The sequence below is a fragment of the Sinohyriopsis cumingii genome, chromosome 10 (genome assembly GCF_028554795.1).
Source record: "Sinohyriopsis cumingii isolate HCF-2022 chromosome 10, ASM2855479v2, whole genome shotgun sequence".
Classification (NCBI taxonomy): domain Eukaryota; kingdom Metazoa; phylum Mollusca; class Bivalvia; order Unionida; family Unionidae; genus Sinohyriopsis; species Sinohyriopsis cumingii.
This window is the reverse complement of record NC_142970.1, coordinates 102,108,480-102,180,568: the sequence shown is the minus strand read 5'-3', so window position 1 is coordinate 102,180,568 and position 72,089 is coordinate 102,108,480. Positions and strand designations below refer to the sequence as shown.

General features: G+C 34.4%; 1 protein-coding gene across 1 annotated transcript; it reads left to right on the top strand.

Annotated features, from left to right (window-relative positions):
* Positions 1-12,762: 12,762 nt before the first annotated feature.
* Positions 12,763-60,466, top strand: LOC149790734 (scavenger receptor cysteine-rich domain-containing protein DMBT1-like). The gene is made up of 16 exons (XM_089972789.1): positions 12,763-12,916; positions 13,685-13,720; positions 15,043-15,190; positions 17,969-18,156; positions 29,167-29,332; positions 30,730-30,893; positions 31,801-31,957; positions 38,416-38,582; positions 43,834-43,990; positions 45,900-46,078; positions 48,135-48,291; positions 50,317-50,486; positions 51,647-51,729; positions 54,253-54,321; positions 59,050-59,191; positions 60,310-60,466. The coding sequence occupies exons 1-16, from the start codon at positions 12,859-12,861 to the stop codon at positions 60,318-60,320; spliced, it is 2,052 nt and encodes a 683-aa protein (XP_089828915.1). The 5' UTR covers positions 12,763-12,858; the 3' UTR covers positions 60,321-60,466.
* The last annotated feature ends 11,623 nt before the right edge of the window (positions 60,467-72,089 follow it).

Below are 72,089 nucleotides of genomic sequence, written 5' to 3'. Positions count from 1 at the left end.
TGAGATATTGAAATGTTTTCTGATATTTTTATGTCCTGACGGTGAGGGGCTTGGGAAATAGAATAGCAGTTAATTGCTATAATAATTTTAAAAGATAATGTGCAAAAATACCACTGCCTGATTATTTTCAATATAGTTCGCTGATTGTAAGAAACCGTTAAAGAAATTTTTACCATGGTTAAAAACTATTGTTGTTATATTATCCTCTTTTAATTTAAGAGTATTGAAATATGCTCTTAGCTAAGTGGTAACAATATTAAACAAGGCCACTAATGTACAATAAAACATATAAAGGCTTAATGCATTTCATGTAAGTAAATTTCAGACATGTGTCACACTGATACCGAATACTACTAATAGATTTGTTCATATTTAAAGACTGTTCCAATATCTCGAGACAAGGGGAGCACATACCTTGAATGGACTAAAAAATATGCAATTTGTAACTGCTTGTCCTTCCCTGAACAAATATATTTCATTCAAATACACTTGTAATGGCTTCTCTGATACGTAGTCATACTTTCGATGTTAAGCTTGTACCGTATTCTTTTTGAAATCAATTGCATCTACCATTCTCCGCCGATGTACGGTGCACTGCTGTTAAGAGGTACTAGTTAGCTGGCCTTACATGATACGTGAGGCAACTCATAAAATTGAAAAATGATGTCGGCAGGACAAAGTACTAAAATATCGGCTGGATCAGCGTAGATGTAGATAAAGAAAACATATCCGAACCTTAGCTAGCGAAGATGACGAACCATAACATGAGGTATATATGTGAATATGATATAACTGCCTTCACAAATCTACACATTAAAGTATTGACAAAAAATATGTTCCTGTTAAGCAAGAAACCTCCTTTATTCCAATATATATCTTTCAAACTACGCCACACATTAAATGTTGCAAATAAAGAAGGTGCACTTTTAACAGGATCGTAATAAAGTATTTCCATCATAGACGGAAGTGGTGCCATATAGTTGCAAATGTGGTCATACACTTTTAAATGATGATGGTTGCAGAAGGACGGAATGCATCTTAACTGCATGTTCTTACTCGAAAATCCATAGCTGCGATCCTTCGGAGGATGTTGGAGTCCTATCTAACGCAAGTACCGTATTACGTAATATGCTTCGATTTTAAGGTGAATCTACGAATTTGGTTTACGATACGTTATATGTACTGTTGTAACATATTATATGTGTCAAATAAATGTCAGGAATGGTTCTATAGTTGATTCCTTTTCAAGCTGAGCATCATTAATTTTCTGTGCTGTAGCATAATTCTCGTTTGCGGATTTAACCTTATTGTTTGCCACGCTTATTCAATATCTGTTACTGCGCCAGTGGCCTAGTGGTTATAGTGCCCAACTTGGATTCGTAAGGTCGCATCTTCGAAAACCGGCCTAGTAATACAAAGACTTATACAAATGATACTAGTAGGTGCTTCGCTTGGCGCTCATCATTAAAATTATAGTTCTACGACTGATCACCCATGGAGTCAGGATAATGCGACTGGGTGGTACATGAAGCTGCATCTGCGGCATGATTACCCAGTCCTAGACATAAAAATAAACTGCCAGACTGCAGACATCTTAGCAATATCACTTAAGAATTGTTAAAGCTACCTTATAATTCTAAATCACACACACACACACACACACACACACACACACACACACACACACACGATGTCTGTACTGCAATATGCTGTGCATTATATGTTGACGATGTTTCATCTGTTAGCGTACATACTATTGAATGTAACTTTAGATAATCATAAACTGAGTTGAAAGCCAAATTCAAAACCATGTATTATCTAAAACAAAACATTTGCTCGTCAATACAAGTCTAAAATAGGAAAATCAAATATTTAAAATAGCGCACATTTAACTCAGTTGTAACTAAAACTCAGTCAAAGAATACTTGATCATTACGATTGGTAACTTCATCAACAAGTCTTCTCCGTTTTAGAGTATGTTAAATGAACCACAATCTTTTATCATGTTTATACGTACCTGCAAAATGACAGTTGAAAAGATAATAAGAATCTTCGAACTACATTGTAACACTCCAAAGCAGCTTTTGGAGCCGGTTACCGGAAAAAGCCTTGACCTTTGGCACCAGAAATCAGATTGTATTTTCATAAAAAGCATTGCGAAATCCTAAATTTGATTACCAGTTAATATCATAGATCGTATACAAACATAATTTGCTCATACTATCTTTTGATACGTGTTCTGCACTTTGGCTGCCTAAATCTAATGGTGCTAAAACATCCAATGCATATATTTCTTTTTGTGGCAAGCAGTCAACCGTTTCTATATAATCGTTCTGATATAATAAATTTAAATATCATATAAATCGCCGTTGTTTATTTATTAGGCAAATTATGGGTAACGAAAACTCAGCAAGAAAACTTTGACATGAATTCTAATATTGGAGAATGATATCTCTTATATAGAACGAATTGCGTAGATGAGGTGGTACTGTGCTGTTGGAATAAAGGACAAACATATATTGCTCATACATACCTGCTGTCGAGTGAACCTCAGTAGAAATGGATATCCTGACGTATGAACTGGAAATGAACACATTCTACTAGAGTTTATCGACGTCCTTTCTTTAATTCAGATGATGATTATATGAATATGATAAGCAAAGATTTATGCCATACCACCTTGAACGTCATTGAATTTCTGAGTAATTCCTCAAGGTTCTCATAATTTACGGTGCCCAGTCTGTAAGGATCGCTTGCTTTTGATACTTTAAAAAGGAAGCACATTTAATTCCGCTTCAAACGGTGAGGGGTCAAGGTACATATGACAAAAGAATAAACAGGCTCCCAACGATCCCACTGGTCATAAAAGACATATCGAAATGGAAATTTGTGGATGATTTACACTGATGGTAAAGAAGAAAGCTGATAATTGTCGGCTATCAGTTCACGGTCAAGGTCGTTCAGAAACAAAGAAGAAACTATACCTCTTGTTGAATTTTTTACATTGTTGCTTTAGAACAATGTATCCTGAATAGCTAAAGCAAGGTGTAGATAGGTTGATCCATTATACATTCTGTAATTCTTTAAAATTTTCTTTGTGTTATTTTTCCTGCAATTTATTGATTTTATCTCTAAGCAATTAAAACTTCAGTAAAAATGTCTTTAAATGCATTTTTGGTCTTGCAACGTCATTAGTTATTCATAATTTGTCTGTCATTTATGTTATAACTTGAGTATCATTTCAAATTAGCTCATTTAATGTCTAAGACCTATGACGAATTATTATGTATATAACGATGTCGATATGCAAAGGCAGATTTGTTATATTTTCAAATATGCATGGTTTTAACGTTTGCTTTCAAATAGTGGTCAAGATAAATGACGTCTGAATTATCAATGTTGCATATGTTGCATAATACAATAGTCTTTGTTCCTAAAATACTATTTGGGTGCATTTTCGTATGGGGTTTAGTTTTTACATGGCACTGAACGTATATTGTTGTTATTAAATGTTTGAATGTCCGGGTGATTACTAGCCAGGGAAATAGCAACGTTTCTTTCCATATATTTCCGATTTATTTTGCCAGATATTATCGGTGTCGTGAAATAATTGGCTTTTGATTTCGACACTTTTAACAACACCACCTTAGTGGAATTTTTGCACAGTTGATAAATCAGGAGATTTATCAGCACAAGTAAGATATGTGATTCTCTCCCACATGACACGAATTGGATCTAGTACTGGCACTAGTGTTTGCTGTAATTCGCCCAAGGAAGACACATAGTTGTTACTAATAGCATTGGTACTCCATTATATTGTCAATAAATCCAGTTAAATGCATATACACATATAGTTAATCCGTCGACTTACATGCATATAGTTTTGCCTCCTACGATATAGCGGATTCTGCAATATCGGGGTATTCGACGTTTCCGGTATTCTTTTCATAGCGACACTTTGCTGGCCTTATATGCACTGGATGACCCTACATTACTTGTTCTGCATCGCTATTTGATTTCTGGGAATGATTGACATTGGTGAAGAAAACACTTTTTCAAAAGTCAACAACAATGTCTCTGTTTCCGATCACAGCCGTGCTCCATCAACCAATGTCCTCAAATAGACATCATTATAAAAACCGATGCCAATGTAATAATCGGTTAACCGGTTTGTCATCTAAAAAGTTTCAATGATGTTTTCCAAATGTCAGATCACGTGATTACCATATTTTGTTCAAAAGGAAAAATACAGAATCTACATTAACATATAAGAATGAAAATTAGAAGTATTGTATTATTTCTTTTTCTCGTTAAGATCTATCGGCTTTCCCAGTTGACAAGTGTTGAAATAAAACGTTTTTGTACACGATTCATTACTTTTCAATGGAATATCTGGAGCTGTTTAAACAGTGTGTAGGTTACACGTAATTTCGTTCAAATGTAGGTGAGCTAGTTCTTACAGACAATCCTAAAACCAATCCCCCGTCACAGGCGGTTTAACAGGCGTTGATTTAATTCCCTCAGATATCCATTGCTGTTGAGAGGCACAAGTGCCAAACCGAGGGCCATGGAAGTACAATTCATCTTTCCATTCTGAATTGACAACAAAGAGAATATCTTCAAATAATATGTTGTAGTTTTCGATATTTATAAACATTGAAGCTGCAAAGTTATGTTCTTGAAAGCGCAGGGCAATTACAAGTAGCTGACATTAAATTTCACAAGCGATGTATTGGAAAATTACCTGGAAATTATATGACACACATATACACTAGGAAAGCACGCTCGACACCTTCTATGAAATTAGTTCATGCAATTATATCGTGAGCTACAACATTCCGGCACCAAACCGGCTACAACAGATATTGTTCTTAATACGCATTCACTTATGCCTACTTAATCAGATTAGGATGGAATTATTATTATAGCAGGGTGGATTCAGAGCGGTTATCGTACACGTTATCAAGTGTTCCTGTTTTGTCATAGTTCCTGGTCTTCACTGAGGGTCAAGTAAACAACTTTTTCTAGGAGTAAAATGATTGGTTCTTTTCAAGGACATACAGGAGCTATGTGACTTTTACATCTAAACATGATCACTTCATCCTCTATTTCGCAATTAGGCGTTTCCGAAATTTCGAAATATTTAGTATTAATTGTGATTTTTACAGAGAAAGAGAGAGAGAAAGAGAGCAGAGAGTTAGGGCTTTTAAGCACTTCATGACAAGTTCGTTTCTTCTGGTGTGAGCAGTATTGATGTATTGATGATTTTGAGCTTTTGAGATATATGTTAATTTTTCTTCAAATTATTTGTACTCTAGAAGATTAATTATTTTCTCTGGAAATATTGTTGTATTCATACAGAACTCATGAACAAGGACATCGCTTGAAAATGTTATTTTGATTTCTAATACCGGAAGATTAATTATTATGTTTCAATAAGGAACTGTAGACGCCAACACAGTACAGCCTACAGCATGCGTCATCGCCTTCCATCATGGATTCTTCGTCGGTACAATAACTTGGAATCATTATAACATTTTGATATATGGACTTCCAAAAATTTCATTTGTGGATTATTCTTGGATTATTTTTGGATTTGATTCTGGAAACCGTAAGTTCATATACTTTTCATTTTTACAGAATTTTTCCAGGGAAATAAATTGTTTGTTATATTTTCCAAAGCTTGTTGTTCTCACTCTTTCTTGTGTTACTGCTTATTTGACGCTAAACAAGTAACATAAGAGGTAAAGACACTAAAGAGATTAATGATGAAATCCGATGTCCCGGGTACACTCAGCCACCAATGTTTTGTTATAACATGGGATCGAATCAGGTTTTTGTTAAATCGCTGATTTTACAGCGATCTACATAGGCCAAAGTTATATTCGCTCACATGCATGATTATGTCTAATAAGAACACTTGCGATTGTTCCGCAGCTACCCATTGCTGGACCTGTGAATAAATATTTACTTCCACCGATGGAACTGAAAGTTATGGTTTAAAAGCTCTTGATCACTGCCTCATCGCTGGAACGAGACGCTGCGCACAACACACGCAATACACCCTTACACAATTTCGCAAACCAAAAAAAAACTTCTCAAGTGCATGAGTTTAATGGCCATTTAATATTGCAAGAGGCAGTATCAACGATAACATTGCCTATACGTGCTTCCAAAACTACATGGATCATTCCTATTCATTGATTCGCTACAGTTTATTTATATTCTTCCTTGGGAAATTTAGTGCGCAATATATCGGTGGTAAGCCTTCGATTTTGAAATTATGCCACCAACATCGCGTTACAAACGAGACAGGATGCATATCCATACCATTACATGAATGATTTTGAAACATTTTCTGGAATTCGCTAGCCATCGATTGATGCTGTTTATTCATCGCTGTCTTCCTCCTCCTAAGATCGTTCCTGCACATTAGTAGTCATCACCAAAAATAGCTTGGGATCCATTGTTGTAAAATAACAAAAAAGAAATCAAGTTAGCGAAAGAATTGCTTAACGATATTGGCAAATACCTGTTTATTGAGCTCTCAGTTGGAGCGAAATATTACTGGCAAGTCATACGTATCTTCAAAAGAGCAACCCAAACGTTGACAAGTATTTACCGATTGAAATATAATTAATTATATGTGAATAAAATGAATATTTGAAATCAATTGTAAACATTTTTGTGTGTAATTAATCCAATCAACTGCGCAGTTTGCAACCCAACAATATAGAAAAATAAATATCAACATATGTTAGACAATATATTGCAATATAGAATGCCTTGTTAAATCGTAGCTACCTGATGTACACAATAGCCAAATCACAGACGAAAAGAAACGAAAGCTTGGGTTAAACATCAAAGCTAACACGATCGCATCGTCTTCTCGAAGAATACCTTCTGCAAATGAAAAAGGTTCTGCTTAACCTTTCTTTGACATGTCAAAGCCGATTGCTACTCTTTGTAACACGACTAGATGTGTTGTGTTGGACGACCAAATAAGTGTTGGACAAATTAAAATTTATCTGAATCACTAGGTCCTCCAATCGTCACGTGAAAGGGATGGCGATGATAGAAAAACTCCCCACTTTGAAGATCTAACTTTGTGTCATTCTCGTTGGGAACAGAGGAGGACACAAACGATGTCATTACCTTGGCATTGAGACTTATGAGATTTCATTGAATATCATCAAGACATTTTATACATCTGATACACGTATTGTGTTCGTTCTCTCAAGGTGTGACAATGGAAATAAATTTACCTTTCACGAATTAAAACACGAACGCAAGGGGAATAAATGACTCCGTAGAACAATAAGGCCTAATCTTAAAATGACCAAAGCTGCATATATTCTTGGACTATTTGTCTCTATGATATATATATATATATATATATATATATATATATATATATATATATATATATATATATATATATATATATATATATATATATATATATATATACATACATACATACATACATACATACATACATACATACATACATACGTACTGGTGTTCTTCTAGTCTCTGTGGAATTCATAACCTCTAATTTCTTCGGGAATGTCATTTCAACCCTATCACTTTATATTTGTAGTATAGTAATCTGATGGACTTGTAATATGTCTTTCTCGATGTTGTTTTCTTCTGCTTGCACTATTTCTAAATTGTATTCTAATAAATATGTTTGTCTGCTCTTGATGGGTCTTAATTTTCTTTACTTGGATAAGTGACACATACTATATTTAACATATTCAGCAGCGCCTTGAATCAAAACATCGAAACTAAGACTTTCCACTAGGAATGAGTGGAACATAATTTGTTTATCTGACTAATGCACACATCACACGTCTTGAAAACGTCTTCTTTCGAGGTGGCACGTCTCGAAAACATGTTTTGTATTCTTGTAAGCCTCCAACCTGTTGACGGATTCTTTGTTTTATTTGAACTTTGCAGTATAAGTTGCGGCATTGAACTTGTTCAGAATCGTATGTAGCTGAATACTCTCTAAATATCTGACACCTTCAGGGCCATTCATTTAACAATGTGTTCTTGCGTTTGTCTTAAATCTACACGAGCTCTTTGGAAATGTGATCACTTAGCACAGGAGGCAAACTAGGATCGTTTTTTTTTTTACCTTATCTTTATTGATAATAATCGTGACCCACTAAAAAATATATTATCAACAAGGAGACCATCTGGTATGTTCCAGGAAAGATATATATTAATAGTCCAAATTGTGGATCTTCACATTACAGCTGGATCACTGTACATGGTCTCGTCTTCCCAAAGAGACACACAAGAGTCTTGCTAGCGGTTTTGGTACCCAGTATACCGTCATCATTTTTGGACCTGTATTTTGAAGTCTTGGGTCGACTGCAAAGTCAACAAAGCCAAGCATGGCACAGGAAACGTGCATTCTTCAATTGTTTATACAGCTTAATGCGCTTGCGGTATTCAAAGTTCGAGTGCATGGACGAGTTTCGTAGGTACGGACACGCACGGCATCACCTTTGTCAGTCCAGCAGAATAACGTGCATCTATATTTCTCTGGTAGCGCCAAGGCACATGAACGGCATCTCGTTTGATGGTACAAATAGTGGCAACGTTGTGCTGCACGGTTGGTGTAGCAGGGTACGATTAACCTTTGGTGCAAAGGAAAACATCGCATTAAAGTTAATTATTGAGATTGGAATTTGCAGTGGGCTCCTCAGTCAGTTCAAGTGTTCAATCTTCAATATTTATCTATATCGGGATTTGTATTTGCAGTGATTAGTTGAGCTTGGAACTTACCCATCTTTAGACATTCATCTGAGGATATCAGCATTGTAGCATTTCTTTCTCAAACTCAATCTGATACAAAATTGTATGCGTCGACTGACGATTCGCTGATTCTATAAGCATACACTTTTGGCAATGTTTTCATGCGAATGGTTTGCTCTTGTATAGAGTGCAAAGACACTTGCACTACATTTAATTTACTCAGTCGACATATGAATGTCAGTCCATTGACTTTGCACCTGGTACTGAGTTGTAATGTCGATCTCTGTATTGGTAACCCTAATATTTGGAGCCACCGCTAGGCATAAAGCAAATAGTGCATTTTAGGTGTTCGACAGTCCACGTAACTAAAGGGTCCACTTTGATGTCTGTGTTATGGTTATGAGAGGGATGGATATACATACAACTGTCGGTTTCAAAGTAAACGATCCGGTCTCATAAATGTTCAAAGGCATCATAAAATTGCAACGGGGTATTTGGTGTCACTGACCATACAATGAAGGCTTGTATAGATGCATCCATATGTGACAACTATGTCGCTTCTTCGTATTTTAATAAGATCAAATCTAAACAGTCACCTTGTGTTACAAGAGAGTTCCTTTGTCATTCTCCATTACAAAGAAGAGACTTGGATCTGCCCAGTTTTCCGATTTGGATCATATAGGAAATTGTGCCAAATTGCCCCATAAACAATGTGATATGACTTGGGAAAACGATTGTCTTTTCACCGTGTTACGCCTCTTACGGATCGATACCAATTATTGAAATTTGCGTAGTGTTTCTGGAGTCTGAGACGAATTTGGGTTGCCACTGTGTTGTTGCTTGAATCTGCGATATTCGTTGACGTAGCATGAAAAATAGTCCTGGACAAAATTTGTCTTTCTTTCTGTATGGTTCTGTGATAGGAACTTGCCGAATTTAGTTTGCTTGTGTGAGTTCGTATACACGGTACAGAACAAAAAACAATTCGTAATTCACCCACTTTCCTCTCAACACGCGTTCTTCATCCTTGTGTCAAAACGGTTGTTTTTTATGAATATGAAACTCAAGATAGGAAAATACTAAAGTTTACTTAGACATATTACTGATTTATTTTTCCATGTTTTGCTGTTGGTGTCGTTGAAATGTTTGCCTTTCATATGGATAGTTGAAAATCGCTTTAAGGGAACTGACACAAAATTGAAAAATCATCAGATTGACTAGTGCATGGACAATATACGATTTGCTCACACCCGACCTGAATAGTACCGGCACAAGCTAGTGTTGCCAATCACGCAATAAAGAGGCCCGGATATAGTTTTGGTACTCCTTGGTATTGGCTGTTTCTTCCTTATGGTGAATAAGTCGACCTAAATGCATATACAAATATGGTCAATCACTCGAGATAAATGCATAACGAAAGGAAATAAAACTGAGAAGGAACAAAACGTTTTACACTTGACACTATACATCTTGTTTAATGAGCATATTTGTGCTACTTCTTGAAATTCAATTTTAGTAAGTTTAAAATTTGTGGATATGTCCGTAGTTTTCGTACCTCAATTTTATCAGACATCAGCGTGCAACAAAAATACGTTGAAGAACGTTGAAGTATTTTGGTGCAAGCATTGAAGTCGGTCGAATCTTTAAGAAATACAATTCTTGAAAGGTTGATTGATTTATATCTTCCTAAAACTAACATTCCAGACACGTGTAACTTATTCATCGTCTTAAAGACCCTCACATTAAAACACTTATATTTTAAAATGTTCTAAAAACAATAGAATAGACGGCAAATTAAATCACGAAAGATACAGGTGCGCTTTTCGATTTCTTACTAATAATAAGCAAACGATATTGTTTTGTTGTCAAAATTTCCTACGAACAAGTTCAAACGCACAAGACGTTTTATGTCATAATTACAATTAGTAAATTTTGTCTAGACCTAAGTTTACTATGAATATGTTGAAATAATCATATATTAATTGTTTATGTTGTATATTAAGTTGGCTTATATTACAGTAATGTAGTATATTTCATTATAACCTCATTCTTGCTTCATGATTTAGAATAATCAAAAAGTAAACATAAATTTCCAAAATGAGTACAGCAATAACATATTGAGAACATCATGCCTTAGGTAATAACGAGAAAAAAAACATAATTAAATTGAGCCTTTTATCTAGTGATTTAAAAGTCTAGTGTTTCATATCGATACCCAGTGAAACTTTGCATTAGCTCTTTATTACTGATATTAATTTCCTATAAAAAATTAAAGATGTAATATTTGTGACAATTTTACATATTTTGCCAATTTCGACTTGAAAGAATATTCGGAATACATACATACATGCATATATTCATACATACATTCTTGCATACATACATACATACATACATACATACATACATACATACATACATACATAATGTTTCGACTCCGTGGACCTAAAATAATTAAAAGAAAAGCACGAATTGTGTTGGGGTACTAGCAGTCTTGATGTATCACAATGATATAATCCAAACAGTTCCTAAATCAATTCACAATAATCCCAACATTCTAATATAGTTCAAATGTAGTATAATAAATCCAGGGTATGATCTATTTGTATTTAGTTATCCGTGTTATTGACGTTTTATATTTAAACGACGAGTTGTTTAATAATGGATGACGTTGATGAGAAAATATGTGTCATCCTCAGTAATTAACCAATATATAAGGACAAACGTCACAGAGTGCAGTGCTCATGAGATCTCATGATGGCATGGTTTAGTTTCGAATCTGAGTTCAGTTCAGAGCCGGATAAGTGGGTATCTAGCCAAGTAGTTCGTATTTAAATCTAATGATGTTGATTAATTTTATATCTCAGTGTGAAATATTTCGGATAGGGACTGCTATTTTGTACAATGGAATAATTGAGAACAGGGGTTTTCTATTATCTGGATATGCCTTTATTGATGATATGAATGAAAATATTTTGGAGTGTTATATGTGTAGTCATGTTCAAAATCGTTGTTTGTCTGGCCCAAGAAAGGAGCAATAAACTAGTTCTCTGTCTTTTGGTTTGAGTTGTAAGTATAGTTTCATTTTGTAAGGTACTGTTGCGTCGTTATGTAAATCTAACAAGAAGAAACCATGCAGTTTTAAGGCTACCATTCAACTGTGAACTTGCGATATTTTGTGGACATTGAGTGATCGAAAACAACATTATTTATAGTCTGCGGGGTCATTTAGTACGTACGCAAAATTCTGGCAAAACCTGACACCTCACCCTCCCTGTACACATGCATACTTTGTTACAACCCCCGCAATTCTATAAAATGGCCTTTATTTAATCCACGCAGAAACGATCAATTAATCATATTAACGTGTTTAATAAAACAGATAGTCTACCGACATTAAGTGTCTGATTACATACAACATAAGATGCGTAAGTTTAAAACGTTTGTCTAGTTTTCGATAAAATTCAAGCGCCGACTGAACCCAGTCGAACAGGCTACGTACTAGACAAAATATTATCGATGTTTCACACCCACCCACCCCGTTTCCTATGCGTAAGTACATTATCAGTAGACCCACCCATGCGCAAGCGTATGAATTTTAGTTAACCCTTTTCCCCCTTCATGCGTACGTACTAAATGGACGGCCCCTTGGCGCATCAGTAAAACTTCCAGCTGAGAATGGCTGATGTCGTCTTTGAAAATAAAAGAAATAAAGGACTTGCAGCCGAACGCTCGCGTGAGTTAAAGTCACTTGGGATGCAACATATGTATGCGTTCATGCATTGATGCATGTATACCTCGTAAATACTGGTAAACATATAGATTCCCGATATCTTGCTTGGCCCTAAATTCTGCTAGGGTCTATCATAGTGGCACCTGATTGGATATTTGACCTTGGACCATATGGTAATATGGTCATCATGTGTTGTGGGCGTGATAAGACACGCTTCTTACACAGTTGTAGTAATAAACACGCAGCCTTATCATAGTGTAGCTACTTATAGACTGTGGCATTATTGTTAATAACCTCTGTACGTGACCTAAGGAATTTCAGTCTTCTAGTCTTCGCTTTCAAATAACGCAGCAATTATGACAAAGAACCTTCAATTCTACAGGATGAAAGCTGTATTGTTGGCGGTGATATCTGGTAATATAATTTTTTCTCAATGTTTCCGTGGATATTTTGACATTTAATGTAGTATGTGCTTGCTCCAAAAACATCTCTATAAATCCAATACAAGTTTTTGTAATTCTTTCCTACTATGTGATGTTAGTAGGTTTAAAATATATTAAAATATATTAAAAATTATATACAACGAACACTTAAACAGTGAATTATATATAAAGGTGGCTACTTTCTATTTTACAAAAAGATGATTCCCCGTTCATTTTAATAATTGCATTTTCCTAGACTTTAATGTTTTTTGAAGAAATTCCAGATCAGTAAACAGGCACGTAATACTAAACGGAATTGTCTTTCAACACATTTGGGTACGACATTTTGAGTAGCGTCCGTATAAAGTGCTACATTATATCAAATTTTGCTATATATTCCGCTTGTTTGAAGAGAGAATGCATGACAATTGCAATTACGACTAATTATGGCTGGATATTTTTTGCAGTGTTAATTTATCATAATCACATCCAAAATAATATAAAATTATTATTTAATTTGCAGTAATTCGGTAATATTTAGACGTAGATAAATAAACACTCAAGCTTATTTTATCCACGAGTAATAAGATGTCATAAATTTCTAGCTGAAAAAATAGGTTTATCTCATATTAGTTTTACTTTGAATTTCGTAGAAGTTTTTCAGATGTCAGAGATTTGTTTTCAATATTGTTTGAAAGCACCTATACCAGGAAAGCTTATCCATCTACATGTCTGACTCAGATATGTTTTTATGTTACAGTGGTATTGCTGTCACGACAGACAGTGGGACAGGCACGTATGTATTGTGTTGTGTGGAACTGTATTTATTAACAAATATGATTACACCTGGCTAATGACATGTAAGAGGATGAAAGAGAAAGCATTTAATTTGTCACATTCCTCAATTGGCGAAGCTTCCAGAACGAAATTAGAATTATGTACCTTTCAATTATGCATTGTTAATGGCAGAATAATTATCGTGAATAAAAGAACGAATTACGTCATCATTTACCACATTAATATAATGGACCGAATGCTTTGTTTCTAAAACAGAGTGGCGGATACAAAATAATTAAAGACAGAATGAAACGTATTAATAAAATTTTAACTGGTGCTTATAGGATCAACAAGCGTAAACAATATCAGTTACTGAATGATCACACTAAGACAGTTGTAAAAGTTTAAACTTGACTGATTTATATTGAAACGAACAAAGACTACGTGGCTGTTGCGCAGTTGGTTAAATTAAAAGGGTTTCTCAAATTGCCTCTTGGTACCAAGGTTACACTTTGTACACTGCATAAATAAGTTGGTAAAGTTAATTTCAAAGAAGGGTGCATGCGAATTTTCTTTTAGATCCAAAACGGTAATGTCAAGTAACGAAAATGCGTAGATTCATACATACAAACGTATATACCAGAATGCATGCATATGGATAAAGATACGTGAATAGATACACAGAGGTAAAATAACGTTAGCAACAGAATTATCTAAAATAACGCATTATGTTAAGAGACATGTTTCGTCTCTGTCAAAAATTAACAAGAGGATGAAATTTAATTTGTCTTGACTTTTAATTGTTTCCTTTATGTACCACTTTATATATATATATATATATATATATATATATATATATATATATATATATATATATATATATATATATATATGTGTGTGTGTGTGTGTGTGTGTATGCTTTCAGCTTAGGCAAATATGTTGTTAAGGCATGTTTGTGTAATTAAACATGTCTATCAGGTATTAGATTGGCTGTTTTATGTATGCACTATTTGTCAATAAAAACGAAAAGTACTGTCTCTTCTTATTGACAGCTTTAATATTCTTACTTGCTTCAATTCATGGTGCGTTCAAATTGCTCCACTTTCAAGACATATAAGCATCCTTCTCTAGTACTCCTTTTTACTAGCACATATAAACATCGAATACTCCTTTTTACTAGCAGTTATATATAAGCATCGAGTACTCCTTTTTACTAGCACATATAAGCATAACAAAGGAATAACCACAGTATAGATCACCTCTTTTACAAATTACACATTCAAAATGTGAAAGGTCTAATGACAATCACAATCATTACCATACATGCATTCACTGTTACAGTCCCTACACTGACTGCACGACTTGTTCATGGAACAAGCAACACGGGAATTTTAGAAGTCGAGTTCAATGGCACATGGGGAAGAGTCTGTGATGACCAATTTGGCAATCTTGAAGCGGAAGTTGCCTGTAGAATGCTGGGATTCGCAACGTAAAAATTGGTTCATTTATATATTGCTATGACTGTTTAATTTATTCTGTGTATTTGATGTTGGTCTTGGAGGGTTACATTTGGTAGTTTTGCATACCCGACGTTTGTCACGATTGTAGGTGGTAACCAAGATGGTTTCCGTAATTTATGATCAAGTCCTAACCTTATTTACGTGTTAACTAATTTTCATTGACAGGCTACATTTTCCAGAAGGATCTATTGCGTTGTGGTTCAAATGATCATGGGCATACATTGGGGACTTGTTAATGAATTACTAATTCCTCTCTAAAGGTCAGTCTCTGAAAAACCTGAAATCAATTTATAAGTCCGAGTTTACATAATTCGAGAGAAATTATGTCTTAAATTATTCATTGTAATTACTAATTGATTAATAAAAGTGTGCATACTGGTATATAATTTGAAAGACCATCCTAATTGTATTTAAATAGAGAATGTTAGACACAGTCTTTGTCCCAGAGCTTAGCGATGACGCAAGAGCTAACGTACCGTAAATTTTTCATGACAATCTCTCTCACGTGATATAATGAGTAATGCTTGTATATAACAAGAACTTTTAATCCGTCCGTACTTCACTTTAATCTATTTCATGATGGTGTCCTAACATCTGTGGAATATCTTGTGTGTTCGATTTCGTACTTTGATTCGGTAATTGTTTCTTCTCTGAAACGAATTTATCTGTGGTATAATTGATTATAAATATCAATCCGTTTTGTAACCCAAATGTTCTTTTAGTAGAGCTCTTTTATTCCCAGTGTTTATATATAAACAATGCAGAACCAAATATGATGTGTTGAGAAATGAAATGGGGGGGGGGGGCGGGGAGCCCATCCCTGTCATGTGTCTCTCATTGCGGCATGCAGGATGTGTGTGTGCGATTTGGATTTTTAACGTAGTTTTAAAAAAAATTTCAATGTATGCAATGTGGCACTTTTTAGTGATGTTTAGGATCATGCCGCAGACATGCAGCATCATGTCTAACCATGTCACATTATCCTGACACCAGGCCGACCAGTCCTAACACTAATCTCTTAATGGTGATCGCCGACCGAGACAGCTGTTAGCACCATTTTTGTAAGTCTTTGGTATGACTCAGCCGGGGATCGAACCTACGACCTCCCGTATCCGAGGCGGACTCTCTAACCACTAGGCCACCAGAGCGGTCATGCAGGGTGTAAAATGTGATACAACGTTAAAAGCGTTTTAATGATAAGAATTTGTTTTAGCTAAATCTTTTAGGTCAACCAAATAGATAGATAAATAGCATGTTAATTGCCAAGAATAAAATAAATAATAACAATAATAAAATAATAATAACACTGCAATGCTTATTTGCAAATTACACATCGACTAAATATTAAATAACTCATAATGGACATACATACCTCAAGTTTGGGATGACAAGCATTGGAATCACATTAGTGCCCATGATAGCTGAACTAGCATGTATGTATGTATGTATGTATGGTTGGATGCATGTAAATTTGGAAGTATACATGTATGTCTGCATTGTTATGTATATTTAACTTACAATGAGTGCATGCTCATTGTTTGTGAGTGTTGGAAGGGTTTTGTCCTACCTGACTATTGTGATGACTGAGGATTGTGCCTCCCTAATGTTTGCACGATGCTTGTTGGAAAATTAAGTTCAAGACCTAACATTGTTTATGAATTTGATGGAATATGCTGTTAAAAATGTCCCATGTTGACGGAGTAATTTTGCGTCGGAAGTTATATGATAGTTTGTAAATAAAAGATGTGGTAAACATATTATTCAGTCCTATTTTAAGTATCAGTTTAAGGAATTTGTGATTAGAGTTAATAGTTGTGTTCATGTATAAGTTGCGATGAATAATTTATTTAAATTATTCATTGAAATTACAAAGTGCTCATTAAAGTTTAGGACCTTAGCATGACTTTGAGATTATAAAGGACTCTGCATTTATATCATTTTAATAAAGCAATACATTCAAATTCATTGAGAGCATTTTGAACTGATTTTGGGACATTTACGATTATTTTGGATTTAATTCACAATATTATAATTTCATCTTAAATGTTCACTTTGCATGTTAGAGCATATATTGTTTGACTTTGCTAACCGTACTGGTTTTACTTTTTGTCGTTACTTAGTTTAAGACAATAGAGTCGTAACATAATATATATATATATATATATATATATATATATATATATATATATATATATATATATATATATATATATATATATATATATGGGAGGTGCAGAGTGTGTTTGTTTGGGTTTCATTTCAAAAATGGTTTTCTGTAGTGTAATGTTTCTTCCTGCTTTTTGTCAGGGCCCTTGTGTTTGTTTTCTGTTTTTAATAATATTTTGTAAGTCCTCTTGAACATTGCACAATTGCTTTAGTACATTCTACTTAAATTTACATTTTTATATTGTTCGATTCGAACGTTGAATTTGTTATATCTAAAAAGCCTCAATTTGAACTTTCTTAACTCTCAGCATGTTCTCAATATCCAAGTAATAAGGTTAAGTGTATGGAAGGTGTTAAGTTGGCTTGTACTTTAGGTACAATAGGACATAGTATAGTTGTTTTAATTTGTGGTAAATAACACATTTGATAAAGGCGCTACTGTATTCATACATCATATATCTCATTCTTCCATAATACTCTGAACAAAGCGAGTTTCTAGTTTACGCAATTGTAGCCTTTACAAATAAATTACAAACATTCATCTGTTTAGTTATGTCCCTGTATATGTTACTCCATTTTAGAAATCGATCCGTATTTTTGCCTTCGGTTTCGTTTTCTGCATACAATCAGTCGATACCCATCATACTTGACGATGTAACCTGTAATGGCAATGAATCAACGCTTGCTCTGTGCAGTCATAAACCGTTCTTTCAACACAACTGTGGGCATAGTGAAGATGTTGCATTGTTCTGTGACGTACCTAACACTGGTGAGTATTTTCCCTACCATAAGATGTGGCAATGTAAGTCTTTTCAGGGAAATTTAGTATATTTTACGCTAAAGTAAATCACTTCAAGCTGCGACGTCATTCTCACAGCGTCACGAACTCACATGTTGTAAGATATGCACTAATCGTTCGATTAACGTCTTCTGCAACTAAGGGAATATACTAATATAACAAATTGCAAAAAATAAGCAATTGTTGAATTGAAAATTCAGCATATGTCTTATGCATTTTAATTATGAATTTTGTTTTTGTTTGTCCCAATTCCCGGATATAGTGTCCTTAATGACATTAATGTAAATTATATATTGTCCACAAGCAAAATATAGCATTCAAAAAGACAACTGTATTTTGGGTACATGCTTTAAAATCAGATAAAGAATTGATCTGGACATCTTGCATGGAGTTTCACTTCCGTATCTTTACATGTTAAAATGATATCTTTGTCGCTTCGAGTGTTAAAATACATTATTTTCGATCACATAAGATAATGCTTGATTATACAGAAGATAAGCCGACAGCAGAGAAGAAAACATCTTGTGTGCTAGGGTAATAAATGGGAACAGCATTATATTAGAGTCATGGGAAGTAAGTGTTGCAGGTGATATGAATCGTCCACGTTTGCTACTGTATAGAGTTATATTCCCTGTACAAAATAGGTAAACAATGTCAGACCCGCCGATGTAACTTCTCTCCATCCAACTTGCTGTCATGTTTGTTCATTGCTAAGTATTTGATAACATGTTATACAATGTTAAGACGTACAATATATTAGTTCATCTCAAATAACTATCATCTTCAATTGTTACTATATATTTCGATAAATCATTTTACGTCGATTCTTCTTGAGGTGTGCTCACTATTTACATATGTTTGAAGGATTAGGTTGATCTTCGATTCAGTGGCAACATTTGATATATATTTATAAATGTCTTTTCCTGTGTGAATTTTAATGTTGTCCATCTCGTGGAACAAATACTGACAAACTTTATCTCGTGGATTGGACATTCGTTAAAGGTCAGAAATCACTGGAGAACTCCGCATGAGGTCTCAAAGAAGCGTACAGAGAGCTTTAGTTGACAAAACCAATTTGGCCCCCCCCCCCCAAAAAAAAAGACTTCTCAGAATAATCTACTGGATTATAAAATGAAGCACGTGCTTCATACATGCAAATTGTACGTAAACCCAATTCCGATGGATAACGAAACCCACAATTTATCGGACGTGACTTTCGGTGATATTTCTTGCTACCTGAGTGACACATCATCGTCGATGATATTTACTACTACCTGAGTGACACACCATCGATCAACTCCACTAAGAAGTTGAAGACTCCCATGTATGCGTACAGGTAAGCTTAAAAGGCAATTGTTTTTCCATATGAGAGCTGGGGATGGATGGGAAGGAAGTGATAGTGCATGTGTCTGCGAACATTCTTATATGAAGGTGTGGCATTTATCTTTCAATCATGGTCAAATTGCTAAAGGAAAATAGAAAGGTTTTTATCAGTTAAAATCATTTTACACATGCATAAAAGGTCCGAGATATTTATTTACTTGCAACTTTACATGTTGTATCATAATATAAAGGCTTATATTTTTCAATAGCCGATACCAATTGTACAGTTTGAGGTGAGTGTTTGTCAGTTAAGTTGTCAGTGAGCATGTACAGAAAGTGTATTCGTATCAAAGCGTTTTCATTCAGGTAAAGTTATTATGCCAATCGTGCAGCAGGCCGTGTAATTATTGGATACGTCATGCTTTGAAACTGAACGTTAGCGTCGTATCGAGGAATCTAATGATACACTATTAAGCATTATCAGATCATATTGTAATTAAAGCGAAGTTTGAAAGAATATTTTAACTGATGATTTATGTGAATATATGCCAGAGTATCCGTAACCATTCATTGGTCTTGTTTTGTAAATATAGCCTTACAATGCATATTTAAATACCAAGATAAAGCTGTTTGAGGATTTTAAATTTCTCGCTTTTCCCATATTTCAAACTTAATGAACTTTTTAAAATAAACGATGCAGTTCTGAATGTTAGTGACTAAATTCATACAAGCATAATCGCAAAACATGCAACATACTCCTAGATATCAATGTATGAAATAATAAATTTCATTTAGACGCATGTACCATATACAACACAGAGGTTCCAACTGGACATTAAGACATCATTGAAAATGCTTAATTCCATACTGCATTCAAGTTGAGAAAGAATTTTCCTGACAAAGTAAAAGTTACTACTAGCTGAACGAAATTAAGTCAAATATTATATATTATTTAGATTTGGATTCTTACCCTGCTAGTCAATCGGCTCCCATTGTTGTCAAGATTATCATTAAGAAGAAAATGTTTCTTTTGGTTAATCATATGTGCTGTTATATTTAGGACATTATTGAAAGACTTTTCTTTCTTTTAGATGAAACGTTTGTGAGTTCATAAGATTATTGTGTGACAGGATTAAGACAGAAGACTGATTTCCACCCAGCTAATGCCACTGGATACATCGATGATAATTAATGCACTATGTCTGGACACTGCTTTTATCCTCTACCCACCTCTAGACGGTGAGGACACGCATGTATTTTTACCACTTATGGAATAGTGAAGTATGATGAAACACTTGCAGGCCATGTAGCAGATGACAAACAGTCGCATTTTGATGAAATACATAGTAATTACTTATATTCAGAAATGCAAGTGTACAACTTGCAAATTTTACAAGATTACACGCAGTGTGACCATTGTGGTACATACACGAGAATCCTATCATGACGTATAAGTCAGAAGATCTGAAGTTTCCACAGATACTATAACGAAAAGGATAATCGGCAAGTCAATATTTGAAATTAAAGTAAAGTCTACTATTAAACTGGGAACAAATAATGCAGCAAAAGCAAGGAAAGTGTTCATCAATACCTAGATCAGCCCACATAGTAACTTTGAGGCTTGTTTAGCTGGCATTTTGATTTCAGAGAGTCCATTTTCGGTATCTCTAATGATGGCCTGACAAAGTGCAAAAAGCGTAATTGAATGTAAATTTGGCAATAAAGAGATGGATTTTTTAGTGTTAGATATTGCAAATGGTGACGTTTGCCTGACAGAAGACATGACGCTGAGAAAGAACATGCTTTTACACTGACATGTTACTTAATTTGCACCTCCATCATGCGTATCACTATTATTTTCTTGTTTGCACGAATCTATGACTTTGTTTTACTAACGATCAATACACTTGGTTCAGTCGGAAATTGATAGCTGATTACATGAGCTTTTCATATTTGTTCCATCAGAAACGTATTACCAGGGAACTTGTAAATACCCGTAGTTATGTTGATGAAAACGATCGTGTGGGTACTGACTGCATCTACAATCAGCCATATATGCATATTTATGCTAGTAGTGCCATTATGCATATGAAAACATACGCAGAAAACAATGAGGAACTTTTGTTCTAGCTGAAATGAACATTGACTTATACCAAGGGTGAACAACCCGTCGCCCACAGGCCGAATCCGGCCGGCGAATATGTTCTGTCCAGCCCTCAGGGCAAACTAAAACAGATAAATCTGGCCCGTGACTAAATTAGGTATATTAAATGTTTAGACAGTTCTTAGGACCATTTTAGGAATGTTTCATCTTCGGAGCAAATTCTGCGTATCGTCAGTGCCTGGCTATATGGGATGTTCCTAATGCAGTGTTTTGGATGACAGCTGGTTGGGAGGAGATACTGGTGATTGACTTTTGGTTTGGAGTAGATGTCTGTATGGAGTTTGTTTTCTACCTGTCTGGGATTTTTTGTCCAGGAAGACGCGGTTTGAGTTGGAGATCACAGCCGTGAATTTCATTAAGGGATGGAGTTGTTTCCCTTTGATATGAAATCATCCAGACATTCTCTTTCATGCTGCCACGTCATTTCTATATCGTTGATAAAGCGTACCCACTGGTATGCTGTAATTTCAACCTATGCTAAAAGTTGATCCTCCAGTTTTCCCATAAAAAAATGTTAGCATTCGAAGGGGCCATTTTTGTACCCATTCCTCTCTTTTTAAACTAAGAAGACTAGAAAAAAAAGCCATGCACAAATAAAATTATCTTTTGAAGCTGATACATTTTCTTTTGAATAGTTCCCTAAATGTGCTTAATAGCCTATAATTACAACTATGACAATGAAATATCCGGGGTATAATTTGTGCCTATATAAATTTACATAAACCAACATATGTCTTTATGGCTCCTCGATTTCTAGGTGAATACAAATACTTTCCAGCTTCCTCAACAAGTTAAAATAAACTAGTGGAAACATAATACATTTAACAGTTTTATTCGTGTAGAAACAGCCATGTAAAGTTTTGCAAACACAACAGTTTTTTGTGTTTTATTTTTTGTCTTGTCTATGATTTGGATTTGCCTTTGAAACAGACTCACTTGGAGTCGAAAGCACTTAGGCTAGTTAGTTTGATATTAGTTTTGCACTGTTTGTTGTCGGTTTATTACATACATATATATACATGGACAGCTGTCAAAATAATAAACAAATTAATCCCGTATAGTACGGTACATTCTCTGCAAGATAACGTTTAGAGTTCGAGCTTTCCCTACTATAACGATTTACTCTCTGACCACAACTGAGAAGAGGTCTACTCTTTAACACCTTCAATTACGTTGAGAAATATCAGTAAAGTCTATGGAACATTCAAACTGCAGACAGCCTAAACTCTCAGCAAATCGTACCCAACAAATCGTCACATATCCTACCTGTAAGTTCAGAGTAGCTTCCTTTTTCTGGGATTGATGCTATTTAGAGTGCCCTCTAACTTTCTACATTATACTAAGCACTGAATACTTTTCCTCCTTTTGGAACTAGTACATTATACTCACTTCTATCACATCATATAGACACAAACAAATACTTTACACAATTATTCTAAAGATGTACCAAGTAATAACATTTGAAAATGCGAAACGTTTTCCACAAGTCGCGTATTCAACAATTCACACTACTTTTTCCTTAAACAAAATATAGTAAAACTAATAATATATTAACATCACATTAACAGTTTTCTCTTCACTTTGACTGGTGTGAAACTTTTCCGTAAATTAGACAATTAGGATGAAGCTTGCGTAATGTACTGTAATAAAAGAAAGGATCCGATCAACTATATCACTTCCCGAATGTCACTCCAGTTTGGTTTTGTGAACTAACAGTTTATCAAACATAATTCAAATATATATATATATATATATATATATATATATATATATATATATATATATATATATATATATATATATATATATATATATAAATTATAAAATAAACAACACCAACACGTAGAATGTGTGATATATATATATATGTGGCCAGAATTCAACAGTAATCAACGTTCTTTAATCTTCCCAGGATGCTCGCCGAAGTTTATATATCTTTACCTTTCCTTCTCCAATTCTAGAATCCTTCCTTCACCGACCAAAACACTTGTCGAAGCTCCACGTTTGGAGTCACACACTTTTCCTTCCAATATATCCTTCACCGTGCAAGCGACGGTGAGGTCTGTTGGGTCACACACTTTCCTGCACTTCGAATCCACCCTTAACCCTTCACATACGCACTCCTGCCTGCCTGCTTGCGTTCTCCACTTCATTCTCTGACTGCTTTATATATCCCCAAAACTTAATGTACGTATAACAACTTTTTTTCCACTCAGCACGGTCATCTTGAAGGAACACATAATTTTCTTTAATACTGCAAAATCAATACAGCTCTTTGAGTTTGACCTCTGTTCAATCGTGGCAACATATTTCACTCAAATTGTTAATTTGACCCGTGTGTGGTACATATACTCAACTGAAACGTGGCATACGTGATCCAGAAACTTCATGAGTATTTGGTACATTAGCCATTATATATTATGTATTCGTACTAAAAAAAGAGATCGGGTTAGACAGGAAAACTATTCTGTGTTCATAACAATGAAACGAAATTACAGGATAAAACCAGTTTAATATATGAATCTGTATACAAACAAAGATTCACATATGATGATAAACAGCGAGAAACCTTACTACACATAATATATATGAACGAACCCAACTAGCGAAAAGGGGTAGCAACACAATTGTATCCTGAAAAAGCTATAATTAAGTGACAGCACGGTGAAACATGGGGTTGTGTGGTGACCAAGGGGTGAAGTGTGTTTTTACTGCCACAGGTTCGCACGTGCTCCACAATATATATATATATATATATATATATATATATATATATATATATATATATATATATATATATATATATATATATATATATCCAGATATACGGTTTAGACTGAATGGTTCTACTCCGAACCACGGTCTGTTAGAGATGTCCATTGGTGGTGTATGGGGTACTGTATGTGACGATTCCTTTAATGATAGTGCGGCCCAAGTGGTGTGCAAGTCTCTTGGATTACCTTTGTAAGTGACTTACAAAATCCCTAATCCTATCTCAATTAGGCTTGACCAATGTACAAACGTAATGCTAAAGACGTCTACAAATATCAAAATAATTGTCTATATTATTCAAGAATTTCCAAATAAAATGTCCCTGTCTTATCAAGGGACTTTTTCACATTCAGTTGAAAAGATAACGGTAATACACTTTACTCAAACTGAGTGTATCACGCAGAGAATCAGATAATATTATTCATTTTGCTTCTCCAATATACAATCTGCAAACCTAATATGAGAATATTTCAGTTCAGGAATACTATCGTTTTCTTTAATAATGTCACTATAACACTTTCACTAATTAATGCTTATACATAAGTCTATTAATGCCTAGATTTTGTTTTTAAAATATATATATAATCAGTGATCGTTTCTTTAATTTATATGAGATATTTACGACCACATAACACGAACCTGATTGTCGTCCGCGTTTTATTAGGTTTTAATTTTGGTAAAACGAACCTCATTTAATTACTAAGTGTGGATGAAATTATGATCATCCAGAATTTTCCAATGATATAATTGATAGTTTACATCAATATAAGAACGTATATCATAGTGTTTTGTATGTCTGTGTTATGTATATTTTATATTGTAATTCTTAGTACATAACTTTGTGTAATTTTCGCAATGTTTATTCATGGCTGTAAATTGTAGTCATTTCTCATTATGTTTAGTTACATTTTGCCCAAGTGACCTGTGTCTGCTTCGGAAATAACACGATCGCAAAATTATTTATTATTTGTAAATATATACCTAGGATATCTTGCCAATTACTGTTAATATTCTTACTGACGACCTTGGGTTAACATTTCATTGACGTATGTGATTTGGACATTTCTAGATTTAAAATAAGTAGTTTCCAATTGGTTGGGCTAGGACACATGACTAGGAATTTTTAAGATAATTTGAGTAGCGTGATCTGTCACGCCAGTGTATGTTTAGAGGGATAGGACTGAGTATTCCTATAAGTATTCCTATCTTGGAGGCATTCATATTGTGTTCCTGTTGTAACATCACGTATGCTAAAGTGTCTTATGTTGCACTTAGATATTATTTGAGAGGACAATCAGTTGTTAGGATTCTTCGGTGGAAATAAACGTGTTCATTATTTGGAATATAATATTAGTCTTTAACTGTCGTGAACTATTCAAAGTTCTTGACAACGCCATTTTGTGAAAATCACGACTCGTGGCAGACCAGTACATTTCCAGTTTTGACATATATTCGGAACTTTTCATTCTTTTCAACTTTCATTGAACTTTATCACGATTATGTTGGATTCACTTCTTAATAATGGAAGTTCCTCTTGTATTTTCATCTATAAATCTGGGAATTACAGAATATGTTACTTTTTGCAAACCGTGTTTTTTTTAATAATTATTTCGTTTACTTAGTTTTTGATCATAGAATTGTAACAATACTTGGGGACATTAACTTGGTTCAACAATATGATTAATATATTCAGAGTAAACAGTCTTAGTGCCAGAAATATATTATTACGCAACATCGAAACTTTTTGCCTCGCTAACCCGTTTAGTTCATTAACTGCAGAATATAAGATAGGTGCATGGATAAAAAAAATCAATAAAGCAAGCTAGATTGGACGTAATGCTTGTGTCTGAATGTATTATGACAAACGTAGACATTGTGACAATTTAACCAAGTTATATTTCTAACCATTCCATAAAAAGTTTAAATTAATGTTCTTCTGATTTTATGAGAGAAAGGTTTTGAAAATTAACGAAGTTTACCTGCATATCAAACATTAATTGATGAAATGAAAAATTGTTAGAAAAGTGTACATTTGCAATATTCTTTAATTGATTAAGATGGAAATATTGACAAGTATTTAATCACGATTTAGTAGTAGTATATGGGGACACTTTAGCGACAATGGGAGTTTAATGTTAAAAAAATGGGTTTGCACTTTGGCGACAATGGGAATTTAACATGGGAATGTCACCTGGAAGTCTATGGGAATTGAACATTGAGTAGCATCATGGGATTTATAGGGTCAAAACTTTTTATAGGGTCAAATGTATTTGTAGGAACAAAGATTGATAGGGACATACATAGACATACAGAAACAAACAAATACTCATCCAAACACACATAAAAGAGGACAGAAATGTTCTAAAGAAAGACTCACAGATAGAATAGAGACTCGAAAAAGAAAAGTATGTTGTATGGGTTCAAAACATTTATTCAAGTATATACATGGGCTCTCTGGCCTGTGCTTCGGTCTAAGCACTATCCATTTAATACATAATCATTTGGACATGAAACAAACCTATTTACGTGTTATCTAGTTCTTGGCTCTAGTAAACAACTGTTTAAAATTAAAGTTCACTCCTTTCTAAAATCACTTCATATGCAACGTATTTTCATTTAATGTTCATTTATAAGAAAAGCTAAAACAAAACAAGGAATAAACAATCAAATAGGACAAAGTTCATGTTTCTCTCTATATCCGTTTGACACGTTGTTTAAAATCTGGTCAGCTACCACTTGTGTCCTAGCATAGATGTTTCCCATCACGTACTCCCTTTTATTCGTACATCTGCTGTTACGTCCATTGTGCTATGTACACTTATCGGTAAGCAGATCAAGTGCAATCATCGTCTTCTTCCCATAGAGGTACAACATATGCCATATGAATAGTTACTTTTCCATCGGTGATGTCAAATTTTCCACTCATGGACTGCACGTCTTCAATAGCCCTCAACACTTTGGAAGAAGTTATTTCTGCCGATATGCTAAATCCGAGACATACAGGCGAGTTGAAACTGTCGGAAAAGTTTATATATACTCATGTATGTCTTTCATTATTTCCTTGTTTACCATTGCCATTGTTAACGGTTCTCAACATTCATTTATATCGATGTACATGATCAAAAATCAAGATAGTACGGGGCTGTTTAAAAGACAAAGCAAAAGGGAAAGTCTGATGTACAAAACATTTTAAAGAAGTTATTTACATGCATATGATTTAAAGTGGAATGATGTTGGCAAACAATTTGGTTAATGAAAACATGGATTAATATTGATGATTTTTGTAACACGTCTCGAAGGCATGTCAACATCGTGGAGTTTAAAGGCATGATTGAGGCCATTCAGGACTTTTTTCAAAAAATGTCATAAAAATATTAATTTGTACATAGAGCTGAAACTTTGCTTGTTAAAGAAAACAAGGCCTGCAAAAGTATACGTTAAAAACCTGACGTTAATACTTCCAGGCCACCATCTGTATTGAAATCGAATCAAAAGTATGCATTTTTAGGTATGTGTGCATAATTATCTATGTGTATATATGTGTAAATGTAGAAAATGGCTACAATACGTTTTCCACAAAAAAGGAGGAAATATTACTACATCCATGTTCATTTTCTTTCCGTATTCTTTGTCACAAATCAGTGCCCAAAATTGATCAGTACATCATATACATATGGTCTATTATTATCTTCGTTCCATCCATTTTGCTGCAAAATAGAGAAGAGGATATTGGGCTTACAGGTAACTTTGAAAACAAAGCAATTGTCTAGAATAATATATTGCGTGCATCTTACAGATAGTTCAGTGCCCTGTAAATTGATGAAGACATTAACCGGTAAAGTGTTACTGCTGAATAAAACCAAATGCAATTTTCATTCCTTCAGTCAAGCTGCATTAGCCGTCCCTAACTCTGGTTTAGGTAAAGGAAGAGGGCCCATTTGGCTTGATGAAGTAAAATGTAAGGGGACGGAAGCGTCCCTAACAAACTGCCAGACTAGTTTATGGACTACACAACTGCAACCATGATGAAGATGTAGGGGTTGTATGTACCTGTAAGTTCTGCAATGAACTTGTGGTCACATAGCTTGCATACTCAGAACATTCAATCGTACTTTTCCTACAAGAAAAACCACACAAGATACGGACAAATGCGCGCAAATATAATGAAAGTAAATTCGATAAATAAAGTACAATATTGTTACACGGTTACACGCGCATATATAGTGGTCGTTATTGCAGTTTAGTGTTTCAGCCATAATGGAAGACAGATCAGAAATTGTATTATACATGTATACAAGTGCTCATGAGTAAATCAGCTCAATTCTTTGAATATAGCACATGTTCTCTTTCTTTTCCAAATATCCACAACCCTGTTGTGTACCTATATATTGGGCTAGAAAAGCGGAGACGCACACAACCACCACACCACACACACACACACACACACACACACACACACATATATATATATATATATATATATATATATATATATATATATATATATATATATATATATATATATATATATATGTATGTATGTATTTATTCTTTATTCAGTATCTGTAATATGACATACAATATCTAACCAAAGCATCTACTAACAAGAAATATAATGATAAGTTCCCATCCCCAGCATTTCTCATCTGTCTTGAAATAACTAAGGAATATATTATCGCACAAGGGAACCCGATACCCAAAACACATGCTTTAACTGACAGATAACCAAACTTTATCTGGGAAAGTGGATGTGAGGCTGATTAGGGGCGAAGGACCATGGACAGGAATTGTTGAGATCAAGTACGCTGGAGTTTGGGGAACAATTTGCGATGATTCATTTGACATACGAGTTGCCGGTGTCATCTGTAAAATGCTTGGATACACAAGGTAGGTATATGTAATTGTCTGTAGCAAAGTGCGCATATGTGTCATGTGACAATTTTAGCTTTGGGGATATATAAATTAAATGCATTTATTGTACAAATGTATTAGATTCAGACATAATGTTTTTAAATCTTCCTTGTGAGCACCTTTACATATTGGGGGTCCTAAGGAAAGAAACCAAGAACAAAAGCTGACAACAAACTACAGAGATGAACATAGAAATCGAGAACACTGTTATGAGCTAAAAATAAAAACCAACATATACTTATCCAGTACCCAATTCGTACGTATATGCACATTATGCATTACCTCTACCCAACGACTTTCATTACATCAAAGAATGTTCCAATATTATCCTCAGAAGCCAGATTTAATTTCACCATGTAATTTACTAAACCGATAACCTTTTCGTTTCAAAAGGATACTACCAAAATACGTCTGTGCGAGAACAAATTTATAACAAAATGGGTTTTAAAAATGGTTTCTTAGATGCTTGATATTAGCTATCAACATTGCTTTGAGATACGATCGCCTTAACGTAGATTTACCAATTTTAGTCAAATCGCTACTATATCGGCAGTGTGGCAGTGTGTAGAGATGTGAGGCACTGGAGCATAACGCCGAAGACGTGCAACATCAAGTCCTATCCAGCCAAATTACATTGACACCAGGCCAACCGGTCATAATGCTAACCTCTTAATAATGTGCGCCAAGAAAAGCGGCTGCTAGTACTATTCGATAAGTCTTTGGTATGACTTGGTCGGGATTCGAACCCGCGACCTCCCGCATCCGGTTGAATTCATAATTGTATTGGTCGATATTCAGTATCGTATCAGGAAAGATTGTGACTAGAGCGATAAATAAATTTGTATCTGGAATAATTACGTTCATTGACAAGTTATGCTTTGTAATGAAGGTCCCACTTCTCACCTCTGCATTACGTAAATTTATATAATGCAATTGTACACGTAACATCCATGGTTGGATTTTGAAGTTCCTACGTCGGTAATAACAATTGCCCTCATATTCAGTTTCACAATAAAAATAATTGCAGTAAATTTAAAATATGTAACACTTCAGAATCGTTATTCTGGCTGATGTTTTCAGTACACTGTTTGTGAACAACTGTCAGTATGGATTACGTTTAGCGGATTTTCCTGGATCTTCGTTAATCATAAGAGGTAAAGTTTGCGTTTTGGTCATACTTTTCGTTTCTAGAAAAAGCGAAATTAGGTGATTGGAAAGTTTGTACTGTATTGATTTCCTTATTATCGATTTTCCTTTCGTTTTGCCAATCACTATTTCGTAAATTGTTCAAAGGAACGTTTTGTAAGGAAGATCGATTCCAAAGGTAGCATACGTCTCAAACAGACTCTTAATGTACTATATTTGTTTCTCAGGAATGCCACTGTCAGGATGGACATTTCGTCTAATATTACTGGACCCATCTGGCTTGATGATGTCGCTTGCATTGGGACCGAGACAAATATCGCAGACTGTAGGCATAGTGTCTTTGGTCAGAATGATTGTGTCCATTCTGAAGATGCTGCCGTTACATGTCTAGGTATGTAAACGTATATTTTCCAGTAAGAAACAATACTTATCTGCTTGAAATACACTATAATAATAATAATAATAATAATAATAATAATAATAATAATGATAATAATAATAATAATAATAATAATAATAATAATAATAATAAATAGAAGAAGATGAAATAAGGTTACTATGAAGAAAACATTTCCTTTTCAAATCGTGCAGTATCATATGCACCCGATTTATGCGCATAGTATAGTCTGAAGAAGCTTGGAAAAGAAATAAAGCTGGTCATATAATTCTTCACTCTTCATAACAGAGAAGGCGCTGCTGAAGATCCTTGAGATCAAAACCCACTTGCAATGTCCCATTGACAAGATAAAAACAAACTGGCTAAACTAATACCAAGGTCTGTGAAAAAGAGATCAGGAACCATTAGGAATGATCTGGCTGCAAAAGACTGGTATCTATGTTACTTGTCTGAGTTCTTTCGTATACATTTATGAGGTATCAATTTTTGGTCCAACGAGAAGGTAAGGGTTGAATGCAAATTACACGCCAATAATATCAATGAAGTTGATGAGCCTAAATGTCCCTAATACAAAAGCATGACTTTATTTGCCGTTTCTACATTAATCAAAAAAAAAAAAATAGAATTCGATGCAAGGCAGAATCATTCTGATGGTAATGAAAATCAAGCACACGTGCACAAAAATGTTTATGTGGCCATATGCACTATCATTATTGCCCCCCCCCCCCATTGCTTGTGAATTGATGCACACTTTGTAGAAGAAACAGCTGCGTAGAAACCATATATCAGCCTAGTAAAGGAACTCTCTGAGTTAGTTTATTTCATATTAATATCAGTAATAGATTACCAGATAGCACAATATTCATTTTGACTGACGATTATTGTTTGCATCTATTTTTAGATGGCGTAACTCCAATTAATGTTAGACTGGTAAATGGTACTGATGCTTACAGTGGACGAGTTGAAGTTAATATAAATGGCGTTTGGGGCACAGTTTGCGACGATGCGTTTGCAGACATCGATGCCATGGTTGTCTGTCGTCAGCTTGGGTTACCTACGTAATAAATAGTTTAAAGATAATACAATTATTATTCGTCTATATATATTTATCTTCCTTGTCATAGTAAATCAAATTAAAACTCTCAGAAATATGCACAGCCACAAAATGACTTCTTCTCAAAAAGGAAAGCTTCAATAATGTTTCTCATATCTCGTATAATTTTTTTACACTATTACAAATAAATCAATCGAAGAACATTTATTCCTATAAGTTTTCCACTCAGAGTTACCTTATTGTATGTATAGGTGTAATTTTCTCACGATATGTTTGAAAATTGATAATTGCATATATTTTTTTTATCTGTATGTATCTTTATATATATATATATATATATATATATATATATATATATATATATATATATATATATATATATATATATATATATATATATATATATGCGTGTGTGTGTGTGTGTCTGTGCATTCGTGCGTGGATAGATTTGGATACCGAGACCGTTGGCATATGTTGAAATTATTGTAAATATTTATCTCTTCTAAAAAAGACTCATGAAAGGAAAACAAAGTAATGTTTGCAACGTCTCCATATTCGATACTTGGTGTTTTTTCTGTAGTTTGGCCTATGACCTTGTAATTTTACCATGGGTTAAGTACAAAGAGCATAGCGCTAATAAGAGGTGAGAAACTTTGAACTTATGAGTGATTCATCTATTTCGTGGTTGTATATTTTTGTACGCGATCTCTAGCCCACGCTAAAAATGTTTTTCTTAACCTCATGCTCTCATTTGCCTTTTACTTTTATTATAGTTCAAACATGTATATCCACAATGCTATATTATTCATAATATATATTATCCCCCTGCGGGTCCGGGGTTGTATAATTGGCCCGAAGTACCTCACTACGTGTCGTAAGAGGAGACTAAGTAGAGGCAACCTGTTTGCCATGTGTTACGTCCCGTGTCAAGGGAGGAAAGGATCCTGGTAGTTGCACAGAGTCTTTCCGATGCAATACACTACTTTGGCCTCTACTTCTTCTAGATGGGTGGTCGGGATGAGCCCGGTCTCGACAAATCGGCTGGTCACGCGGGGCCCTAGGAAGACTTTATTTACTTGATCACCTTCTTTATCTTTCTTCTTGTATCTCTCTTGATACCACCGTTACCCCTACATTATATTCCTTTATCTTTCCCTTCCCCAAGACTTAGAAGACTTCCTAGAAGGCGGTGGCTTAACGGGTCAATCAGGAGGTAATTTTACCGACCCTAGAAGGAGGTGGCTTCACGGGTCAATCAGGAGGTAATTTTACCGACCCTAGAAGGAGGTGGCTTCACGGGTCAATCATAGGTAATTTTATCAACTGAGTATTGCATCTGTGTATCCCTGGCACTTGCAAAGTGTTCCCTTGTTGGGCTCCATGCTGGGCGGGGAGCATGAGTGCTGAATTGTATACAATCCAACATGGAAAATAAAAAATCAAAAAGAAAAAAATCAACATAAACGCACCAAAACTGGATCTGAGTCAGTTGATGAGCCATTTTCCACGCTTCATGGTTATACAATCTAAAGATGCCACAAAACCGCTTGCAGCACTATCTCCGTTTGTGATCGAAAAGACAATCACAGGATCGATTGGTACGCCAAAAAGCGTCAAGAAAATGAAAACTGTCTTCGATATTCCAGTGACCTCATTCGCTAACACCACACTCAATTCATCCAAAGGCGTGATTCGGTGTCGCGACTTTGCTGGAGTCAGCGACACATACATCAATGAAGGGATGAAAAACGAAGGTGTCACTGCAGTACGTAGAATACATATTAAACGTAATAACAACGTGCAGGATACCAACACCATTGTACTCATCTTCAAAAACCAACAGTACCCAGAGTGGACAAAGTTGGCTTCTTGCAAGTGAAGGTTGAGATATATATTCCAAACCTCCTTTGATGCTATAAGTGTCAGACATATGTCCATCACGAAGACCGCTGCTCAAAAAGCCAAATATGTGGACGATGAGGAGACCATTCTCATCAGGAATCTGATTGTAGAATAACTCCGCATTGTGTCAACTGTGGAAAGGATCTCCACGCCAATTCCAAGTAGTGTGATACTTGGAAAAATGAGAAGAAAATAGAGTGGGTAAAGTGCACAGCTAATATTCCCTATCCAGAAGCCAGAAAGCTTGTACAGCCAAAACAGCCCATCCATGCCCATCCTTCTCCAATGTTGTGAACAACAATCATAAAACAGCGAAGGACGCTCAAACACTGACAGGTCTACCCGATTAAACACCAAGCTCAAATATCCCCATTATCAAGCACAGAAAAACACGGCATTTACTCAAACTTTACTACTACACCACTACCGAAATCAGCAAAGAATAAAACCAAATCGCATGGAAACAGGTAACAAAGGGGTCAGATGACCCCATCAGACTCTATAACAGGTTATGAGACATTGACAGCATCGATACAGAAGGAACAGCTCAATACGCCCAAGGTAGCTCCAGATCTACAAATAAAACATTCACCCACGTACTTCCTCCAGAGAAATAACCAAGCAAATTCCCTCTGCGAAAATATCTAAACTAGTTCTACAATCTTCATTTTAAATGTAGAATGAAGAACACCATCATACAATGAAACTATCGATGACTTAAAGCAAATTACAATGATATTCTCCTCCATTTAAACGAATATGATCCTGCAGTAGTATGCCTTCAGTAAACATTCTTGAAAGAAACAGATAACATTACACATAAAAAGTACTCACTGTTTAACACCTACTTACAAAATGTTGACAGGGCCTCGGGAGGAGCTTCTGTTGTTGTGAACAATAGAGCCACTCATAGCGTCATCCCTAAAAACACATATCTGCAAGCCATTGCTGTAAGCGTCATTCTACATCGAGTGATTACCTTTTGTTCTATTTACTTACCACCAAACACCAACGTAGTACCAAGCGATTTAGACAAACTTGTTCAACAAATTTCTGCACCATTTGTATTTGTTCTACTCGGGGATTGTAATGCCCATAACATTTTATGGGGATCTAACCGTATACGTGACCGAGCCAACCAAATATAGGACTTCATTTCTAGACACGATTTGTGTCTATATAACACCAAATTACCGACATATTTAAACCCAGGAACGGGTATATACACATGTATCGAGTTGACAATTTGTTACTCATCGCTGCTTTTTGACTATGAATGGAAGGTCGCTGATGACCTATACAGCAGTGATGACTTTCCAATATCTCCTAACAACACCGACGTTGCAATTGACAAAGCAATGCTACAATGGAATTTAAAGAAGACCGACTTGGATAAATTTGAAACACTTTGTACAGCTAGGCTTAACAGGGATACCATTTTATACGACAATAACCCTTTTCAATATTTTACTTCCGTGTTAATCGATGTTGCAGAAGAATCCATTCCCAAGTCCTTAAACTATAAAAGAACCTCAAAACGGTGATTCACAAAAGAATTTAAAGAGGCCATTACTGAAAAAAAAATTATTCGTCCAACGCTGGAAAATTTAACTAAGTGACGTATTGTTCGGGCCAAAGCCCGCCGCACGATTACAGAAAGTAAAAGAGCAACATGGAAAAAATATGTTTCAACTTTAAATTCTCGCTCCTCTATAAAGAAAGTTAGGAACACGATCCGCAAAATAAATGGAAATGGAAAACACAATTCCTTTAGACATCTCAAACTAAAAACAAGAATTTCAATTCCAAACTTGACATAGTTAATATATTGCTGATAGTTTCTCTAAAAATTCCTCCTTGTTTAATTATTCAGAAGCAATTTGAAGATTAAAATCTCAGAAAGAAAAGACGGTTGAACTTCACATTTTAACTCAGAAAGTTATAATCAACCGTTTACACTGTTTGAGCGGATGTAATCTCTGAATAAGGCCCACGAAATATACACAGGGCCTGACGAAATACATTATCAGTTTTTGAAACACCTTCCAGAACCATCATCGACAGTTCGTCTGGAAATCTTTAATTTTTTTTTTTTATGGATTTATGTTAATGTGCCAAACATTTGGAAAGAGGCAGCAGTAATACCAGTTCCCAAACCAGGTAAGGATAGCCCAGATCCTAACAGCTATCGACCTATTGCACTCACAAGCTGTGTCTGCAAAAGAATGGAACGAATCATCAATTCTCGGCTTGTATGATACTTGGAAACAATTTAATATCTCCTTTCCAAAGTGGCTTTCGATATGGCCGGAGCACCAGTGATCATTTGGTTAGACTTGAAACATTTATTCGCGATGCATTTATCAAGACGAAACATCTAGTAGCAGTTCTCTCTGATTTAGAAAAGGCATATGACACAACATGGAAGTACGGGATACTAAACGACCTGCACGATCTAGGTCTAAAAGGCCATCTGCCCTCTTTCATATCAAACATTCTCTCGGACAGTGAATTCAAGGTACGAGTGTGCTCTACCCTCTAAGATCTGCACGAGCAATAGATGGGTGTGCCCCAGGGCCGTATTTTATATGTGACGTTTTTCAAAATCAATATCAATAGCATCACCAATTGTTTTGCTCCTGGTGTGGACTGCTCGTTATATGTTAATGATTTTCTAGTATGTTATCGATCATTTGAAAGACAAATACAGCACAATTAAAACAAGATTCAAAATTGGGCCAGTACTAACGGATTTAAATTCTCGAAATATAAAACGGTATGCATGCATTTCTGTCAGTTACGAAGACATCACGATGAACATAAACTCCTTCTGGACAAAACACCTATCTCAGTTATTGAGGAAACAAAGTTTTTAGGCATTACCTTTGACAAAAAACTGACTTTTATTCCGCACCTAAAGAACTTGAAATCAAAATGCTTAAAATCTCTAGATCTACTTAAGGTACTAGCGCACACTGACTGGTGTGCTGATAGAAAAGTCATCCTCAATCAATATATAATGTTTATTCGCTCCAAACTGGACTATGGTTGCGTTGTTTATGGTTAAGCTAGAAAGTCGTATTTGAAAATGCTTGATCCAATTTTCATCAAGGAATAAGACTCGCTCTGGGAGCATATAAGACATCCCCGTGTGAAAGCCTTTATCACATCGTAGTGAAATGCTTTCCGCACAGTGCGCTCTCAAATTAAGATCAAACCCTCTGAATCCTTCTTTTTCAGCTGTTTTTCAACCCACATACAAAGGCTTATACGAAGATAAACCAAATTACATACCTTCCTTTGGCATTAGAATATCATCCAGTCTTGACAGTACACAGACTGATCTTTCTAAAATTCAGAAAAAGTCCATCTGCGAAACACCTCCATGGCTACTCAAACAACCAAAAGTATTTTTTACGCTACACGATAGAAACAAATCCGAGACAACCCCTTCCATCTTCCACAACTCTTATCATCAAATCCACTCCGAGTTTAGAAACTACACAGCATTCGTTAGTGGAAAACACAACGCAAGTTCACTTACCAAATGGAACATCAATTTTTTTAGCCGAAATCAGAGCAATAGACCTTGCCCTGCAATATATCGAAAATAAACGCATTTTAAACAATATCATCTTCTCTGATTCCCTATCAGTACTTCAGTCACTGCACAATTGAAAACTGGAAAACCCATTGTTGACCAATCTTCTCGTTGAACATAGTAAGCTGAGTACCTCGCACAATATCGTGTACTGTTGGTTACCTAGCCATGTTGGTATTAAAGGTAATGAAGAACCATCTGATTTTAAAATACCTTATGCTGATTTTAAACCTAGTATCAAAGAGACTTCACGTCAGAAGTGGCAGACGTCATGGAATGATGCAGTGAATAATAAACTTCATGCCATCAAGCCAACCCTAGGAGAATGAACTCCTTCCTATACATCTATGCATAGGGAGGGAGAAGTCATTGCAAGAATTCGAATTGGTCATACGCATATAACCCACTCCCACATGCTAACAGGTGAAGACCCACCATAGTGCGTTTCTTGCAATGAACCGTTTACTGTTAAACACTTTATGGTAGAGCATTTTGACTCGCAACCTACGAGCGATCAGTATTACAATGTGCATGGCATGAAGGAACGCTTTGATACAATAAACCTGACTTGTATTATAGAATTCGTGAAAGCAGTGAACATTTGCTCTAAGCTATAACTTTTAGGCAATGAACTTGAGCATTGTTATGTAATGTACTTTCCGTCGATTATCTTCAATAACTTTTGATCTGCCTTTATTAACATATACCATTTACATTCCCCGTAGATTGGGGGACTTATTTATTACCGTTACCATTTTGTCGTTTTCTTTAGTTTTGATATCGCTGGTCGATATAACACATTGTATATTTTTCACATGACCATTTGTATGGCTCTAAATAACATAACAGTGTTGGTGCACCGTTAAAAACAAACAAACAAACACTAAGTATATATTATAAGAAATGTTTTAATTAAGGTTGTCAAACGTTTGTATCGTTTTATTTTACATCCATTGCAGAGGTGGTGCCGTTGCATTAGGAAATGCCCGGTATGGTCAAGGAAGTGGTCCTATACTTTTAGACGAGGTTGCCTGCCACGGGACAGAATCAACGCTAGCTACATGCAGTTATACAAGAACCCACAATTGTCATCATTCGGAGGATGTTGGAGTCCAATGCAAAACAGGTAGCGTAGGAAGCATTAATATTTAACCTTTCCGTGCAATATCGTTTCTGTACTTATGCTAATTTATCTAAAAGTGGGTATGTTTAATTGTGTGCTTTTAATGATTGCAGATGCAGGTACGGGGTAGCTCGGGTATTTTGTCTGTATGAGTATTACCAGCCACATCTTTTTCTATATGCAGATTTGAATTTCAGACACCTAACATCAGTGCCTAGTTATAAAAGGAACCCACGTACCATGAATATTTTCTTTCTTTAAATTAATTAAGAGTGGTACAATGTACTTTAATATGTCATTTTGTATTAAGGTATATCACGCATAGTCAAAAGCGAATCTTGTCATTCGTTGTCAGAGTATGTAGGTTCGAATCCAACTGTACAATAGGTTACTCATTGATCATACTCGTTAGTGTCAGTAGTACTCGTTAGTGTCAGTAGCACTCGTTAATGTCAATATTACTCGTTAATGTCAGTATTACTCGTTAATGTCAATAGTACTCGTTAGTGTCAATAGCATGAGTTTAAGTACTGTAATTTCTGCCCACACACAATGTCTAAAAATCATACAAAACGTTCATAAATCAAAAACATTTCCAGGTTTGTTTACAGCATATCATCAACGTTCATGACTCATAATCCTCACATAACTCAAGGCAGCTTAGTGTATAGTACCATGCCGAACATAAACGTATCAGCATATTGAAATGGCTTATGCCAGAATTTAATTGCTCATTAGATTTTGACGCCTTTTTGATCTGTAATAGAATGAACACTACTGAATGTCAACTAAAGGTAAGATTAAACCGTGCTCAGAAATGGGCAAAATAAACCAGGTTCAAGTTTTTAAAATCTGAAACAGTTTGTTTGTTAATCTGCTGATAAAATCTAATTCATGATGTCCCAAAAATCTATCTTCACGACTACAATATTTTATTTTGGAGTGGAATCGAATTTATGTTTAAGTTTTTACCATAAGCTAACTTTGCATCCGCGTACTAGATACCTCAGGGTCAAATTTCAAACCGTCCTGGATTTAATACGATTCGTCGCACACACAGAATGGGGTGTACATCCGTTTGCTTGATTGTGTGCATATCAACTTGTTAATCTTACCTGCCGATGTTTGGTCCAACACAAAATCTTGGACTCTTATTTTGTTAGGGTACATTTCTAACTTTATCTTTAAGAAAGGTTCTATTAAAAACACAAACGAACCGTAACGTTGACTAATTGCGCTATCAATGTTAAAATGCATATGGTATACAAATTCTTCCACACTTTGAAACAACAACAATCAGAAACAATGTAAATTTCGTGTTCCAAAGTCATCAGCTTGGTTATGTTTATGAAAGCCTCGTAAATAATAAGGTCACTGCCAATTAAAAGTTCCTCAAATCATATTCACAGTTATCGTAATACATTTTATGCTATCAGAACCTCCTGGTAGAGTCGTACGTTCCTCTATAAAGACGGTTAAAATACAGGAGATAACGTTCCAGCTGCCTTGACAACATCCGTTGGCACTGTCTTGAACCAGTTACCACAAAAATGTCCCATATGTATAGCAGGAAATATAGCCATGCTGAGATTTTGAACTACATCGACACCTTTCAAAACTATTTTTTACAATCATTTCACATGCCTTTTTCACACTGAAAGCCCTGCTAACTATTAAAGTTAACAATTCTGCAATATCCCAGGTCATTTAAGAACATACGATGCTAATGCAATCCATAAAAGTTATTCAGTACTGCTCAACACCGAGGCATTTTGGTATTAATGGCAGTGAAAGGCAACTAATAATGCCAAAGCTGAACTACAGATATTAACTTAAAATGTACGGTCCATATACTGATTTCAAATATAACTCAGCCTGCTATACAAACAAGGTAAAATAATTGGAATGAAATCTACGCAAACAACCGTCGAAGCATCAAACCCATCATTGCAGAGCGGAATGCCAAATAAAGAAATCATAGAAATGAAATGGTGTTGTGCTATTCGCTTATAAGACACATATCTGCCCAAAGAATACATTATCTAGGTAAATTGACTTTCCGCTCTTTGAACCATAAGGAATTTCATGATAAATCGTTAAAAGAATGTTAGGATAAGGCAACATATAATGTAAAGACTATATTTTACTAATTTTCATTACATATATTGAGCTATTTGGAAATACATATTGGTCATTCGATCTGTGTTTTAAACAATATATAGTTGTGCATAAAAGACCAAGCATCCAGCGTAGTTGAAAAGCAAGAAGGCCATTGATTGGAGTCAATATTACGACGCTCAAAGCCACTCTCGTTGAAGGACGAATCAAATAGTTTCTGCGCATTAGTTTTAGTTGCCGACTTAGATTACAATTAATTAAGAGGCGGAATTATAATATGCCGCTTACTAATACCAAAACTCACTCTTTGAAACTTGCTAACATTTGTAAAGATAAGAGGCGATTTTAAAGAAAAGTATACCCCATTGTATAAGTGGTCATTTAGGCTGAGTCAATTCATCAATTGTGTTTATTTAACATGCAACACGGACAACTGTTCTTGCTTTGTGACAAAAAGGGTATCTTTGATGACAATCTTATACGTTACATATAAACCGCTAATGACTTTGAGCACGAATTGCAGAGCTATCTACTGACTGAAAGGCTGACCTGATTTTAATGTTAGTAATTGGCGCTGAAACTAAAGGTTACAGTGACGTAATTGTGCTAGTAACGACTTCTCATGACGGATGTACATATCATGGTCCACTGAAGTTTAAAAAGGAAATCGCCAGACGAGCAATTAGACATCCCAAGTCCAGAGGATGGTTCAGATATGCAGTTGGAAATCATTCGTAACAAAGGCAAATTGTACGTTTAATCGAGTCCCAGTCAACCACGTTTCCTTTCACAGAATAAGCTTTTTTACCCATATGAGTGATTGTGAATGATTTGAAGAGAGAAAAAAACTCGCTTTGCGCGATATGAATGGACATGAAAATATCGATGTTGCTTATACAATGCTGTCTACACCTTATCAAGGTCAAATCTGGCCAGAAAGAAGGTGTTGCAAGCTGCGTAGAGTAGAATACAGGAGTATTCCTATATATGTATGAAAATGACCACGAAGGAGCCTTAATCTGACTGTGTTCGTACAACTGCAAAATAGTACAAAATATGTGTAAAGCCCCACTTACATCTACCGATTTGTCAGACATGTATCTGCTTATCAATGGCATAAAAAGGTGCATATCGTGTCCATAACGTTGTATGCTTTTTAAATATAAATGCCTGGGCTAGGACAGTTCTTTCAAGTCCGCTCCTATTCCCCGCCCCTCCCCCCCCCCATTCCACTCTATTGTTAATCAGTCATGTTGTGACTCAAAATCCTGTACAATTATCTGCGTCTGAAAATTGTTAAATATCTGGCAGCAATATACTATTAGCTCAATGGTCATGCCACAACTTGACAATTACAATTTACGTTAGGCCCATCTATGTACATGAGTAAGCAACAACTTCACATATGTTAATAAAAATAGAATTACAGCAAATTATTCACAAATTCTTATTGTGGACACTTTGTTCAATAAACACATATTGCATTATTAGATTCAAACTAAATCCAAGGGAAAATGTATACAATGTATATAAAAGTATATCTTGCTCTTACGTCTTGTCCCCACAAACATAGGCGATATAACACGCCTACACAGGACGGTCCCGTGATATTTATCTAGAATAGGATGATTTGGGTTTGTAACGTAGCTTTACAACATATCAGTCATATCGCTATGATATCTGCAGTGTGGCAGCTTATAGTGATGTCTAGCACTGGGGCATTATACCGCAGACATGTAGCATGATGTCCCACCGAATCACGTTATCCTGACACCAGTCCGACCGGTCCTAGCACTAACCTCTTAATGTTGAACGCCAAGCGAGGCAGCTGTTAGTACCATTTTATTACGTATTTGCTATGACTCGGCCGGGGATTGCACCCACGATCTCCCGCATCCGAGGCGGACGCTCTAACCACTAGGCCACTGGAGCGGTCACACATTATATAAATATGCTCTCTTATAGTGATCAATACTGGACTAAATTATTCACGCAAAGGAATGATATATTTATTCATCCACACAGGGAACCATTATATGGCCATAAATGATCAAATTAGGGCTGCCAACATACGATATACATCTGCACTAACACAGGGGACAATTGAACGTCAACACAGGATTGAATTTGAATTACGTATGTTTCTTTCCTGTCCATTTCATCGAGATGTATTACAACATCGAGACTGTCTTCGTTCACACTTATGACATCCTAGTACTCTGATAACTAAGTAAACAACCCACCTTTAGCTCAGTGTTCATCTCTGCATGATTTGATGTTTTTAATGTAATAGATGCTGCTCTTCAATTCCGAAGCATTAATTCCTATTTGTAAAATTTAACTCTTTATATGCAAAGCTCTTGTTAACTTAAGCGCATGCAACTCGTTCTTCATAATGTACGAATAATTGTGCACCTAAAACAATATACACATGCAAAACTATTTGTAGAGTATTATCTACTCTGCGTAAATTAAGCAAGTTATATAGTTTAGTTACACAGATGTTATTTCATCTGTCGATGAACATAAAGGTAAGTTGCTAATACTTATAAACTGCACTACTAACGTCTGACCTGTCCAATTGTACACCACCGTCATACGATTCTAACACGGATTGCATATTTATGTCACTGTTGCGATTGTATAAGGGAACATACTGTTATGCTGAAGTTATTCCATTGCGATTACCTTTTGTCGCAGTCGTACAAAAAAAATGGAACTTAGAACTAATACATTTGACAGACGCTATTTTGGCCATTTAGAGTTTCATTAGTATGAGTTTTTAATTTATTTACAGGTTCTTAAACTATTTGGACATTGACTTTTTTAAAACGTGTTTCTAATATGATTACAAATAAGCACCAGCTATAGACAAATACAAATGTGTAGGCATATTTTTCATTTGTATGACCTTTAAGATTTCGAGGTCATTAAGCAATGTTTCACTAGAACATATGTGTCCTACTAATACTTTGTTTTGTCTAATTTTATACACTGCAAAGCACATTGAAACATCGTTTTAAGCCGTTAATTTAAACTTAACGTTTGATATTATTTTGCACTGTATTATCAACTATTTTTTATCATTTGAGTTTTAAGCTAGTTATGTATGCGGATCCGAATTTAATTTTTTCAGTTGACAACACAATAACCCAGGTGAAATTGGTAGGAGGAACGGGTGGCTGGGAAGGTAAAGTGGAAATTATGCACAACGGAGTCTGGGGTACAGTCTGCGATGACTCCTTTACCATCATGGCTGCCAAAGTTGTCTGTAGGATGCTACACCTGCCGACGTTAGCAACTTAGTTTCATACTACTTACCTTATCCTCCATATTAACATTATACCTACAATGTCAACCAGAATAATTTAGTATATGGTCATCTCGTTTCAGTTAGTTTTGTCCTGTTTTAATGTTGATAGCAGATACCTTATTGTGCTTTTAAGATTCGGCATCGGTCGCGTTGATTATTTTTCTTTAATTTCCACTCTGTGAGGCAAATCCTTATATATTATCTTTATAGTTTAATATATATATCTTTAGTAAGGCCCATGCATTTTGCCATCACATTCTTGACAAAATTGTCATCCTCATGGCAAATCAATGGGAGCTGAGCCGCTTTCCCAAAACAAAGCCTGACAGCCGCAGCATGCTGACCTGTGCGGGTATCGAAACCGCAAACATTTGACTACCAGTCCGAAGTTATATGAACTGATTTTTCGCGACAACCATATCATTTGTAGTTTTTTCTGACCATAATATTCTCCTTTATTGAAATCGGTAATTCTGCTTTCGCAGTTTTATAAAATCTCGTGCTTACAAACTACTGTTCTTATACGTCAGCGATAGAAATGAAAAGTGTTCTTCTCGAGTTATAATCTGGTGTAAGGTTTTTGTTAAGGCCTCATGACATACGTCTTGTTTTAAGCAATGAACAGAGTTACCAGAGCCTACAGTGATGCATACTACATAATATATTGTATGTTATCATCACCAACATTATTTGCACCTAAATTTCTTTCCGTTTACTACTGATTATTTTTATTTTGAATACTTAAAAGTGTTTCATCGTATACCATAAGCTGACGTTGCCGTACTTGTTCGTTCAATGATTATGAAATGTTTTTAACACGCATATGAGTATGAAGTAGGAACAGCAACATAAACAAGTCATATGTGACGATACGCGAAAGGCAAGAAATGTTATAAAACAGTAAGCAAATATGGATGGTAAAAGCTGGTTGGAATAGGAACCTAACACCATGAATTGTATGCAAACACAGCGATGACAATCTTTATGTATGTGTTTAACTGTATATTTTCTTCAGCATTCGTGCAAATGGTCCACAGTGTTTTTCTAGTGTCTATCTCACATCGTTTTCTGCAGAAGATGATGTCAGCATCTTTAAAATGTCTGCAAATATGTGCCATTTCCATGAACAGCTTGTTATAATTGTTATGCTATGAATAGTGTATTAATTATCAGCTGGTGTTTAATGTCTTATGACACCAGTAACAGCTGTGTTGAAACCTTTTTGTAAGCAAAATACAGAAAATAGTCACTTTCGTTTTAGGTGTTAATTTAAAAAAAAGTAAAATGTGGTTTATAAAGAGTTTTGAGATCTTATATCTTCCATATATAGTTTCTCACTGCAGTGACTGGTTTTGCAAGTTTCCATATATTTAAATGGCTTTCACAAATTTTCTTAAACTTTTCTTATGAAACTTCCAAACATAATGAAGGTACATTTTCCATCGGAATTCGTATGTAATGAGTGATTTACTTGATTTAAAGACCCAATGTTTCTAACAAATACAGGATAAAAAAATCGGTTCATCTCTAGAGTATGTGCTATTATTAAGTACTTTTTGTTTTTATTTTCCTGGAAGGCTAGATTTCAATTTTGACTGGTGAATATTCGATGAGTAAATAATATCTGGTGTCCACATATTTTTACTTTGTGCACTTTAATTGTTTTTAATAATCATTTATATCTTAGTACTTGACTTATAATACGTTTTTTCCTGATTATTTAATGTGATTTTGTTTGTGGTGGAGTGTAAATGGTTTCAAGCCGAAGTGCACATGAACTTTCAGAAAATATTTTTTATTTTCAATTATCTTTACGAAACATAATCCAGTTATTTTATATGAGAAAAACGTTTTTATTTCTGCTTGATATTGTATACTTTTTCTTTCAGTGACAGGGCTGAGTTAGTTAATTCAGATCAATTCAACTCTGTCAGTACCTCTTTATTACGGATTTGGCTAGATGATGTTAACTGTGTTGGAACCGAATCAAGTATCGGTGACTGTAGCCATAGAACGTGGGGAACTAGCAATTGTGGTCATAGCGAGGATGTTGCAATCAGATGTGGAGGTGATTCTATATATGTACACATGACGAGGCATATTCAGGCTGCATACAACATTCGGCAAATCATTGTTAACTGAGCAGTGCACTATTCTATGATAGTGTGTGCTTTAATGTAGAGAAGGGGAGGCGTGTAGCACTAGGTAGCGTTCTTACTATGAATGCATCGAACGACTGGATACAACATTAGCGTGTTGACCATCTTCTGTCTTAATTTTCTGAGACTTTAATTGGTCCTTGCAGACTCAGCGTAGATCTTATTTATACATTTACACAAATTCAATATATTACGGTATAACAAAATTATTATATGAATTTGTAACACGAAACTGTTATTTAAGATAGCCTTAACCAATTAAAAACTTTAGGGACAACGATCTTCCAAAAAAACCACAGCAAAACATTACATTCGGAAAGTTTGCGATCACTTCAGTCGAGGAAAACATGTGCATTATTTTCACAAACATTGACATTATTGTTTTCTGAAAATGTATAAGATGTTTGAAGTCTTTACGCGTCCTATAGTTAAAATGTATGTCGTATTCAAAGATAGAAAATGAAGGTTTCAGAACCTTTGTGAATGTTTGTACTTTTTTCGTGAATAAGTTATAATTTTGCAATTTATCATTTGATTACCTATCCACTATAAGGATTGAAATTGAGAAGCAAATACAAAAACAAGAAACAAACAAGAAAAAGGAAAGAAAAAATCGTTTCAATTTGATGCATAAAACATCGAAGCTCTAATGTTTCCTTCGTTTTTCACAATCGCACTTATTTAGTAAACAATACGGTATTCCTAAAATAACGACAACCTTTAAAACAAATACTGTGTACAATTTAACAGTTTGCCAATAAGTTGCATTCTGAAGAGATTCTATCTTTATATGCATACATTAACCAAAGCGGAAAGTTGGACATAAACCTAAACTTTAGTTTATTTCGTGTTCAAAAACTGTCACGGAAAGTCACCGAACATACACAGGATATTCACTATTAATACGGTGGAATTATTCGCCGACTTATAACTCTTTCCGGTTTGTTCCGTGAGATGTTTGATATGCTTATCTTAATATCTTCATCACTGGCTGTTGTATGGCATTTGTGTGACAACGCATTCCATAGTTACGTCAATGATCTATGGCGATAATTTTGTGGTATCGGACTAAATTTGCAAGTTGGTGGCATAGGCCAATAACTAGTTAAACCTCTTTCACCCCATTAGTTTGCATGTGACTTTATTTGCACAACAATGGCGTTGTTCAAGTAACGGTCAGTTTGAAAACTCTTCTTTGAGAAAAACGGGTATGTGTAGATCGTTCATTCATATCTTAGACGATTGATGATGAGACTTATTTGGAATCTCACGAGTACCAGAAACATGTCGCTGTTGCCAGCGAAGGGTAATAAAAAAAATGCTTTTTAACGGGGTTTGTTTCTCTGAGTTTTGAATGAACGAGCAGGCGAAACGCGTTCAGTATTAATATTACGCACTGGTTTTCTCAATTGCAATTTAATTTCCCAAAATGAATGTCTTAAACTCGCTTTGTGCTGTTTTAGATAACAAAATGAAAGCAATTCAACATTCACTGCCTTTCCACCAATATCCGCATCTGGCTTTTCCAAATAATTGATTGGTCCATTCATTAAGCCCATTAGAGCGAGAACGTTTCTATGCAGCACAAGCTTTAAGACCTATATCATAATGATATAAACATTTTTCCAAATGAGCATTTCCTCTCCGTTATGTGAACTCAGTGAAAATTGGTGATACATTATAATTTGTATTATATGTCGTAGTTTCTATGTAATACTGTATTACCCGTGTTCGCAAATAATCATTTACATGAAGCGGAAACTCTTTATCGAGACTTATGCATGCGATATAAATGCCTTTATTTCAAATTAGGTCTTATTTTCTGAGGTACATTATTCATTTACGATTCAGGCAAATGACTGCACACGCCGTCGCCCGAACACTGATGTCAATATACATTGCGGCTTCATTTCACTTTTTCTTCAGAGAACACATACTTTTAAAATATATTTTTATCTTCTTTAGGCCCAACTACATTCGCTCCTGTGCGACTGGTTGGGGGAGCTTTACCATACGAAGGACGCGTCGAGGTATTTCACAATGGTCAATGGGGCACGGTGTGTGATGACTATGTGAACATTAATTTTGCAAAGGTCGTTTGCAAAGAGATCGGATACCCGAGGTTAGGTTTATGTCTGTTTCCTTCTTCGTTCCTTCTTTAATTGTGTCTGCCATATTTAGCATCTTTACAGATAGTGATATTTGGCGTTCAGAGCCACCCAACTCCCACCTAACCTTAACTTCATCACATATTGACAGGCTTTTGAATTGAGACAAATGATTACATGGCATATGTACATGCAAAGGTATTTATTTTCTGATTTTGTTGAACAACATATAAGACTTTTAAAGGTTAGGATTCGTTTTGTCGTTGTTATACTTGTAATGAAATATTACTGCTTGTGGTTTTTGGGCGACGGGTTGTTGTACTAGAAAGTGATATAATGAAAGAGAGGGAACTGTTTGATAGGGTCATTTCGGTTGATATGTCGTTGATTTTCAAGTTGATAAAGAAACTTAATTATTTATTAGATTCCTAGTGTGACATTTGTTTCCTATCTAATCAATTCATACGAACCTAATGTGAATGTGTATGGAGCATATATCGTATTTGCAGCACATCTGCCGTAACTTCTTGAGCCGGAGCTGATATAACTATTTTTCAAATTTGAAAACTACCTTTATGCAGATAGCTGCAGTATATAATTTCGACATTCAGTGAAGATGAAATCAGAATGTATACTATGCAGCCAGGAACAAGGATTAAAACGTAAAATTGGGAACGCTCCAATAGAGGGATAATTTAAAACGTTCATTATTGTAAGAGGTCATTTCTGCTGTTTCTTGTAATAACATTCAGCGTTACCGTAAGAGGTGTCGAATAGGTCTTATCCGCTCTCTGTACGCCGCTTGATGCGGCTAATGTCAGCAGGAACCGGACTGACTCGGTTGTTACATGGTGAACTAGCGACCGAATTTGAGCTGGTTCCACTTTTACCGTCATATTAGCCCAGGTAGGCTACCGTGGTGTCTCAATAGGCTCAGAACTTTACCTTGGCACTAAATAATTATGTGTATATATATATATATATATATATATATATATATATATATATATATATATATATATATATATATATATATATATATATATATATATATATATATATTAGTGATTTGCTTACTACTTTTTGCAATGACAACGGTATTGTTCTCTCAATTTAAATCAATTATATCAATCAGTTTAATAGCCAGAGCGAAATAGTGCAGATACATAGTAGATTATCATTTCTGCTACATATGGACCGATTAGTTGTAACAATACAGTACAAATACGTATGTAGAGTTTTGCTGATACTTTCATTCGAAGCTCCAACTTTTCTTCAACACTAGATAAGACTTATGTTGGCAGATATGAAACGATTTTAAACCCTTAGCCCAACATTCCTTATTATCATTCCTTCTTATCCGTTCCAAAGGCCCCATAGACATGGATGGATGATGCATTTGATTACACATCCTTGATAGTTCAGACAGCTCACGAACAGTGCTTCACATGAAAACAAGCGATAACTTGTGTGCAGTTTAATTCATTTATGTAATGGAAACTCATGCAGGTACTGGTCAAACGAAGCGACATTTAACTAATCACGTTGTCCATATGCAAATCTACTGCACAACGTTGTTTTATGTTACATTTAATATGTCAAATTAAGCCTTAAATGTTTATGTGTATCTATAATAGCATCATAATTTGAAAGATTATTATGACAACAGTGTATACATATTGCCCTTTCATGAAGTGAAAATATAGGATGATCAATCCGAGAGGTATGTTTGTGCCAGTCCTGATGCTGAAGCGGATTTGATAAAATATGATGAGCAGAAGCGATGTTCGGTTGGATAATTGTACCTCCTCGAAAATAAAGAAAATATTAGGCAATTACTTTCTAATACATTACAATATAATGTACAATGTTTTGACCTACTCTAGCAGTATATTTATTTCTGTTTCATGTGACATTTTACAGCTTTAAAGAATATTGATAGGTATGATAATTCAATATTGTTACAATATCGGTGGCCCAAACTAATTGATGAAACAGAATTTTTAAAAAAGAATTCCCCCTTATATCTTTTTGACTAGCTCTTCGCCAGCCATAAAAACCAGCGGATATTTTGGAAACGGAACAGGAACTATATGGCTCGATGACGTACAGTGTAATGGCACTGAGACTGCAATAGATGAGTGTTCACACCAATCCTGGGGACAGACCAATTGTGCTCATAGCGATGATGTTGGTGTTATATGTCGAGGTGCCTCGTACAACCGAATATTTTTCTTTTTCTTCAAACATCACACTTCTTACTTATGCGTCATCCGTTTGGACTTTGTGTCTGCCTTTATGTCTATGTCCCTCCGCCTCCTTCAACACATCTGCTCCTAAACCTCTAAGTGTATTTTCCCAAAACCTTATATATATGTTGTCTATCTATAACGTTCGGGTAAACTGTTTGCCTTCCCTTCCCAAGGGTCCCTGCAATGCGTCGAAAATACAGTCCATACACGGCAAAGAACGGCGAGATTTCTGTAAAATTTCCTAAGCAACAATTCTACACACAACCTTTATTGTCATTGAAACGTAATACATTTAGCGTATTTTGTGTTTTGACCATTGGTCATGATACGCACGACACAGAGGATGTTGATTAAATGCATAAAAAAGAGTGGGGATCTGTCATGTTAAGCCACTGAAGCATCATTCGTTCCGTGTGTTTTTATATTTCTTAATTCCATTTGTGCACTAAATCTACTATAAACTGGTTCTCAGAACATTATTTAATAGTTATTATTATGCATCATGTATCAGTAGAATTATAATCTGTGTCATTAAAAATAAATAATTAATGTAACTGTTTTAATAATAATTGTCATTTTTATGGCGATTTTTTTAAAAATTAAGTCAGCAATACATTCTTCGAAGTATTTTATGTACATCAAATTTAAATATATTACAATTCGGCTCGCAAATATCATTTTGTTTTATTATTAACCTAAATGAAAATGTACTAATGCAATATTTAGCAACATCATACGAGCTAGTTCCTTTGCATCTCAAAAGAAGTGGTTTGCTTGTTACATAAGCAGTTTTAAATTGGCGAGTAAAGGATAATAGCAAACTTGATGTTGAAATTATATTTAAATGGTAGTCAATGATACATTTAGCTATACTGATGGATACTAAATTAGGGATAGTAATTAATCATTCATTCTTGTCGTACAATTACTTTTTCTTTTAATCTGTACAAAAGCTGTCTTGTTTTTAATCCAGCTGACCACTTTGAACAGATTACTTCGTTCATCAGTACATATCAAAACACATTGAGACCAATTTCTTCGAAATACATTTGCTGATTATTATAAAGAATATAAGCGAAACTGTTGTATACAATAACCATTTACTTATGTGTTACAGACCATGGTGTAGAATGCTACCATTGTGATGGTATTAGCGATCCCTCCAATTGCCGGGACACCATCTTTTGCAGTTCATTTGAGGTGAGGTTACTCCATTAAACAAATAGCATTGGGGAACGAACAACGGCGAATCAGTTGACGCATTGGCCGAACTGAATATAATATATCATGACTAGCACATGTATTTCGTATTCATTCCCTAAATGTTATGTTCTAGAACGATGAGCTGTCGACACGCTTACACATGTTGTGTATGTATATATTTGTGTATGTATGTATGTATGTATGTATGTATGTATGTATGTATGTATGTATGTATGTATGTATGTATGTACGTGTGTGTGTATGTGTGTACGTATGTATGTATATATGTATGTATGCATGAGTGTATTACTCATTTATATTTTCTATCCTGTAGTCGAGTAGTTAGAGCGTCGGCCTCATACACAAGCTGTACTGAGTTCGAATCTCAGCTGAGCCGTCTAACTATCAATAAAACAATCGGTCCAAGTGCTATCTTGCTCGTTGCTCAAATTAAGAACTTGCTTGGACTGGATAGGCAGTGGGCAATTCAACACATGCAAGGAAGGTTTGACACTCTCAACTTCGCTAATGTTCCTACCTATGGGTGACATAATGGTTGTGATAATACACCACACGACGGAAATAGTCCAAATTGAAGTTAACAGTCAGAGCGAAAGAATGCCAAAATGAACTCGACGGTCACATGTTCGGTACCAGGGAGACCCATACAGTAACACTGATGTCGGATGTGGTGGACATCCTTGATATGGACGGGTTACTCAAGTTCCAACTGCCCATGACACATCATAGATGACAAAATGACGATGGACAGAGCTATATTACCGGATCGATCGCAGCCCTGGTTAACAATGACTGGGCCATCAGCTGGACACCAGCAAGGAGGTGATACATATGTTACTGGAGCAGCTACCATCAAAGTATGAACAAGAAATGATAGGAAATTAAGACCATTAGGGAAACGCCAGGAGCTAACCCATGATATGGGAAGATACAAACCGCATATCATTGGACTTGATAAGCAGGCATGCATTTGACAAGTGTGAAAGTCTACGCTTTGACTCGACAAGCTCTTCTTTAAACACAATAACGTTATATTTATACAGTTTTACTGATCTGAGTTTGGAAAATATGTTGTGTAATTATGAATCTCCACTTTATCAGATACAAGTCTTTAATATATGTATAGGTTCGTAGTTAAATGTAGTTCAGTTTAGAAGACCAAACAACGATGTAACCCTTTAATATAGACTGTGTCAGTAAATTGATATTTACTACCAGTTTTGTTGATTTAAAGATAATAATACATTTGCTATCTTATATTTAACATCCAAGGCTTTCAGTGGTCTTTTTTAAAAACTGATAATACACGGATTATGTTATCAATCTATGGGATGTCGTAGTAGTTGCTTATTAGACAGAAAAGTGGATAAATATAAACTTATACCAAATATAATTTCAGTTAATATCTTCATACTTAGCTGGGAGATTATCCCAAACGTAATGTAATCAAAACAAATTTTTATTTCCGATTTTGAAAATGATATGATATGCCAAGACCACATTGCCGTCAAATTACACTCTAATAATTCTAACGAAAAGCTCTTTGTAGGGTAGCACTGCCATATTTAAAGTAGTGTGGGACCACCACATGCAAAGTTCCGGGCAAATCGCTCGTTGTCGCGATAGGCCTATCTCGGCCATATTCAATCCATTTTCCAGTGTCCTTTTCTGAATTATATATTGTCATTATAATAGCTCCGTTTACACAATGTATTCGACATCAACTTTTCTGAAAGCATACGTTTTTAACTAGGTCTTTTGGAATTTAAATGACTAATAACATGCGAAAATTATATCTCCCTACTTAGCAACTCACACAGTGCCAGCAATTTATTGATTCTCCATTCAAGAGTTCTATACAGTTGTAAATAAATAATTATTTGATGGAAAATTTAATAACAACTTACCTGAAGATGCAACTATGGATATTGTCACTAACAAGTATTTTGTCAGTTCTTACATACATGGTAAGTTGATTGCCCTCACGTGTTTGCAAATTGCATACCATTTCAATCTACACAATATGTTTTTTTTTTACAAATATGAAGGATCTGCGTAAAGTGGATACTAGCATAGTTGCATGTATTGTTTCCTTGCATTTATTCCACTACCTGTGTCCCTCTATAGCCTCGTGTGTTTATGTTAATAATTGTTGAAGGAGTAGTACGTGTGGGTGGGTTTGCAGGTGGTTGGGTTTTTTGTTGAGAAGTTAGAGCTCAAACAATAATACTACATCACAACGCAATACAATACATTTGAACTAAACCAGTGCAGAAACGTTACACGAGCTGAAATGAATTTATGAATGTATGCTTCATGAAACAAAAGAGATGAAATGTGAAATAAGTCATCGATTAAAGCAGTGAGAAAATCAGAATCAATACAGAGCATTATTTGTACAATACGTTTATGGGAAGGTACAAATAAACAACAGCTAATGTATATGCATATCAATTACTTACTATATTTTATCATCATTATTCTTTTCTTTCTTGGCAGTCTTGTCAAATCTCCATGTACGAGAACAATCAACATATCTTATATAGCCAGTCATGTCAAAGTAAACTAGTAAGTACTAGAACCTTTTCTCTGAAAGCCTTTACATTTCGAAATACATCTGCTTAATTGTACACTGGAAACTCTTCAGTGTAGACCTTGATTGATAGAAAGTGGTGATAGTCCTTAGTATAATTTAAATGTTGTAAAATTGTTACCTTTTTCTCCCTATTCGTATATGGGCACATTAAACTTCATTGAAGATATATTACCATATGCACCGTATATCCAAACTTCATGGATAATTATAGATATACAGTTGTATGACTTTCTTTCAACATGTTTAATGTATTTTTTACAATGTAATAGTTCAGCTGATAAAATAATAAAGAACTTACATTTTCAATAAGATATCAATTTTAGTACGCCTGCAAGTATCTCATTAGTAAATGCAATGCATATTAATTTCGTTAACTGATGTTAATTCCAACAGTGAAATTTGAATTACGTCTCCTTGTACAATTATCTAACAAAATTTCAATACAATTTATAGAAATAAATACAAATATTAACAATATCATTAAATGATTTTTTACTAACATGGTTAATAGCGTATGATAATCTAAAATATACTGTAATTATATAATTCACATATTGCTTTTTAATATAATTACTTTTTAATTTATTTTGCTGTCATTATTATACAGATCCATAACACAATTATATTACTTCGTTTAAAGTGAACAAACTTATATAGTTCTCATTATAAACAAGAACATATGAACACAAGATATTGGAAATACATTTTGAATTTATTCATGAATGCCGCACAAAATGGTGGAATATAAACATGCTGGATATATTTAATCAATATGATTCCGTTAAAAGACGTTCCATATCCTAATTAATAATATCAATAGGCCAAAATGAAAGCCTGGGCCGACATATATGAGATTAAACTATTTGACATATATAATTATTTATATACAATATTTATATGTTCATTTGTTTAGAAACTTCTTATATATTTGTCCAGTGTCTTGTTTGCTACAATTATTATGGGTGATTCAATAATAATTCATTGCTGCTCAATTAATATCATAATGCATACGAACTGTTTCTTTGGTATTATGGCCAGTGAAATAAGTATTGTCACTGATGAACAGTGTATCCCCCAGGGGTGTAAGGGTAAAAAAAATCTTGGTGTCAGAACTGGGGGTCAAATGAAAAATGTGGGGGTCAAAAATATACTGACAAATTTTCATACGTCTCGTACTTTTTCAGCTTCAAATAGGATATTGCAACTTGCACAACATTCTCTCTTTCTAAACATACAAATAAATCAACATGCACAATTAACAAACAAATGCATTGTCCATTGAAAGAAAAATTTTATTAGTTCATTTTTCTTTTAAAGTCGTTCTTTTAACAGTCTCCTTATAATCAATATGAAGCAGTATTATAGCCCAACACAGTACATACATGCCAATACAAAAAGCCAAATAAATCTTTTCAACAAAATGGCAGTCAAATTACTGCCTTTCATAAAGTGTGTACTATCATCGGTTTCATTGTACTTCGTCCTAGAACAAATTTATCCAAATATCAAGGAGGATAATGATTCATCTTCTTTCTAATAAGTTAGATTTGAACTTTACGATCTATCTTTTATTGCAGCAAAGTTAAAAGCCAACAAAATCTGCAATGACCGGCTGACTTTGTAATCCAAATAACGCGTTATTCTCTGCAAGTTTACTGATTTCTTTGTTGTGAAAGAATGTCTTGGGTTATAATGTGTTCTCCAGATATCTTGTGGCGAATGAGGGCAGATTTTTTTAAAATTCTAAAACACTGTCAAGAAAGGATTATTCACTTTTGCAGTCTTCGCAATCACGCGATCATAAGTCACACCGGTAATCATAATGTATAGTCTAACACTGTATTATCGCGGGCTCTATATTATCGCGGCAAATGGGATTACTCAATTAATTTTGGACTCGCGCCGTCTGACAGTTGTTTACATATATAATGATGTAGCCAGTAAGGACGCAACTATCGTACAGCACAATATCCTCTAAAATGTCTATATTTGTTAAGTTTACAATGAAAAAGAATGAACATCACTTTTTTGTAAAGTGCATTAATTTACGTTTATCATCATATAGAAAATTCCAGTCGAACTTGATATACCATAACCGGCTTTGATTATGAATTATATTCAGTGTATTGTCTGATGTTTGATGAGTATAGGTCATATACTACTTGTGTCATACATGTCCTTACAAGGTTAAGGTTGCAATTTCATTGCATGGTAGCCAATATGGACCAAAATTAACAAAATGTTACTTATGATTATACTTCTCGGATATATATATAAGATTATACTAACATTTAAACATTATTGAAATCAGTAATATTTCAACGATAATATTACTAATAGTTGTTATATATTCACAATTCATTGCCCACATTGCATTTAAAATTCATATAAAGTTAAATAATAATTGCTTTTAATTTGTAATTTTGTTATTCATGAAATGACAGTTGAATTACATATGTCTGTTTGATTTTATTATTGGATCCTTCCGTTTATGTTGGAAATATTATGCCAGTACAAGCGGGGACATTTCTTTTCATATGTAAGTGGTATTTTATATTTATTGTAATACCTGCGTGCTACCATACGTAAGTTAGGCAAATACCGCGATAATATAGAGTTGTTCCCCCATGGTACGTTAATCTGGGTCAGTCACCATATGCTGTTATATTGACATTTACGAGCTTCGATTGACAAATATTTGTATAGGAACATAAAGAGGGAAAGTCATTGAAATTTTATAAATAATAAGTAAGCAACAATAGAAAAACAGTTTTAATAAGTACCGATAAGAACATTAAGTACCGCGATAATACAGCGTTCCAGGCTATGAATACCGTATTCCAGTCAAGGGCATTATTTTCTCCATTTTTTATTAAAGTTAGATCCACAGTTACTCTTTTGTGTTCTGCTTGTTTCATTTCATTCGCTAATGATTTTTTGTGCACGGAATTTTAATCTGGAGATCACTTTTCTAGTGCATCAAGCAATGAGATTAAACATCTAGATGACGGCTTGCTGAGCTAAATGGAAATCGCGTGAGAGCCTGCGAGATCAAGGGAAGCTACTCCGTCATAACATTGCCTATGCTAGTCTGTTCATTGTTTCGAATGTTCCCTGTGTTGCACTCTGCTATACGAATAGAGGAGCGCAAGGCAAGGAGCAAACAAAGCAGGGAACCAGCTATTGCCTATGCGCAAAGAAAATACGATACCATCATCGTCCAATGCATTGGATATTAAATAAATCCTGATCACATTCTGAAAATCCTTTGCGTCAAAAAAACGCACGGCAACAAAATATGTGCGTCAATTTTCTCCAGCGTGCGTCCCTGACGCGCAAATGTGCGTAAAGGGAAACACTGATGATGAATGAAGAGAGGAAACATACAAGCCAATTTAATTTAATTGATGAGCCCATTTTAAAATATATTTTGTCTTGTTTAGAATTAAGTAAGTCTTCAGCAGTCTTTACCCTTTAATACACATATGGGCTTGTTGTAGTGGAGAGCTATTAACACTTAAATTACTCGATAATTGTACTAAATTCCAATATTTATTACTATTCTCAACTATCTTATGTACACTTGGATTATGTTAAATAACAAAATGAATCATACCTTAATCTTTGTCTCAGACATGTTGTTACATTTTCATAAAAAAGATGAATAAGATATGTTTTGGAAATCAGTATTAATGAGGCTAGTTGCATAATTTATCTTTAAGCATGTTGCAGTACCTCCGTCAAAGATGATTTATATAGTGTTATGAGAAACAGTTTTTGTATATCGTTTCACTTAACTATATGGAATTTAACCTTTACAAGAATTTGAATGGCACAAAGAATATTCAACATATTGATTAACATTCGTGTTTTTAATATGTACCATTATAATTATATTGATGTTAATTTCGTTTTTCAAGACATCGATGTCTAAAGGTATTACGTTAGCTTTAGACACGTTTAACGTAAATGTTATTGATGTATGTAATATATTTAGACAGTCTATGAAGTAGTAAGGATATTTTAAGGAGTGCCTTAAGAACTGCCAAAGGTCGACTAGAAATCTTAACCAATTGTACGGTTTTAAAATGCATTGATTTAGAAAGTAATTTGCCATCCTACCCATAAGACGGCTCCATAGCACTATACATTCCTCTGCCCACCTTAAGGATATAATTTGTTTCCCCGTACAAGTTTTTCTAAGTCTCAAGCATGTTCTATCCAAGGTCTACATTATATTTGTTTATATCAAACAAATATTTACATGCTTCGATACCATAGTTGTGTGTTATATATTTGTGTAGAGTGAAACGACATCAAGTGCAACTAGGAATAGTTTTTCGGTTTATTTCGGTAAAGTGTTCAATTTTGTAATGAAATCTGAGGTGACTTTGACATATGAAGGTAATGATTTGCTTAAGGGTTCTAAACTATGATCACTATATTTTAGTATATTATTAAAATATAATCGATATATGTATGTAAGTTAATAATATATGATTCATGTAGAAATATTAGGCCTATCCGGCTACCCTAGGTGTTGGTGTTGTTTGTTTTATAATATACAAACACTTTATCCAATGACCACTTTTATGTTATGTATCATTTTTGTGAATTATTCCAATGTTTCGTTGAAGTTAATGAAAAATGATCGCCCTCAGTACAAATTAAATAACCACATATACAAACACTATTTGTAGGTGTGCGACGCTTTGAATTCGGTGCCAAGTATTATTGGTAAAAAGCGAGCTACAGGCTTCAGGACCACTTGCTGTAACACTGCATTGTGTAATAACGCCACCATCGGTTCTCATGGGACTCACTCGACTGGTGGTGCACCAGGTTGTATTAAATCGTTCGGTTGTGACATAACAGTTGTCAGTCTTCTTGTCCGACCCACACAAGTCTTATATATATTTTATCAAGCTTGAATAACGTTTATGTGTTGACCTCTGCAATTAGAAAAAATAGAGCGCATGATTTAGCTGAATACTTGCTCCAATAAGAATGCGAAATTATTAATCAATAAAGGAATGCATATCACATGTTACGTAAATTGTAGTTGTCATTCTCAGTGAGACACATGCTTTCTTTAGACGATATTAACATATGAAATTTTGTGGTGCAATCCTATATACGCATTTACCGATAAATGATTGACCCGAAACCAAAATAAAATTTAAAAAAGTTTAAATCTTCTGTTAAACAGCTAACTTACCTCTCCCGAGGCAACTTAATATATAATGTAACTTCAGTTAGATTATACCAAGATAAGTTAGTACTATTATTATTGTCGTCCTACTGTTTGGTCCAACACTATTTCAAATTTAATTATCATATGAGGGAAAACGACGTTTATTAAATCGAGATGCGGCTTTAAGTGGACTAAATTGTAAGATTTTACTGCCGAACCTTTAAAATATTTCAAATGAAAATATATTCATGATAAAGCTATACTGATTGTTATCTAAATATATTTAAGTGATGTTGATCGTTACTTAGACATATCTCTCTAAACAGTATCCACAAGGTGTTAAATGTGTGACTGATTCCGTTATATGTTGCATTAATCTTGATCATTCGTGTAACATCGTGAACACTTTCCATCGTCATGTCTTAAATACTGCTTAAGTTAGAGCTTTTCTAATATATGGACGTTACAAAAAAGTATTAATACTAATGAAACGTTGACAACCTCTCGGAAAACAATGTACCAAAGTAAGATAAAAATGTACAATGAAATGTATCATTGAAAAAGTGAGTTTTCAGTTAAATGCCATTTCTTTGGAAGATTTATTACCTTAAAATCACACTTGCAAATATTTAATAATCATTGATTACTTAATGGCCATAAAACAATCCTTGACTAAAATGCAATAATTAAGCAATGTCATTTTCGCCTCTTCATTGAAATAGTTAGTTAAGTAGCAAACTTTAACATTGTTAATAATATTTTGCAGGTGGAAAATAAGGACAATTGACGAAGATCCGCAGCTCTGTGAAAATCAGCCGTAAACTTCTGAATACATCGGAGAACATTTTAGCGTTTTGTAATGGTCAGCGCAGAAAAATATTACATTGTTTAAACCGAATCAAATTTACTGATTGAAATGTTATCAATTATACTATCTTTGTGAATAAAAACAATATTTGAAGTCAACAAATTACAGACTGTTTATTATTAGAATAAAGCCAATGAACTATGCGGCTTGGATTCAAAACAAGACGAATAAAATGAAACATATATTCTTCATAATACTGCAATCGAAACTGTCTTGTTAAAGAATATTGGCTGATTTTATGAGAATTTGCCTCTATTATCTTTTCACATAACTTGCTACATGTGCCATCCATTTATAACACTGATGATGTATTTAAAACTTTGCATACATACTCATTTTAGAGGTAGAAAATGTATGTAAATATTTGCCAATCTACAAACATTTTCCTTCCATGCAACATGTCAATGCGGGCAGCATATTAAGGATATTATTATATGCTAATTTTTTAATTCGTTAACTTTGCATTGTCAGAATTGTGCAATATTACCCGATACTTAACTCGCGCGAAAATACACATATTGCATTCACGTGCATAAATGAACTACTTTCTATTGTAAACAAACAATGGACGCAGACGCAAGCACTTGATATTTGTAAACCAGTCACGTACACTGGCGTAGTAGGCATTTTGCATTTTGGTTGCTTAAATTTGTTTCTTAATGAAGTAGAGCAGATGTTTCATGGACTGCCACATACCAACTATTTGGCACATAATATTTTGACACAATGTTTCGGATTAAGGCTAGCTAAGCAACGGACGCAAGAAATAGTCCTTACAAATAACTTAACTAGTGACAAGGCATATGCTGTTTTCTTTAGCTGGTGATACGAATGGCAAAACATTTACTTACACATTTACATCCTGAATTTCCACAAAATGTACTTTCTTAGTTCGACAAATTCGAATTACATGTGCCATGTCATAGGTTCTCAATTGTGATTAAATTGTACTGTAATTTCGATTATAAGTGCAATTACATCCTCCTTACTGCACTCAAAATGAAATAAGCATTAAATTCCATAGCGTCCTTTTGATAATTGCAATTGAAAAACTTCATATTTGTCTCACATTATGATTTCAAACATTCATGGACAGAAACAGAAACACATGTGCAGATGTCGTTACGCTTCTTCTTCGCTTCTTCAATCCGATGTATTTCATGTGTAATTGTCACATATAATTCCAGCCCATAATCAGATAAAATGGAAAGTTTATTGCAATGCGGATTCATTCACAATATCACTCCAAATATGAATTTTAAATAGACACGCCATTTTGTTTCGAAAGTTATGTCGAGCGCATGACTAAGTTCAAATTTATTTTGGGTGGAGTTGCGTGCCCAGTAATAATGTTGTAGTTGTGTAATGATGAATCTGCGCTGGTGTATTTAGTTAGGAATACGGCATCCATTCGGTTACTTTGTTTCTCTTAGTGTATTTTGCTAATATAACTAAGTATTAGGTAGAATAAGAAAATGATTATATAGTTAAAAGGTTACTATAGTTGCAAGGTCGTGCAGTATTTCCATTTGAAAAACTCGTTCATATTTTTCCATACAAACGCAGTAACCTATAATAATCATCATTATACTTTTTGTTCAGAAAATTAAGAAAGATACCAAAATTCCACCTCGTTTTGGTAATCTATCCCGTGAAATAATTGCTAGCTTTCCTTGCTTGGCACGCAAGCCATTCATTGTTTATACTGCACTACTCTCTTCAGTTCAATCAAAGTTCGTTTTAAAAACAATATTGATGTCAATCGAAGCTCAAAAAGAAGCTTTTTAACAATTACGAAAGGATTATGAATGTATACATGTATGCATTTATAATATTCTATATAATACGCAACTATACGACTTGTTAAGTTTAATTTATTATGATGTATTTTATAAAATGAGGGTAACCTTAGTGGTATTAAACTTTAGTTATATTTGTGTAACAGTGCAAATGTCTTCTGTTCATAGTTCCCAATAATAGTGGCTTTTGATAAGGCCTTTACTTTGTTCAGCCACCATATTTCGCCAATTTTTAATTAAAGTTTACCGCATTAATAGATGCATATAAATTAGGTGAAATGTCAAATGGATCAGTGATAACGCAGTCATAAGAAATGAATTATTTGGTACCTTTTTTCCATGTAATAAAACACGTTACAAAAATACAATTAATGTTTGTGCCGAAAGTAAAAGTTTCGACAACGACAAGAACTTTTCAACTTCTATATGGATTATTACGTAGATTTATAAATGTGCACATGCACGTTTTTGCGGTGGGTTTAACTTTCTATCTATCTATCAATCTCTCTCTCTCTCTCTCTCTCTCTCTCTCTCTCTCTCTCTCTCTCTCTATATATATATATATATATATATATATATATATATATATATATATATATATATATATATATATATATATATATATATATATGTCTGTCTGTTTGTCTGTCTATCTATATAACTATCTATCTATCTATCTATCTATCCATCAGTGAGAGAGACGAAGGTAATGTGTCACACTTGAAAAGACGTGCTCGATCAAATCGAAGACATGAGTAAACTTGAACCAGCACATTCTATTTTCGTACCTAAGGCGAAATAATCTACGCCAAGCCAAAGTCGACCAGTATCACCCAAAAAGATACCCACGTTTGAGAAATTGGAAAAACGCTCGTCTAGAAAATTAGAACCATGGTCTACACTTACACTTGTCATACGTAACGGTAGAGAAAGAAGAGGGTTTCATCACCGTATTACGGGATTCCTTGCTAACCACACTTAAACGACAATGTGAAGCCAGATAAGACGATCTCTTGAGACTCCATTTATCACGAAGGCTTGAAATCCGATCGATTTGAGTAACACGACAGAAAATGACACCCTCCAAAGTCATTGATAAGATTCGACACGCTCAATAGTGCCACAACAAATATGATCAATTAAAATAGCTACACTTTACGTAAGATGAATGTATACCGACAAGAACGACACGGGAGAACGGAAACGAGCATGGAAAACTATTCAAGATTTTACCGTGCCAAAATACAAAGAGTAACATAATCCCTGTTAGTTACAGCAATCTGGCCTATCCAATTAGACCACCTGAGGCATTCATGAAATGGCAAAAACGGCAAGACTTTAGGGCTCCACGCTACACATCCGTTGTTTTGATGCGACGATATCAAAGATGAAAATATAATCACGTCTATCATCACAAACAACATCTAAATGGTATAACCAGTATCACCGGATTCCTTGGATACATATATTAGATACATAGATATATACATATATACACATATATATCGATGAACATTTAATTTGTTGTTGTACATTTAAGTGACATATTATATAAATATTTTATATAAAGGATATTAACTAAAAAGTCTGATAACATAAGCTTTGATTTATAGGATTAAATGTCACCTTATGGACATTGAACATATACAACAAGCCGTATACGAAAACCTATACATAAACCTATCAACAAAACATATACGTAATGGAATAGCAACCAAGGGACACGTTTCCTTGTGACGAACGGGAAGAAGACAATTTCTAAAATTAGAGTGAAAACATCTTTAAATTATCAGATAGAGACATTGGATTAATATTTACATAGCAACGCTATTATGTACGTAGTATAGGACTAACTGTTGTGTAAAAACAAATGTTAAAAAAGCGTAAATTGGGAACTAAAGCTAGATTGCCCACTTGTGACACTGTAAAAACAATGACAATATATTCAAGAACATATCTGTGCTGTGATGAATGAAATTAAAATTGCATAAGCAATGATTATTAAAAGTTTCCAATGTGGTCGTATGTTCTTAAAAACACAGCTTAAGGTTATACACATACTTAAACTTGGAATCTTAATAATGCAATATGTAACTTGTATGATTGTTATGATTACTGTATGTGGCTACCACATTATTGTCTGGGAAGGACGGCCCGATTTAATTAAAGCTGGGCAACATACAATCTATAGAATTTTAAAGCATATCCGATGTCGTTTTGCGAGTCCGGCTATGCCTTGCCGCATCCCCTTTCTCGTCTGGAGCTGCCAATGAAATAAGATGGCTTGTATAAAATGGGTACGTTTTACCCATTCTACATGTAATTGTATGTCATCTGATTGGAATGTACCGATGGCCGATGGACGTCTTCATTAATACATCGGTCGGTCGATAACCTTGTTATGCAAGGCCGACCATACAAAAGCAATGGTGTCACCTATTTGAAGCCAATTAACTGTGACATTGGACCAGTTATAATGTGTCAAGGCGGTGACATAAGTGTTCTATATGTGGAGCCTAACCTTAAACGAACTCAGCCTTTATCGCCTTTGTATTTTATTTTTCAGAGCAAACTGGGATTATATAACTAAAACCAAGACTACATATTTCAAACGAAAACATAGTTGTTTGTATGTGTATTTAACAGGTTGGCTCATTTGTTTAATTATTTTTAAAAAGATTCAAACACTTATTTATAAATATGAACCTTTTTCTTATTTTTTGAAACCAACATATTTTTTAAACGTTCATATTTATTTTCTTAAATGTTTTCATTTCCCTATCTAATAGTTGGTTTACAAATGTTTATTTTTTATTTCTGAAACGTTCAGTCTTTCCGGATTTCTTTCAATCACCGCACACTTCTTTGTTTGATACGTCATTTTAGTGCTGCTTTATGTATCTGATATTTTAAAATTTATTCTTCGACAACGTTTTTGAGTTTCTGATTTCCACTGAGGTTTTTAGCGTTGTCCTTTTTAAGAAAATACTCAGTTCTCATGCATGTTCATACTTTCAGTCTGGGAAATGCTCATACAATATTCCAGATAGGTTTCAGTCTCCTTTACGAATCGTGCCAGTGTACGAAATTTAAATTTATCTGCAGAATTAGAGGCTTTAATAAATAGTTCCGGTGTCTTTCTAATATCTGCGAAACTAAGTATCTGCTTTGGAATTTAATATTGTTTTTATTCTATGTTATATAACAAAATTACTGGTTTTGATTGTGCCAACTAATGTTCGTATACTTATAGATATTTTGTAACCACTTTTAGTAAAAGGCCGTAATTTGTTAATAGTCATGTTGTATTAATAACGACGCAGATAATGTCCGTGAAAAATTAGGTAATGGAGCTTCTGTTTACTCTTGTGATACTTGTACGGGGTCGAAGGGACAATTGCTATATGATTTAGCTACAATGAATTTAATCCTATTTTATCGTCCGATAATTTTCACTTTGTATTCGTAGTCAATTTCTGAATCAAATGACAACTTTTGGAATATCTTCTAAACTGCCTGACACTTTATATAATACAAAATCTCTGAAATTATCACAGAACTGAGAATATATTTTGAAAAAGCCGCAATGCTGTTGCAATAAAGGAGGCTCAAAAGAATACTAAAATACAAAAAACGGAAACTGTTCGTAGCTGAAACTGAAAATAATCCAGAATAATGTGGAACAATTGCACTACCTAAATGAGAAAATGAAATTACGAAAGAAAAAAAACGACACGGAATGTGATAGTTGATAAAAGAATACTATGAACGTTTTATTAAAATCTTAGAGACTAAAAGTTAACGTTTGTGATAGGGAATGGATATGGTAATTTGCTTAACGTGGAAGGAATTGTTATGAAGTTATGAAATTACCTTGGCATTTATATATTTGTTTAAAAAGCTCACACTATTTTAATACATTGGTTTGCACTGAAGTCGTACTTCAATTACTGAAATGACCATGAATTAGCTCAACTAAAATGCATGAATTATTTAATAACCGACAAATACTAAACCGATTGGTCAGCAGATGGTAAACTTCAAAGCAGAACCAGGATTAAGCAGTGACAACGATCCAAAATATTATCTACAAAAATATGGTCTACTCTAAATAACATAAGAAAAGTAAGAATTTTCCATATAGTACAATAAGACATGAATTCAATAATCAATCAGAACTTAGGACATGCCATCTTATTGATCATGACCACCATTATCACTTCACAACTAATGATAAAGTTAGTGTCAGAACAGAGTGTACATTATATGATCACTAATTAATTTACATCCAGGAAGCCCGTCTAATGATATATATTCACATCAAAATTGAGAACCGATAAATTTAAAACGTGGATTTAATGCATTGTGTTATTTCAAACTGTGTTTTATTTTCTGATGTTTGACTGAATTGTATTATTTGTGATGTTAGCTTAAAGCGCACGATACTGATTCTTTCCATGTATTTGATAAATATTATTGTTGGTAGAGTTCAGTGCGCTCGAATGGGGAAATGTTCATCTTTTTATAGATCTTATTTTTGGTACAGCAAAAGAATTAATTATTTAGATATAGCCGTGGAATTATATAGTTAGGTACAGCTTAAGAAATATATATTTAGGTACAGCTTAAGAAACATATACTCGATCAACATTACACGAATTTAGTCGAGTGAAGGCATGACTGAAATAAATCATCTTAAAATGTCATGACAATTAATGTTGCTTGTTTAGTGTGGACTATAACATATCATTTTACACTTATTTTAAAACAGCAGTCTTTCCGGATTGGACTGAAATAAAAATGAAATCTGTAATCCGTTTAGCCATCCTACGCAATAGCAAAGAGACAGAGTTCACTGACAGTAAGTTACCTATTTTACCTCACGCCAGCGATGCATCTTTCTGATTAATACAATACGGGTATTCACAGATAACTATATCTTTTGGCATATCGTTGAACTTGATGATTTACCTGAACAATGAATTAGCACATTTATAACTGTTTTGCACGTATTATAATACGACAGAGTCCATATCTGACCAGGCAATTCATTTATTTTTTTTCAGAGTTACATCCAGTCCCAGACGTGTATCAAAATCGTCAGCTACATTTGAAAAGAAAATGAAAATGTATGGTCATTACTCAAATATATTCTTAACGAAAAAGGTGTAAATCCAACTTAATATAGATATAAATCATACACTATTTATTCAATGCAATTTATAAGTAATTATCTGTCTGAAACGAAAATTATAATGCTAGGAATATACGGATTGTCCTATCGACTAATTGACTGAAAAACAGGCAAAAAGAATATGTCGAAAAAATAAAGAAACTGCATGTAAATCTTATCAACTGCGTACGTTCCGCTTTCTGTGTCTCGTATTCTCTTCTCATAATTACACCTTATTCTGATCTATCATATTCATTAACTTCCAAGAGATAATATAATAATCTTTATCATAGAGATGGTTTTTTCCAACTATTAGAAATGTTGCAAGCAGTGAAAATCGTATTGGAACGCGTTCAGTTTGCGTCTACGTCAAAAATAAATTTGACACTCTGCATGATATTTTCTAATCTTACTCGTACTTGAGATGTTGGTAGTGTTAATCTTTTCCACTTCAAATTTTATGTGACATGGATTCAAATATTATATGATATGGATTATGTTTTATGCTAAAGAAAAGCTTAATTATGTTATGTATATTTGATTTACTTGTATCTGATTTAATATATATTTATTTAAATTTAATTGTTTGTCAGTTTTGTTTATTTTTTTATTTTATTACATGATATTGTAATGTAAATTTATTCACTATAGATGATAATTTTTCCAGAAAATAGTTTGACCTTGACTGTTAGTTTATAAACACCAGGTGTTGATCTAACTCTTGACCTTGTTTTTTGTTATATAAAATTCAGTTATCAGAAAAGAGAGCGATAATTCTTGTTTCTCCAAGGAACTGTAGACTTCAACACTACATATTGCAACATATGTCATCGTCTTCCATCTTGGATTCTTCGTCGGGATTCGAACATGAAATTAGTCGAACATTTTATTATTAGGACCACTAAAATATTATTCTTGGATTATTTTTGGATTTGATTCTATAAAACCATACGTTCATATTTTTTTGTCATGTTTACAGAATTTATCCAGGGAAATACATTATTGTATTTTTCAAAGCTTGTGTTTTAACTCTTTCTTGTGTTACTGTTTGTTCGAGACTACACAAGTGACATAATAATGGATGAACGTTCACATTTATTATTTATCTTGAACAAAGCTAAATGTACAAACCCCTGCATATAACAATTTAAGCTGGTACAAATAAGATGTATGCATTCCATTGACTTGCGTTCACTTATCTTAATAAGGCATTCACCAGACTCAATAGTTAGCACTAGCTGCATTGATGAATAAGTTCCTCCTGTCTTCTTTACAGATATTGAACGAAAATGTCCTGCAAAGAAATGATCTCATATAGTGGTGATAATTAAAATATTAAAACCGCTATTGAGATAAATATTTTACTGCATGAATATTGCAGAAACAAAAGAACAGCACGATAACAAATAAAATAATAATAATAATAATAATAATAATATTAATAACAATACTAATAAAAACGTAACCGGAGGAGAAGGAAGCGATGACGAAAACGAAGACGAAGAAGAAGACAATGTGCGTTTTTATGTGCCGGTTCTCAATGTATTAGGAAAAAACCTACTATATTACATCATTACACTTTATCACATACAACAACGTGATTATCGTTATTCTGTACATGTTAATAATACCCTCATAAATCGCCCTCTTTCAACATGTTTTGATTACTTTGTCTTATAAACTTCAGCCGGCCGTATCCGTACATTTGTTCGCAAGCACTATGACCGTGTTATAGCTTCGCTCTCATCACATATTAAGAACAATCTTATGTATAAAAAAAAACACACGCACAAAAATAGACTATGAATTACGGTTATAAGATCTTCAGGTCTTGCAACGAACCAGGGTATTTGATATTTATAGGTTACTGCTTTTGTATGGGAAAATATGAACGAGTTTCTTGGATGGAATACTGCACGACCTTAAGAGTGCAGTAAATCTATCAGAAAAAACGAGTCCATATTTTCTCATACAAATGCAGTAACCTTTTTATTATATGCTCATTTTCTTAGTCTACCTAAGGCTTAATTATATAAACAAAAAGACTACAAGAAACAACGTAAATGCATGTATGTCGTATTCCAAACTAAATACACAAGCACATATTCATCATTACAAAACAACAATATTATTAATGCACACATAACTCCTCCTATATACATTTGAACTTGTCGCGCGCTAGACATAAGTTTCGAAAGGAAATGGCGTTTTTGTATACTTAAAATTGAAATTTTGAGTCATATTGTGTATGAATGCGCACTGCAACAAGTTTCCCATTTGATCTGGAATGAATAGATTTTGGTATTTTAGTCGATTCTACGAAATTTCGTGATTATGGACTGGATTCATTTGTGCAAATTGTACATGAAATACATCGGATTAACGCAGCGCGGGAGAACCGTGTTTACATCTGTAAGTGCGTTTGTTCTGTCATTGACTAAATGAAATCATAATGTTGAAAAAATATGAAGTGTTTCAATTGCAATTATCAAAAAGACGCCATTGAATTTAATGTTTATTTCATTTTGAGTGCAGTAAGGATGATGTAATTGCACTTGGATTATAGTCGAGATTACAGTACAATTTCGAAATGTGTAATCAAGCTTGAAAACTCATGACATGGCTCATGTAATTCGGATTTGCAGAACGAAGAAAGTACATTTTGAGGAAATTCAGAATGTAAAACTGTAAGTATAGTTTTTACCATTCTTATTACCAGCATGAGGACACAGTTCATGCCTTTATAACTTGCATGTTATTTGTAGGTACCGATCAATTTTATTAAATCTGGCGCTCTATCGCCAAAATAAGAAACACTGTATCAAAAAGTTAACGCGGAATGTAGCAAATCAACTGATATGTGGCAGGCCACGAAATATCTGCTTTAGTTCATTCAGAAACAAATGTATCAATCAAAACGTAACGCGTCTGCTACACGAGAGTACATGATTTGTTTACAATGTTGTTCCTAATACACTATTGGGCACACGTGTCCTGCGCATGAATGCAATATCAAGGTGTGCAGTATCGTAATATACTGAACGATTCAGACAATGTAAAGTTAACCGAGAAAACATAAGCATATAATAATTGTAATTACGTCTCGATTTATAGCATTGCTAGATTTTAGTGATTATCAGGAGTCGGTGTTGGGAAGACTTTTCTCAAACCCAGTAATTAGCCAACTTTTAAACGTAGACGTCATTATGTACAGTGTTCATCAGACTTTATGACAGCAGAAGTTAGTTTATTAAAATGAATCAATCCCCTAATGTCTTAACATATGGAATTATGTGGAGAATTTACAGTGTACGTGCTGAGTAATTTGAAGAAAAAAAATAATACTTCTGTAATGGCTTATATGATCGAGTTTTGGATTGCATATCATGCGGTATCTTTATTCGACGTAGAAAGGCTTACTGGTGAATCATGTCAAATGTTAGATAAGTATGAACATGAAACTGAAATCAAATCATCAGTTTCTTGACGTGTGTTCATTAATTGATTAGAGATATATTATTGCAGATTTCGCTCATTCAAGAAACTAATAACCTTTTAGTTGACAACAGCTGTTATATTGATATTCTTGGAAATACGGGAAACAGACTGTCACCGCCAGTTGGGTTAACCTGGTAGAGAGACCCCTTCTTTGAAACAGTATATTTTGCGTGTTGTGCTTTTGCTTGCAACGTTGTCGGAGCTGTGACTTATCTCTGGCAATTAAGATGTATTAGGCCATATCCTCACATTTTGCACTATAGCTATGTTAAGGAAATGATGGCAGAAAATGGAACATAAATTGAGTGTGAACAAGGTATCAAAGCAGATTGTTGTCTCCAGGTGCAATTTTACCAGCAAATACACAGTGATTGTGATGGTGAATTTCCTTTTCAAAGACGAGTAACCCACTGTGATACTTATGACCAGGCAACATTTTTTAAACAATTTCCCTGCATATATATAGTACATTTTTATATGAATCATTCTTTTCTGACATAAACTTATAGGCTGAATTATTTCTTTATCACATGTGTATCTGAATAGCATTGAGATTCTAAAAGCAGGCTTAAGAGGAAGACACGATTAGAACTATGTCTGCTTCCTACCAGAAATAAATGTCTGTATCTCCTATGCAGAAATCAAGAGCTGAAACAATTTCAGATGAGAAGCATATAAATAACGTTCTGGTAAAATATCGTCTTGTATTTATTTAGACACTATGATATGTAACAAATATAGCAAATATGTACAAAACATCTAATGTTGTATACACTGTTTGCTTCCCAGTACATGTGCGAATTTTCTAGTATAGACTAATATGTTTAATATCCGACTATGAGCTTCAAATGTATTAGAAGGTTTTAATATTAGTAGTTCTTGAGCTTCAGCGTTCGTGAAGATTTCACTAAAACAAAACATATTTAACTTTCCTTTCAACGGTAACCAGATTCATACGATGTTTGCACAGAAAAGCAGCAGATGTTTTTAAAAATCGAGATGTGGCATACAGGTGTATTTAAATATGTTGCTTATAGCTTTTAGGCAATATACCCTAATTGCATTCCAAATCAGATATATCTTACAGTGTAGATATGACCTTGCTTTGAAGAGTTTATCCAAAATTGAATTTATGTTACACTGCAGACACGCCCTTGTCGCAAGCAGTTTATACAAAACCTGCGTGACACATGTTGGGCTTTAGAGAG

Coding starts and splice junctions, on each gene's coding strand:
- LOC149790734 (XM_089972789.1), top strand. CDS start 12,859: ATGACAAAGAACCTTCAATTCTACAGGATGAAAGCTGTATTGTTGGCG. Junction 12,917..13,684: donor ATTGTTGGCGGTGATATCTG/GTAATATAATTT, acceptor TTTATGTTACAG/TGGTATTGCTGTCACGACAG. Junction 15,191..17,968: donor AGAATGCTGGGATTCGCAAC/GTAAAAATTGGT, acceptor ACTCCATTTTAG/AAATCGATCCGTATTTTTGC.